This window comes from Mya arenaria, chromosome 17 (genome assembly GCF_026914265.1).
Source record: "Mya arenaria isolate MELC-2E11 chromosome 17, ASM2691426v1".
NCBI lineage: Eukaryota > Metazoa > Mollusca > Bivalvia > Myida > Myidae > Mya > Mya arenaria.
In genome coordinates this window covers 25,261,771-25,324,307 of record NC_069138.1, presented here as the reverse complement: position 1 = coordinate 25,324,307, position 62,537 = coordinate 25,261,771, and the positions used below count along the sequence as shown (strand labels likewise).

General features: G+C 34.9%; 2 protein-coding genes and 1 pseudogene across 5 annotated transcripts; all 3 read left to right on the top strand.

The window, feature by feature from the left end:
• The first annotated feature begins 12,575 nt into the window (after positions 1-12,575).
• Positions 12,576-15,680, top strand: LOC128223307 (uncharacterized; annotated as a pseudogene).
• An 11,619-nt stretch (positions 15,681-27,299) lies between these two features.
• Positions 27,300-29,428, top strand: LOC128223306 (uncharacterized). Its single transcript, XM_052932586.1, has 3 exons — positions 27,300-27,398; positions 27,936-28,083; positions 28,737-29,428. Exons 1-3 carry the CDS (start codon positions 27,300-27,302, stop codon positions 29,426-29,428), a joined length of 939 nt encoding a protein of 312 aa, XP_052788546.1.
• Positions 29,429-36,875: 7,447 nt separating this feature from the next.
• Positions 36,876-51,093, top strand: LOC128224492 (uncharacterized). Of its 4 annotated transcripts, none has more exons than XM_052934342.1 (5): positions 36,876-37,271; positions 43,212-43,275; positions 43,429-43,843; positions 43,978-44,159; positions 44,619-51,093. In XM_052934342.1, exons 3-5 carry the CDS (start codon positions 43,537-43,539, stop codon positions 45,951-45,953), a joined length of 1,824 nt encoding a protein of 607 aa, XP_052790302.1. In that variant the 5' UTR covers positions 36,876-37,271; positions 43,212-43,275; positions 43,429-43,536; the 3' UTR covers positions 45,954-51,093. The 4 variants fall into 4 exon arrangements, 3 of the variants coding, with proteins under 3 accessions (XP_052790302.1, XP_052790301.1, XP_052790300.1); XM_052934341.1 differs by having other exon boundaries at positions 40,507-43,275; XR_008259491.1 differs by lacking the exons at positions 43,978-44,159; positions 44,619-51,093 and having other exon boundaries at positions 40,507-43,275; positions 43,429-43,511.
• Positions 51,094-62,537: the final 11,444 nt, after the last annotated feature.

Here is a 62,537-nt window from a genome sequence, read left to right as displayed (position 1 = left end):
AATTTATCAATAATAGTATGGACTTCATAAGGGGTAATATGTTTAATCTCAAACCTATTTGTACCTAGTTTTGTATCTAGAATATGTTTTAAGTTTCTAAAATTTGTATTCAAAAACTTTGTTTTATTTATAATGTTTGAAATGCTTACAAAATGACTGTTTAATTCGTTTACAATATTTGACGGATCTTCAACCGGAAATTCATTAAATGTCATTTTATGAGGTAATGCTGTCACAGTTGATTGATTCAAATGTGAAATATCTTTTAGATTTTTCCATAAATATGTCGGATTTTTATTGTCTTTTATTGCATTGTTGAAAAAATTCTTTTTACTTTTCTTTATCATAGAAGTTACTTTATTTCTAAGTATTTTATACTGGTCTATGTTGCCAGTTTTTCGGCATTTATCCCTGTGATTTATTATAGATATAATTTCCTCAGTAAACCAATCAGGCTGATTCTCGCGTTTCACACGTTTATCTTTGACTGGGGCATGTTTAGATAAAATGCCATTTAGAATTTCATAAAATCTTTTCAGTGCATCATTGGAATTTGACAATGAGTCTATTTCATCCAGTCCTGAAAACATCAATTCTGCCTGAAAAGCTTCTTTTTCAAATTTCTTAAAAGATCTATATTGTATAACTGTATGGCTATTAGGGGCCAATTTTGGTAATTTGTCTGTTATAGAATGTGTGAAACAAACGGGAAAGTGGTCACTTAGTGATAAGTGAGACACACACCATTCAGTTACATGATTACTCATATTCGTATATAAATGATCTATTATAGTAGAGTTATTTTTTGAAATTCTTGTTGGTGATTTGATTAATTGTTCCAAGTCATACTTTGTGGTAAGATCTGCCCATTTAGTGTTGTTATATTTGCCACTTTCCGGCGAATAATTGATATTAAAATCTCCAATTAAATGAAACCCAATATTAGAACTATCAGCTATTTCTAACTGCTTATCATATAAGTCAATCCATTTTTGTTGGGAGTTCGGAGGTCGATAAATGAAATTGATTAAGAACGATTTGCAATATAGACCATTAATTTCAAGCCAAATCGATTCAATGTCATTTACCTCGAGATCTAGACGTCTACGGTACTGTATATTATTGTTCACGTAAACAAGAATACCCCCTCCCTTTTTATGTTCTCGGTCTTTCCTTTCAAACGTGTAATTCTTAACTTGCAGCATATTGTCATTGATATCTGCGTGTAAAAAAGTTTCACATAAACCTAATATATTTGGCGAATACGATTGACAAAGGTGGTATTTAATTTCCTCAAGTTTCGGAAGCAAATGACATACGTTTAAGTGTGCACACCGAACACCCTTCTTATCAAACATGAACACAGTGTCACCTTGAGAAGAGGCTGCTGGAGTATATGTGTTTCCATTTGTTTCCATATTTGTATTAATACACTGCGAATTATGACTACCGCCCAACACACTCGTGCAATTTAGTTGACAGCATTTTTGGCTTATTATGGTGCTTACGTTGTTATCGGTATCGGTAATAATTTTATCAGATTTAATATCGGTTCCTAGCGAGTTGACGTGACCGTATAACGCAACATTATTTTCGATACAATTTGTGCTAGATCTATTCTCATTTTGCCAGACGTCGTATGTTAACTCAGAATGTATACTTTCGATGTTTTTACACGTTTCAATTTGGTCAACACACATAACTTGCCTAAAAAAACTGCATGAACATATTACCTCATTACATTCCTGGCATATATTAGCTAAATGATGATATCTATTGCAAGAACGAGTTAAATCAATAGAGTGTCTGTCATGCTTATCCTATTGGGAATATCTTCCATTTTTTACCATTCTGAAATGAAAGTTATTCCTAGATTGTCTGGGAAACGTGCCCCACGTCTGCGTTGGAGGTGTGTTAAAGTGTCTCTGTGTTCTGTGTGTCTTCTGGTTACCGTCTCTATCACGAATAATATGAACTCGACTGTTTACAGTCGCAACTAGTGTTCTCGATCCCTGCTCAGTGAGATGAATTCCGTCGCGGGTAAAGTATGGTATCACTGTATCTCCGTTTCCGTAGACGAACGCCTGGTAGCAGTCGATGAGATCGGCTCCTGTTTCCCGGCTTACTTGTCGCACCCTGCTGTTAAACTCCGAAACGTCGGCGTCTCTGCGTGGACAGACGGTACAGAGGTGGACTTTACAACGCTGCTCCTGTAGTTTCTGTGTGACGTTCAAAATTTCGCGGTAAGACGCGTCGGGCTGTTTTCCGTCACTGACGTCATTTCCGCCAACGTGTATGATGACGTCGTTATAGTGACGTGTGTCAATTTCATTCAGCCTCTGAGCCACGTCCCTAATTTTCGCGCCGCTGATCTTGACGAGTTCTACGTTTGTAGATAAACCAGGGGGCTGTATCCCTTTCACAATTGAGCTACCTATTAATAGAGTCTTTGTCCTTTCCGGTATTTTAGTAATTGTACTCTGAGCTGGTCGCTCTGTTGGAACTGTGTTAGGTGAAGTTGGTTTTCCGGCAGTAGAGAGATTTTTGACCGGCATAGTTTTAATCAAGTCTGTTATTTGTTGCAGTCTTTTAGTTAGGTTGTCGAAGTTTTTGACTACATTTTGTCTAATGTCATTTGCTGTGGTATTTACATCATCAATTTGTAACACGTTGTGCTTGTTTTCACAAATAATCTGCTTTTTCACACTTTGGATCTCATCCCGGATCTGGCCAAAATTTATATCCGTCATTTGTATATGGCTTTCAAGGCTATGGTGCAGATTTTTGACGGACTCGGCAATTGATTGGAGTAGGCCGATGTACTTGTCATAATTGGCGTCACAGTGATCGGGGCCATTTTCATTAGAGCTGCCTTCATCATTTTGTGAATCTAAACTGGAGTGATCGGACAGTAATATAACATTACTGGCTGCAGTTGCCGATGGGAGTGAATCACGCACTTGTATAGACAGGTCTTCTGTAGGGGTTTCGGGAACACTGATCGCTTTATACTGATGAAGGAGGGATTTCAATTGTGAGTTAACATCTTCTATAGACGAGTTGCTAACTTCTAAGCAGCTTTCTATTCCTTGAATCAGGTTTGGGAAGTCGGCATCTATGAACTGAGCCACCTGCTTACCGTTCACAAGGCAACTTGACTTCGTGTGGTACATATTTAAGGTATAGATATGAGACTTACCACTGCTAACTTTAAACTTCGTTTCCACAATGTTTCCTTTTTTATCTGTCACTGGAATCTTTTGAAACTGGAACGTGTCGTTTTCAGATGCGTAAAAATGTTCCGCCGACACTTTTAAAAGTTCGTACGCACCAGTATTCAGCATGATCTTTATTCCATCGCCCGTATTTATTATTTCCACATCATTCACTTCGGTCGCCTCCATTTTCTTCCTGATCGCCTTCTTCTTATTTAAATCATAACTCCTTGTTTCCGTTTTTGAAACATGACGGTTAGAGTCTACGTTGTGCGAAAGTTTATTTTTCGCTGTAACTTCCGCAATTTCCATCGTAGATTTATAAAAAGCACACGCATGCAATTGTTATAAAATTTCCTTCAAAATGGTATGCTTTTTTTATAAAATCGAACTTCTTTGACTTAATAATTAATTAATTTCATAAAATTTGTTCAGACGTCGAGAAAAACTTGTTTACACGGAAGTGACGTCATATGTCATATCAGACATCACCGCCTATACCGTCGTCTAAGAACATAATAACTTAGTAACTTAAAGACCTCCAATATTTGACCAAGACCATAAGAGCCTTAGTTAAATGCGCCCAGCTGTAGCGATACCAAATGGTAAGGATATATTAATCTTAAAAAATAACTTTAAATACATGCAAACATGGGTTAATGTGCCTGTAATCAAGAACCAATCCTTGTTTAAAATTTCTATTGTATGCTACTGTCAATGGATTTACAACATGTGATTTAATAGACACTTCTCACACTACGCCCTTTTCCACTAGCACATCAAATTCTGCTCTTACAAACATTGGATTATCACGAGCATACATATTATTTCTAAGATACACAATATCCGGTACCACTGTAAATGGTAATATATAACCATTAGCAACAACGTTTAACATAAAGGTATCATCCGAAACCTCTGTCCTCTTTTGCAAATGTTGCTTCAAACGCCATACCTGCGTGAAGGGATATCACGTTACTATCTATGTAACTATCCGACTTTTTCGAGTCTACAACTGACAAAGCACTTACTTGCGTACTAACTGACAACGCCCTTCCGGGCGTACTTTCTGGCACCGCATTTCCAGGCGTACGTATTAAGGAAGCACTTCCGGGCGTACTGACTGACAACGCACTATCAGGCGCACTGACTGACAACGCACTATCAGGCGTACTGACTGACAACGCACTATCAGGCGTACTGACTGACAACGCACTATCAGGCCTACTGACTGACAACGCACTATCAGGCGTACTGACTGACAACGCTCTTCTGTGCGAACTTACCTACACCGCACTTCCAGACGTACCTATTAAAGACGCATTTCCGGGAAACTGACTGACAACGCATTTTTGGGCGTACTTTTATTTATTATTTATTCCTGATTGTTATCACAATCTCTCACACTAATAGACATATCAAAATAAATACTTATCTTATTGTTCTGCTGTGCAGACAACTGAGGCCACTCATTTTTCCAGTGCCCTTGGTTGCCACAGTTTAAACACAAACCCGGTCTCGGCTTGAAAATATTACCCGTCTGCACCGGACACCCCTGTGAGGACGCAACATCCGGTCTTCTATATGGCCAGCTACGACGTGGCGTATTGGACTTTCTGCCTTTAGCTTCATGACCGCCCTGGCTTCCGCGTTATGTATCCTCTTCACGTCCTCGCTGTCACCAGCCAGCGGATTCGCAACTTTGCAAGTAGTTTGAGCAAGACTTTGCTGACCTATAATGAGTGGTAGGTATATTATGGAAATGGTTAAACAAAGTATTTCGGTCGAAATAATATAATCTCCGGCCGAAGATGACATTTGTTTCGGCTGGAAAACCCTTCCGTTTGTCCGGTTAACCTCACGCACATTTTCCTCCTTCATAATTTCACGTTTTCTAAAAACTGACCCGGAGAGCCGGAATACAATAATATATGTTGAGGCTTTTCGCATTTTAAAGTTCTCAGCCAGGGGAGCCCTTTTAAGTTTCTAGTACAAGGCCACAAATGCAACCATTTATGCAAAGGTAACAGTTATCGGCGATGTAAGAAATCACAAACATGATGAGAGCATGCATAAAATATTTTCTGTGCGAAATGTAGGGCATCGACATTTGTAATTAATAAAAGTCTCATTCTCTGCAGTTTCTGCATAAATCATAATGTATCCGCCGCAAAGTGAAACATGAGCAAATAGCAAAACATCAGGAAAACTGGTTTTTAATATGTTTATTAAGGTCTGCCTTCTCCCATTTATTGCAGTTTGTCTTCCTCGTGTGCAGGATACAAGGACAATTAAAACGCAAGTCATGAAGTTCTTTTCAAATCACAATCCCTCATTTTCATAGGCTAGACAACAAGATGTTCTGCCCTGATACGCAAATGTGCAAATCCTAGAAAATATTGTCGTGCTTGCACACTAGCAGATATAATGCCAAGGTGGCGTAGCAACTGTCACCGAGAGGAGTGCAATGCTTATAATTTCATTATTCAATTATTAGGGCATAACCCGACAATCGATAATATTGGATTATGGAGTGGATCAAAGCAATTAATTGGGCGGATATTCCCTTACCCTTGTTATCGAATTCATTTGCTACTCGAATTGCATTGAACTATTTTGAAAGTCTGCGTTACGTATAGGGTCAAACTTTGAGAATCTGCGAACCACCCCATCATTTTGAGTAGTCATTAGAGAAGTGGTTAATATCGCCTACCTTCCCCCTTACATATGAGTAGTCTTAAGAACGCACATGAATACCGCGAACAAGCCCCGTGAGTCATAACTACACCGTAACGAGCCCTTCAATACCGCTAACCACTCCGTAAGTCATAAGTACACACTAGAATGGCCCTGAATACAACGTATCGCCAACCGTGAGTCATGAGTACACATTAGAGAGCCTTTGAATACCGTTTACCACTCCGTGAGACATGAGAACAGGGAAGAGAGCCACTGCATACCGAGTTTTACCCCCGTGAGTCATGAATACACGGAAGAGAGCCTCTGAATACCGCGTATCACTCACGTAAGTCATGAGTACACGGTAGAGAGCCGTTCGTTACCGCGTACCACAACAATGAGACATGATTACGCCGTAGCGAGCCCCTGAATACCGCGTACCACCTAATGAGTCATGAGTACACCGTAGAGAGCCGTTCATTACCGCGTACCACTCCAATGAGACATGATTACACCGTAGCGAGCCCCTGAGTACCGCGTATCACCTAATGAGTCATGAGTACACCGTAGAGAGCCGTTCATTACCGCGTACTACCCCAATGAGACATGATTACACCGTAGCGAGCCCCTGAATACCGCGTACCACCTCATGAGTCATGAGTACACCGTAGAGAGCCGTTCATTACCGCGTACCACCCCAATGAGACATGATTACACCGTAGCGAGCCCCTGAATACCGCGTACCACCTAATGAGTCATGAGTACACCGTAGAGAGCCGTTCATTACCGCGTACTACCCCAATAAGACATGATTACACCGTAGCGAGCCCCTGAGTACCGCGTATCACCTCATGAGTCATGAGTACACGGTAGAGCGCCGTTCATTACCGCGTTCCACCCCAATGAGATATGATTACACCGTAGCGAGCCCCTGAATATCGCGTACCACCCTTGAGACATAAGTTTTAGGTAGAGGGCCCTTGAATACCGCGTACCTGCCCTATGATACATGAGTTCACGGTTGAGAGACCTTGAATACCGCGTACAAACCCCGTGATATATAAGTACACCGTGGAGAGCCCCTGGATACCGCGTTCCACTCCGTGAGTCATGAGTACATCATAGCTAGCCTTGGAATAACGCGTACCACTCCCTTGAGACATGAGTACATTGTAGAGAGCCCTTGAAACCCGCACACCAATACCGTGAGACATGAATAAACAGAGAGCCCTTGTATACCGCGTAACACACCCGAGATACATGAATATACGGTAGAGAGACCATGAATACTGTAAACCATCCCCGTGAGACAAAGGTTCACGGAAGAGAGCTCCGGAATATCGCGTACTACCCCCGTGAGACATGAGTACACGGTATAGATCACCTTTTATACTGCGTACCACCCCGTGAGATTTGACCACACGGTAGAGATCCCTTTAATACCATACTTTAATCACCATGATTCCACCGTAGCGAGCCGTTGGATTCCGCATACCACATCCATGAGTTTTAAGTACGCCATGGAGGGCCCCTGAATACCCTGTACCAGCCACGTGAACCATGAGTACACCGTAGATAACACTGAATTCCGCATTCCAACCCGGTAAGACATAGCAGGAAAACGGTTTTTGCGTCAAGTTTTGTGGAATTTTGTCAACTTTGCAAGTGGTTTAAACAAGCTTACAAGCCTTCTTGGTGCTGGTACTCCGCCCACTTCAATCTAGTGAGTACGTGACTCAGCCAGAAAACAGTTTTTGTGTCGATTTTTGTCAAAGGCCAACTTTGCAAGTGGTTTAAACAAGTTAACGAGTTTTCCCAGTATGGTGACCTATATAGAGTCGTATGATTATGAATCCCCTACACCACCTAATACATGCTGGTACTCGGGTTTTATGACGTTTTTGTGTGGAATTTTGCCATATTTGCAATTGGTTTCACGAGAAAAAGAGTTTTCACAGTATGGTGATCTATTTGGGGTCGTAGAAGTAAAGGCCCGCCCTCAAATACATAGTAGGTGGTTCTCCGCCGTCGTCACTCTAGTGACCCTTCGGAAAACGGTTCTTGTGTCGATTCTTGCTATATTTTGGCCAACTTTGCAAGTACTAATAACAAATTAACGAGTTTTCCCAATATGGCGATCTATATTGAGTGGTAGATGTATGTTTACCCTACAACACCTACCAAGTGGTGTTTCTCCTTTTCCCTCTAGTAAGTACCAAACCAAGCCTGAAAAAAGGGTTTTTGTGTTGATCTTTATGGAATTTTGGCCAACTTTGCAAGTGGTTTAAAGAAGACTTTGGTACTTATAAGGAATGGTAGGTATACGTGACCTTTATGATGAAAATGGTTAAATAAAGTTTTCCGGCCGAAAAAATCTTTAAAGTTTAAACAACGTTAGATTACTAAAATTACCACTCCGTATTCGGTAAAATTACCATATCCGGTGTACGAAGAGAAACAATGTGGTGAAAATGTTAACAAAATATGTAGATCAAGTAGATCCAACATAGTCAGCATGTGCTTAAAATGTCAAAACCGTTAAGTATTGAAAGTGTCCAGTTATATGAGATGGTATAACCATGCTTTGATTTCACTGTCATGTGTCAAAAAAGAAGGCATGCTACAATAAGGCCTGTTTCTCTAATAAGGTACTTTCAAAAACGGTTCATTGGTTGAAAATGTATGCCAGAGCCTAAGAAATAGTATACACATATAAGGTAAAAACTTCATGATTAAGAAGGTCGGGGCGAGCGATGTTGACGGTTATCGCCTTGGAACGGTCAGCAAAGAAATAAGTGAAAGATCACTGGGGGTTCAAACTAATGAATTGGTACTGGACTTAACATTTATAATCCTGACATGTATCAACGTTAACGTTACAAGATGTCTGCACCCCTTTTGGAACCAGGGTGGTGCAGAAAACACCAAGTATTCCAACCAAGTTTGTCCAAGTAAAATATTCAAGTCAATATGGAAGCTACGTTATCTTTAGGTTACACAAAAATGTACCATTTTAGACTGAAATATGCCAAATTGGCTAATTTTCACTTTCATTGGGTACCTCGAACCCCAAACCTCCGGCAACCCTTAACAGCATATAATTTTAAGATTTTTAATCGGGGCACACGACCTATATAAGTTGCACCCCACATCGTGCAGACGGTGTATCGAAACCTGAAACGCCGGAAATACACCCGGCTACGGAGATATATATATAAATGCCTGTTGTTATTTTCTATCTCAGTCTGGGCGGATGATAAACGCGGAAAACAGACTTCAGGTCAGCAATTTACTATTTTCATTTTATTGCATAGCCTTTAGTATATAATAAGTTATAATTGAGCACTTAGAGTACGAAAACGCTTGGTCAAGTACAAATATACTTCAGGCCACACCATCTAACTTTTCGTTCGACGAACTTTATTCAAAAGGAATTTGAGAGGCGAGCAAAATGTATGAAACGCAGGAGCGGGCGAATTATAGTGAATTTAAAGAAGCTAGAATGAAAGCGTAAACAATTATAACATTTGAAAGAGAACCGTTTTTAGAATAATAAGTTCAGCTAATCGGTGGTAGAGATGATGATGATGTTTGCCGATTACAAATTTGAATGTATACAACAAGAAGGCAAAATCGTACGGTTGGCTAAGCCTTTTTTAATTCGATTATCGTTAAGAAATAAAACACACAAATGAAGAAATATAGTTGTTAATATAGAAGGAATAAAGGATATGTGTCTAAGCTGTAAGTTTGCTCACAGCTGTATACTGTTCAATCCTCATGCAGATACTTGAAATCAATGCTAATCAGATGATAAGTCTTCTATTGGCAGTTTCTGTAACAAATGAAAATGAGTTAAATTAGTCTGACAGTGTTGTCTGGTTTGTTTATGACATAATTGTATAATTATACAATAATTATATAATTATATGGACGCCCCGAAGTTAAACCTATATCACCCAGACTTCCGTTCGCCGTACCGTATTAACTATTATTGAAGAACTGAATTAAATAATTAGTTAGAAACATATAAGTGTTATTCATAAATAAAACGTGATTGTATTTCTGAACGATATATGAAAATTAAACAGTGAATAAAGATAATAAACTTGACGCGTTTTTGTGGTTTATTTTATTTATATTGAACGATTTATAAAATTTAATATTCAGTAGTGTACGTAAGCTGTATGTTAAACAAACAATTAACACACAAATACGTTTATTCGGAACTCCTCTGCCATTTTTCATCGAAAACAACCTTGGATGTTTGCCAAAACATCGATAGAAGTAGTTCGATTTTTAAAAAAAAATACTATTAATAATTGAAGTGTTTTAACGTGTAAATTGTATTATTAAATTTAAGGTGATAGCCAGTGAAGTACAATCATTGTATAAATAATTAAAATTCATAAGAGTATTGTAATCGGGTTTAAATGCTAAATAAAAATTACTACACTTTCTACTTAACAGTGTAGTTAAAGGCCGAAACATCAGTAGAAGTATTTATTAAAAATATTCACTAGAGTAATGTTATCATGTTTGACTGCTAAATTGAAATTGCTACGTTATCAATTTGTAGTGTAGCTAAATGTAAAGATTTCTGACATTTTAAATCGACCATATACATCCGAGTTCCGAATGTTTTATTCGATAGAAAATGACCGAGTTGTTCCGAATGAAATACGTTAAACATTTACAAATATCATTTCAAACATCAAACAATCAAATACACGATGGTCAGGGTTTTAAAAGTCAATAAGAGCATCGTCGGCAACCCCAGTATTTGTTTATAACCTTGCGGAAATCGACTGACATAATCTGTTTCCAAGATATATATGAGGTAGGGGAGAAAACTCTTGGTTCTTAGAAAGCGTAGGTTACAATACGTAGAAGATATATATTTCTAATTTTCCATAAAATAGTCCGTTCCCGATATTGCGTGTGATGACAATGTACAGTATTTATGATTGCGTTAAAGGCATTAAGGGTAGCCCGGGAAAACATCCCGGCTTCTGTATCCAGTCTAGGCTTATGTTTGGTTGGAAGACAAACACCCGGACAAGTGAGTTTTCTCCGGGCAATCCGATTCTCCCCACAACACAGGACCGTACTCTCGCATTACATCTTGCTAACAGAGTGAAATTAAGAGTAAAACTAACTTTCTTCACAATCGCTGTAAAAAAGAAAGTTTAAACTACGTATAGAATTGTATCATCTTTATGTGTATGATTTACGTTGTAATTATAAATTCATGTTTTTTTTTTTTTTATTCCTGCCCTGCGTTCAGTAAGGCTAACGGTCGCTCTCGATAACTAAGGTTTGCGATTTGGTTTCCCGCTTGTAGTGTATGCTACACTATAGAATCTCAATTCAAAATATAACAGTTTTCTTACGTGTAAATAAACGCTACAGAATAGCGTTACCATATGTCCACCAATTTTATACGTTTGGCTCAATTGAAAAACTACAAAAACAAGCCCAGTAGCTTAGTTTAAACACAAACCCCGTTTAATGACACAGGGACATAAAACACTAAAATAAACAATCACAAACCAGAATCATGGAACAAAAACACAGAACTCCACGAACAACACTTATCAATGATTGTAAGATACCGCCTTGGAACGGTCAGTATAATGTTATATTACTGGGGGTTTAAACCAGTTTTTGTGCTCCACATCACTACTATCCCAACAATTCCAAATAAAGTAAAAACGTAAACGGGGAGGTAAAATAATTATAAAAGAAATAACAATACTAATAAGAAAACCCCAAATACTTCTATATTTAGGGATCCCGTCTCTATCTGCAGACGAAATCACAAATTGTTTTACTTTTGTTTTATCTGTTTCAAAATTAATCACCAGATATCCCATGCGCTTTATAATATTGTACGCACATATATATTTACATACACTCAACACTATCAACCAAAACACCATAATATCCATTAAAAGTATTTTCCATGGCTGAGCGTGTACGATATGTCCATCCCTATTCGAGCGTAGGGTGTGTTGAGGTTTTCCGCAGAACATTCTGTGCGAGGGTTGGGATGGACTCTTCTTATTTAAGCGGCCATGGCAGATGTTTTTTTCTCTCATTGCAGTTAAACATTATATGGTTAAAATGTATTTTAATTTATATATGTCGTACGGGTATACCTCATTTTAACCGCGTGTAAGATAAGTATGTCAAGCATGGCGAAATATTTGGATCTATTTATCTGTAATGGGATAATTTTGTGTCTGCCAGTTTTGTTGCAGGCTTAAATAACCTACTTGAACAAACGCAGACTCACCTGGAACGCTGACTAATGACATGTTCATTTTACAGCTTAAAATGGAGTCGAAATACTCTAACCAACCTTTTGTAATTACAAACGGCGAAGAGCTAAAGATTCCATTCTGTGAGCCTTGCAAAGAATCCAAACGCGACGTGAAAGCTTCGAGGTTTTGCAAAGAATGTGACGAGTACCTTTGCGAAAAATGCACTGGTAATCATAAAAAACAGAAGATGAACAAGGGACACGATACAATCGATGTTGTTGAAACGTTGAAAGGTGACACAATTTATTGCGAACCATGTAAAGAAATAAACCAGGAAAAGACTGCTCAGATGTTTTGTCCGACTTGTGAGGAATACCTTTGCAACGATTGTGTTGAAACTCACAAAAAAATGAAAATGACAAAAACTCACTTGCCGAAAGAGCTTGTTAAAGAACATTGCAACCTGACCGAAGATGTAAATAAAGATAAGGCGCTAAGGTAATGTTCAGTGCATGACATTTACTTCATACGGCGGTTTATTGTTATTTATTTTGGCACGTATAGCATTTGAACCATAAACAGAGAAAGGCATATAAAATATGTGCATAGTCTAAATTAGAATATAATTTGATACTTTTCAGAGACAAGCCCGAGCAGACGATATATAGTCGGGCCCAAGCCTCGCTGGGGGGAAATGAAAAGGTAATTAATCTTATGTAGACATACAATTAATGCATATTTCGTTTTGTTTGAGATGCAAAAAGTTTCCAAAATATGTTATCAGCTCATTAATTCTTGTCTGGCTTAATTTTATACAAGAAAGGTTTTTGTTTCAGTACACCCGGCCGGGAAAGCCTGTACAAACTACTGCAGGATCTGATTTCATCGTTTTATCGTGGGATCCACCAGCGAACTTTCAGGATGGAAATTACTACCAAGTTTCAATGAAAGATGTCGATCAAAACAGCAAATGGAAGTTTTATAACAAAGAGTTCACTACCGCAAGTGGTAAAATAGGATATATCAAGTCCAACACAAAGTTTATATTTAGAGTACGATTTGTCCACAAGCATGGGGAAGGATCATACAGTCCGGAAAGCGATGTTATTATAACATTTCCGTCCCCAGCGTCACGAATTGTCGATTTCTCTACCAAAGTGGACGGCCAAAACCCTACAACATATGCTTTACCCGTGACTGAAAACAGAACGGCGCGAGATGAGACTGCAAAATCAAGACAATTTTGGCTCGGTAAGTTAAGAACGTTCATTGCCTGACAAACTTTTATATTTGAATTTGCATGTCATAAAATTCCTTATTGAAATACACACTTTGTGAGTATAGTGCGAAACGTGACAACCAGAAATGGGTAAGCTTGCTTGATTATTAGCCATTAGTTTATAGCATCATATCAAATTAATATAATGTTTAACGCAAAGAGATACGTAAATCTCCCTAAAAATGCCTATCGCATTAACATACATGACTCCATTGGCGCCGCCATTTATTGTATATTTCGTTTACTATATAGGATCACCGCCAGTTGATGCGCCAAAGGAGAAAACAATAATGCTTATTGGAGCAACAGGAACTGGAAAAAGCACGCTGGTTGACGGTATTGTAAACTATATTCTTGGCGTTAATTGGGATGACCCTTTTCGATTCACAATTATTGACTTGGAAGACGAAGAAAAACAGAGGGAAACTAACCAGGTAAATGATTTGGAATTGGAATTTCAAATAGTATTTTTATAGTTATTGTTTATGTTTTCAAACCATTCGATTGTACATTTATTCATTAAAACAGCCATTGGAATATATATCTAGGTCTAAACATTTCATAAACAAATATGAGTGAAAATGACGTTTACCAATTTGGAACATCTTAAGTAATGATACAATCATACTGCCAACAATATCTTTCCACTAATTTTTGTTCCATATTAAACAGGCACTTTCGCAAACAGAATGGATAACTCGGTATACCATTTTCCCGGAGAAGGGTAGCAGGGTGTCCTACTGCTTGAATATAATTGATACCCCAGGGTTTGGCGATACAAGAGGGCTTCAAAGAGATCAGGAGATAGTTGAGCAAATCCGACAACCCTTTTTTGCTGACGGCATTGATCCTCCAGTTCTCGCAGCGTTGAAAGAATCTAACCTTCCGTATGGAGAGTATTTTACCTTCAATAACTCGAGCCTTTTTTCACGTAATGCAGGCCACATAAGCCTGGCGAAAATGTTTTGGGATGTGGGGAACAAAAGCTTTCAGCACTTCTTCTCACATCTTGAACAAGGGAATCTTAAAAGTCTTCAACTTACTAAAGATGTCCTTGACGAAAGATTCAAGCTTGAACAAACCGTGAAGAATCTACAACCACAGCTTGATGCTGGCCTTCTGAAAGTAAACCAAATGAAACAAGAAATCGCAATCATCGACAGAAACAAGTCAACTATAAAAGACAATGCGAATTTTACATATGAAGTTGATGAGACATATCAAAAGAAAAGGAAGCCGCACGCGTGTCAACATGTTACCAATTGCACCCATTGTCATTTCACTTGCCACGAAAATCCTCCAGTTCTCGCAGCGTTGAAAGAATCTAACCTTCCGTATGGAGAGTATTTTACCTTCAATAACTCGAGCCTTTTTTCACGTAATGCAGGCCACATAAGCCTGGCGAAAATGTTTTGGGATATGGGGAACAAAAGTTTTCAGCAGTTCTTTTTACATCTTGACAAAGGGAAACCGAGAAATCTTCAATTTACAAAAGAAATCCTTGATGAAAGATTCAGGCTTGAACAAACCGTGAAGAATCTACAACCAGAGCTTGAGGCTGGCCTTCTGAAAGTAAACCAAATAAAACAAGAAATCGCACTCTTAGACAGTTATAAGTCAACTATAAAAGACAATGCGAATTTCACATACGAAGTTGAACAGGCTGAACAAAAGAGAAGGGAACTGCTCCCGGGTCAACTTGTAACCAACTGCAATTATTGTTATTTCACTTGCCACGAAAATTGTGATATTCCAGATGACGACCGGAAGAAGGGTTGCATAGCTATAGACGGTAATGGCTTCTGCACTGTTTGTCCAAACAAATGCAAATGGGACAAGCATGCTAACATACCTTACATATTTGAATACGTCTCTGTCAAAGTAAAAAAAAACCTACGCTTACATGCGAAAGAAGTGTCAAGAAGCTAAAGGGAAGTTGTGGAAGCAACAGCAGGTTATCGAAAAAATGGTTCAAGAGCTTGATAACATAATGGATGACATTGAATGTTTTATGACAACGATTAAGGAGTGTAATGAAAGACTGAGCGTAATTGACTTAAGCCAAACCCGCTGTCAATTACTGAACACATTGACTTGATGATTGAAAACGAAAAACTTCTGAAGAAGCACGGATTCCTTGACAGGATCAACGCATTGAACGAATTAAGAAAAAAAACACTAATTAAGTCAGCCGACCATTCCTCGAGGGTCATGAAAATGGCCGGTACCTGGTTCAAGTAAATCTTGTCTTAAGGTGAGTATTCATGGAACATTCATGAAACATATTCAATGTATATATACCTTAATCAGCAAATAAATTAACGTCCATTATGCCTTTTTGAAACTGAAGGTCAATTTGTACCGCCCTTAAAGCGTTTTAGAACAGTACACTTTCAACAGTATGCTCAATCGCTGACAGTTGTATGCGGCTTTCTTTGATGTGTGAAGTCGATTGACAGTCTATAGTTTTTGATTCGGAATTCACTTGGTGTATATGGACGGAGTAAAAGCAACGATTATTAATTGCTCCAAAACCTTCAAAAGTTGTGTTAAACTAGTGCTTTGAATCCTCGTTATTGACATTTGATAAAAGTAGTTTTAATATGCGTTTTATGTTCATTTCAGAGCTAGGCCCAGTCAAAGATAACATTAAATAAATAGTGATAAGCCCATCAGAGGAAACTGAAAGTAGAGAGAACATTGTTGTTGATAGTTTACTTACTAGAAGGTCAAAGAAAAACAGAAATAATGTATTGTTGAAAATATACTTTGTTTCAAAATTAAATATTCCTTTTTCCTGCGATAGAAGTATGCAGAAGGTTATGGTTGTATGTTTTGTTACGGAACACAATACTTAGATAGTGTAACATCGATGTATTACTGTTTAATTTGTTTGTTTTCAATCCTTGCCTTCTTTATTTAAATTCATAAAAGGATGAAAGTGTTGTGCAGGGTTGAATGCAAATAAACAAACAGACAATACTATAGGGAAAACAAACACGTAAAAACATATTAGTTCTTGAGGGTATTATGTGTATGATTGCAATGCTGGTTGTTAAAATGGACAAAAAACCTATTTTGCTGTGATTTTTGTATTGTTGTTAAACATTTAAAATCTTTCTGCTTTAGATAAGCTTGTCTTATTTACAAATATTGTTTTAAACGTGTCTCACTTTATTGTTTAAAGTGATTTTATTATTTTGAAGTACTTCAGTTTAGTACACTAAATTGAATGAATTAATCAAAGAATTAATTAATGAAGGACATATTTTCAACTAAGTATTCAAGTTTATATTTGAGCTGCCATCACGTAAAAAATGAATTACCTTATAAAAAACATCACAGTCATAGACTTTTAAAACGAAATGCTATGAAAACGGCGATATAATTGAAACACATTTTTATGCGCTTTTCAGAATAATAAATTTTAGTGATCTGTGAATAGGATTTACGATATTGTACAGTTAGAAGAATCATATAAGTTGTTTGTTCCCTAAGAACACGTGTATTCCTATTGTGACAGTATGAGGATTGGTTCAAATATGCATGTCTTTTTAATTAAGCCTATTATAGAAATAAGAATAATTGGATGGGAACAAGCTATTACACACAACTTTCTCGGTGACTGTGAACTTATATTGGAGTCAATTTTGACACTAAAACGAAATGACATGTGTAATAATAGAAAATTAAGAAAACATTCGTATGCAGTTTTAAATATTTGAACACTTCTTTGACTCATTTCATGTTTTATTTTCAAACATAAACCCTATTTTGTGCTGGCGATCTTCATATTGAGTGTTTTCATTTGCAGACATTCTGGAGAAAATTTATATATTATGTAATATAGGATTATGATGGCTTACTGACCATGTTTATTTTATATCAGCATGTAAGAGGATGACATCCAGTCCTAAATGGATATGTTTCAAGTTTCAAGTTGTATTGATATAATATACGTTTAATGTGCGCTTGACCATATGCATGACTCCAACTACCCCAGTTTCGTTTTAAACGCTTCATATGCATACAGATCACAATCGTATTCTTAATACCCCATTTTCCTTAGATAAATTTTAATGTTGACTTCTTCAAAGGAATAATGGGTGTCTTCCTCACATGAATATACTATTCAGTTTATACGTCATTTTGTTTGTTTACATGAAAAACATAGAGTTTTAGAGTTTAGAGTTTATTTCAGAATACAATGAAAAACGATAAGATATATAACAATCTTTGTTTCCAGAATGACTTAGCACTTTCTTTTAATCCATGAATCTTTTCATTTTCATCTTGGTCTATACATAATTATATAGCCAGATCGCTAATATAAAGCATAATTATATAACACGATGTTTTTATCAATGACTGTTATATTCGAAATCCATAACTTGTGTATAATGTTTTAGTTAAATAGTCCATTGTGTTTTTCACATACTGTAAAACTAGGGTCTTTCTGAAAGTAATTAAAAAAGATTAAATGAAATTTGGGGGAGGTATCTTGCTACTGACACCATAATAATGTTTTTTTTGAAATCAGAATATTTAGAGAAAAGAAAAACAATCCACACAAAGTCAAAAGTAGGAAAATTCGAAGAACTATTTTTTTCAATGGAAAATGCAAAAACTGTTAAATATCAAAACTAAGTTAAGTCTGAAGCATTTGGTCATCTGTTTTGAATGTTCATATAAACCAAACGTATACCGTGTAGGCTGGATCTACTTTATGTGATTCTCTCTCAAACAAATATTTGAAAACTTTGCACTTAACCCAAAACAGTTTTGCCGGATCTGATATTACCAAATTCAGCCAAATTTGTTACTATTTGAATTTAAATCATTTTGTTTAAAAACCATGGTTTTACAGTATGTAAAACACAATAATGATAACCAGCTTTTGTGTGAATAATTGCGCGTTTCGGTAGTTGCTTAGTTATAAAACCTCATAACCACCAACGTTTTGCATGAATGAGTTGTGTTAGTAATTTGAATTTCGTATATGCTAAGCTATATAACCTTTTTATAACCTGCTGTTTGAATGAATGAATATAAGTTTTGTACGCAAACTGCTAGTTTTGATAGTTATTTGAATTCCATATCTTACTCGTATTTGTCTTCTTTGTGTTTTTGGATGAATTACACTCTTTATTCTAATAATATGTCTTTAGAAGTGTTAAAGAATATCATTTGAGTAGTTGCCACAGTTAACTTCTAATTTCTTTGCAGCATCGGTATATGTTTAGTATAATGTAGGCAGTTTATAGTTGAGTCAAATGTTGCTATTATATTATTTAAGAAATCCGGTTTTTGTATAAACTTTATATCATATTTCATGCTTAAGAATACTGTTTTCAAAATCGTTTCTTATACTTCAGATTGAAAAATAATAAAGAAAAAAAAAACAACGAACACTTCTAAGAAAAAATGTTTACAGTAAAAAATAACTAACGTAGATTTTTTAATGTCGGAGATGGTATGACATGATATTATATAATGATAGGGAAGTCGACAGCCTATGTTGATGTATACATTTGCAGTGATGACTTAAACACATTCAGCTATGGTGTCATTTAATCGTTCAGATATTTTGATGAACATGATATTGTTTCTCTGTAACATGATCAAATGAATGTTTTGTCAAATATTCAAGGAGATTAAGTCCTTTTCTTAGTCGTTTGTTATTTTGTTAGAAGTTTGAATGCGTTTAGAATGTTTGTTCAAATAAAAGAAAAAATATATTCAAGGAGCTTAAGTCCTTTTCTTAGTCGTTTGTCTTTTTGTTAGAAGTTTGAATGCGCTTAGCATGTTTGTTAAAATAAAAGGCAAAATAATCTATTTCGTTGTTGCTTCTTTTCTACGCGACATAACAAATCATTTATGAATAATAATAGCTGTGAATTTTAAATGCTTTGCATCTAAGGTTTAAAACGATAGTTTTTCTGTATTGTCGTCAAACGCCCTTCAGTTTTATCTCGCATCAGTGAGTTTGAAAACGGTGCATCTTTAAAATGTCTTGACATGATTATTGTCTTTGAGAATTCGTCAAAATATATGTAAGAGTTCACTAAGTATTTTTTTGAACAAGAAACATAAAAAAGCAGAGCGACCATGATTTCTTATTCATTCTAACCGACTTAGTAATAGCCCCTCCTAAATTACATTAGCTTAAACATTAAACCATGCGCCTGTCCAAAAGACCTGTCAATCAATGCAATATATTGTGACTTCATTTAAATCAGCGTGGACACTGAAATGGCGCCTTTACATATGCAAACAGTAGCCTTGGTTATATGCGCATGCGCAATTATAGTAATTTACTTATTCATAAAGAGTCGTCTTTAGCAATAAGTAACGCTTCTTCAGAAATAAGAAAATTAACATTTTTAAAATTAAGCGCCTTTGATTGACTGAAAATATAGGGCTAACAAAAGTAAGAAGTATTAATATTGCGTTTGAACATTCAGCTACAAATTAAGCTCATTCAAATACCTCGTTTGGTTCCAGTGCCATTAAACAGGGTTTATGTTTAAACTTTCTGCTACTGAGCTTTTTTCTGTAGTTTTTCGTATAAATATTGTCGCCCCGTACCTCATCCACAGTGTAGTTATATATCTTTTGTGCAAGATCAAGGTTAAAAATAAAAAAGCTAGCGCAGGTCGAAAGATAAACGTCAAAACGTGCTCTATACTTCGATTCATTTAAAATGCCATGAAAGGCAACTGAAAACAATAAAATTTCGGCATTATAACTCGTAAACCCAAACACTCAGAACGCAACATGTCTTGAATAACGTTTCCTATAATAGCATACTAGTTTATCGGTTGAATTTCTTTCAATTGAGAATCTGTCCATCTTAAGAGCATTGGTTATGCCAAATGGAATTTCGGCGCTTCAGGAATAAACATTACCATAATTTGCTGGGCACAAGTGCCTATAAAACGTTTCAATCAACCTTTGGGTGTAGTTAGTTATACTCGCTGTTCTGTGTAAGGTTACTTTGTCTTCTGGGTGTTATATAAAAAACTTGTTCAAACTTTTAGCAACTGAAGACACGCTCAATATCACGTATAAAGTCAATGTGTTTTCTACGTGTTGTGCGAATTACTAGTTCAGACTTTAGAAATTGAAGTTACGCTCATAGTCTCGTATTATGTCACGAGTGTCTTCTGTGTGGTATGAAGCAATTTTTCGGACTTGAGAAAGTAAAGTTACGCTTGAAGTCTTGTATAAGATACACATAATCCAATGTACGTGTAGATCAAATACCAGCGGCTTGGATGGAGTGGGCAGTAAAAGTACATGTTCATACATGTAATTTCCTATTTAAGAACCGTTTATGAATTCAGTAATTGAGGTACTGAGCTATCAGGGCAGTTACAAAAGACACTACAAGAATGGTCAAGCCTGTGAATTGATTTATCTATCTGGTGAACACAAATTAAGACGGAGAAAAAAATCTTGACTTTTCCAATATATTTCATTACCACAACTTCTGGCATTTTGTATGCAGTCTGACATACATGTAGAGATTTTTAACCAAGATAAATCAAAGTATGGCACTGTGGTCTAATGTGACTCTGCCTAAAGGGGTTCAGGTTTTCTATACATTATATAATAGTATCTTTGAAAATCTTCTTTTTATGCCCCCTTAGGTGGGCATATTAAAATCACACCGTCCTCCGTCCGTCTGTCCGTCCGTCCGTCCGTCCGTCCGTCCGTGTGTCCGACTCAATAACTCCGGGTTGTAACTTTCTCTTGTATGGACCAATTTTAAAATGACTTGCCACATGTGTTCGACATACCAAACTAAAGTGTCACGTACAAGACCCTTGTCCCTACCTCTAAGTTCAAGGTCACACTTAGTGTTTATTCACAATGGAATGCTGCATATAAGGACACAGAGTATAGTTTGTAGTGTCCGGGCTGTAACTTTCTCTTGTATGGACAAATTTTAAAATAACTTGCCACATGTCTTTGACATACCAAGACGACGTGTCGCGTACAAGACCCATGTCCCTACCTCTAAGGTGAAAGATACACTTAGTGTTTAATCACAATGGAATGCTGAATATAAACATAACAGTGTAGGTTGTCAAGTATGGGTGGTATTTTTTTATGTTCAGAGGCAATTTTAAATAACTTGCCATATGTATTTGACACGTGAAGGCGAGATCAGCTTTTCATGTACTGACCTTGTTCATAGGTCAATGTCACATTCGGGGGCATTCGTCACATACTGTGACAGCTCTTGTTTTATGTTCAGAGGCAATTTAAAATAACTTGCCATATGTATTTGACACATTAACGCAATACCAACTTTTCATGAACTGACCTTGTTCATAGGTCAATGTCACATTCGGGGGCATTCGTCTAATTTTGTGACAGCTCTTGTCTGAAACTGCAAATCTCAGACCTTTGATTTTTTATGTATGATATTACTAAGTGGCCCTTTACCAAGATTATTCAACTTATGAACATTGGGCTGAATCTTGTCCCGGTACCAGGTCCCATGTTTTCTATATTGTTAAAGTTTTAAAAATGTTCTTCTCCCATTCCTCAAGACTTTTAATAATTGGTATATACATATAGCCTCATATATGTAGTGGTTTAATGGTTATTTACCAAGATTGTTCAAATCCTATCCCTGTGGGTTCTTGGTTTTAAATACCATTGTTGTAAAGTCAATGAAAATCTTCTTCACTGGTTCCTCAAGGCGTTTACCCTTGATAACTTTCCTCTTTATTTACCAGCAGCCTCCTTTACAACCAATGGTTTCCCTGTCAATCAATAACTTTATTATTAACCACTATGCAACAAATGACTTTTCAAGCAATTAATGACTTCCTTCGCAACCATGATCTTCCTAAGCAGCAAGTGTTATCATTAGAAACCACTTACCTATAAGCAACTAATGAGTATCTTGCCTTCATAGCAACCAATGACTACCTGAGCATCCATGACTTTCCCAGCAACCTATGAATTCCTTAGTTACAAATGGCAACCATAGCAACTGCATTCATTGATGCTTACCAATAACTTACTTATCAACACCTTACTTCCTTAACATTCCAAAGACTTGCAACCATGACTTCCTTACAAACTTCCTTCATTCATAGCAACCAATGATTTAGTTTATAAACTTGTTAATGTTAACTTTCGAGTATCTATGTTTCATAACATTTTTTTTTTCATTTTATTCAACAACCTTGACTATCAGTATAATAAATGCATACCCGCACTCAGCACCCTCAGTGCTTTGATACATGACTATGTTATGAGATATGTAAAACTAATGCAGTAGCAATAACAAATATAATTTATAATGCTCATTGTTTGGGAATATACTACATGTACTTTTGATATTTGACGTCAGACGTGTAAATGAATTGGCATAAGTCTGATTTTACGGCATTCAGAACTTCTAGAAAAAACTATAAAGATGGTACCCCCCCCCCCCCCCTTTATGAGGCTTTTACCATTTTCTATGCAGCTCGCACGCATCTTCGGCGCTCCCTTGTGGTGTAAGCCGTTTATGTTTTTTCCAATGTTTATCACACAGTTGTCAACTTGTCCCTATATGTAGCCCTAGTCCATCAGTGCTTTCAGCACTTTGATTCATGGCAGAAGCGTTCCGCCAACCAACGATTACTGTGCGAGTATAAAAGCGCAACGATTTTCGTTGGCAGTGAATCTGAGTCAATATTTGTTTAGAGTAGGAACACGTTACGTTCGATTAAGTAATATCGCTGAGTTTTAACTTCAATAATAACAATATTAAACATTATTGTACGGCTTGATATAATAAATACTCAGTAAGCATATAACTTGTATAAATTATGCCTTGATTCGTATTTTACAAAATTTCAATTTTGATAAAGTTGATGTAGGCCTATTGCACTTACAGAACATACATGTATTGAAGATAACAAGGACAAATACTTATATTGAGCAAGGGTGACTTGTGTGTGTTATCTCGCTTAGATTGCCGTAATATTAAAATTTCCTTATACTGCATGAAAAAACATCGCGAGATTCATGGTTAATAAAACAAATATATTATATTATAAATTAGATAATATGGTTTTTACGGAACGTGTGCACCAGCGAAGAACGTGTAGTGTTTAGAATCAAATACATATTATTACTGTATGAACAATTGTACTCAGTCAAGTGTTGTTTCGCCTAAGATGATAGAATTGTTAAACTTTCAAGCTGATTTCAATACGGGGTTGGAATTGGTAGAGACTACATAATTGTCGTGTTAAGATCAGAGTTGAATCGGTCACATGAGAGCCTAAATTAACTTCTTAGCAGATCTCACAGGAAGTGGAAACTGAATATTGTGTTATAACTGGTGTCCACATATATTAGTCAAAGGCGTCTGGCTCATTGTCTGTGTCTAAAATGTTGATTCATATCATTTGGGGTACATATAATGAGACAAACAACACATCTGAAGGTATTTAATGCCTTCATAGATATACAAAAAAGATACAAGGTAAGTAACTCATACTTACCGTATTCAAGTTTTTCTCAATCTTCTAAATCAACAAAGAAACAATCCATTTTCAACCAAGTGCCATGAAAAAAGGAGTCTATGCCCTTTAAAATGGTGTGCGATATGTTGGTATAACTATATTGCCTCTAGACGAAAAAGCCAAATTCAATGACCCCTTCTCAAAGTTTTCTGCAGTCGGAAAGTGTACAGTAATTTCCAAACGTCAATGTGTCCCCCTGTAAATAGCACTTCAATAGCACTATACACAGAGAAATATTTAAAGTGACTCTCTTATTCAAAATCAGTGCATACACATGTCTAACAAAAATCAATTTTGCGTGATGAACCTTTAACTACTTACTAAATTATGGAAAACATAAATTACTGAAAACAAGATTGTAACCGTGCTTTTAAGAGCAGAAAACGCAAAAATATTAAATGATTACTATGATCTACTATAGTCTCTTAATGTAGAAATACCGCGTTTTATGCACATTTCTTTCAAATTAAAATTGATATCTTTTATAAGAACCATTGTTTTTGACATGTATTCATCCTTTAAGGACTATTAAAGCAATATTATTAATTGTGGTAAATCTTATCTGGGAATAAGAGTGCATCTTTAAGTAAGTTTGTGCTTCCGTGTACAGGTGAAACAATTCCATTCCGAAATTCCACAAAAAGACAAACGTATGATTTGAGGAACAACCATATCAGTCTTCAAATTTAAAGTCACTTTTAAATTTCGTATGAATCGGCCATTGTTCTGACAAGCGCTCAGATGATGGCCTTGACATGTACAAATTAATGTAAACATAAACGTTTTTGTACCAGCTTGAACTTGCGCTACATTAGCGAGCGATCATGTTTGCATTTCTCATAGCTAATCGGCAATCTCTATTGAGCGTATCCGGCCATGTTTGGAGGTGTGTCAGAATCAAGGCCATCGTCTGAGTGAAATTCGTGTACAGAATAAGGATTATTTGAACTAAGTAGATGTATAATGCTCTTCTTCAATTGACAATATTTAGCGGTATTAGTATTATCAAAATACTAAACATCAATGTATTTCCTTTAATCTATATACTATAGACATGTAAACGTTGGGATTACAGTGAAATATGTCACACAGCATGCTCTTAAATTGTTTATAAAACTTGACGTCTGCCGCCACACATTTAGCACCTTTTGCAAATGTAACAATTATCGGTGATGTAATAAATGAATAACATGATGATAACACACATATAATAAAGTTGAATTTTTAAATTGTCTGCAATTGATTTCTTTTTTTGCAAAATGAAGGTCATTGACATTTTTTCTCTTTTAAAATTCCAATCCTCTGCAGCTTATGGACACACCTTAATGTATCCGCCGCATAGTAAAACAACTTTTTAAATTGTGCTCCGTCGCGGCCAGCAATTAGTAAAACAATCGGGAAAACTACATTAAACTTTATTTAGAAAATAAACTTTTAAAAAATCTGCCCAACACAACTTTTATCATAAAAAATATTTTTGCCCACCTGCCGTTTTTTTAAGTTTATAAAGGTCTACCCTCGTCCATTTGCTACAATATGGCTTACACATGTACAGTATACGAGGAAAATAAAATGCAAACTTTAAAGTACTTCTCAAATCACAAGCCCTCTTTGTTATATTTCTATGAAAACGCACAACGAAAGTGAAAGCTAAAACACAAACCTCAAGTTTTCTTCCCTGATACGCAGATTTACAAATGCTAGACAGAGAAAAAAAGCTGAACTTGTAGTGGATAATAAGGTGGAGAAAAGCAATTAATTGAATTGCTATGTCTAAGGGTGTAACTCCCGCTCTCTTGCGTACCGAATTCACCCGTGGGGGTTGGGGGGGGGGTATGATAAACCGCAAACAAAGAGCAATTGTGCTAAATGGTAGATATTTTGAAATAATGCCGCAGTAAGAACACTTCATGTAAAATATTTATCTTAGGGCGTTTTTGTTGGTTATAAACCGGTTTCGGTTTTATTTCGGTTTTACGAACTGTGCATTTGTTGTTACGGTTTCAAATAAAACCAAAACCAGTTTTATTGTTTTTTTAACGAAAACCGAAACCGGTTTTCGAAACTATCGAAACCCCTATCGGAGGCGGTTTCATCGGTTCGTTCCATCCGAAAACTATTCTACTTTGAAAACAACATGGCGGATTTGGATCAATCGCGTGTACTGAAATTAAATATTTTTGATAGCAACGCATTAGAATGGGTTACTGAGCTGAATGAAAAAGGTAATCTTATAAATTGTGTGTAAATATATAAGTTTATATGTGTATGTAAAGTGAAATAAGCTGATACTGTTTTATACACCTTCGTTCTAGTGCACCTAAATGGCCGTCAACGAGTCTTTTAACTATTTCATTTACTATTGCATACTGGAGACAGGGATACAGGATATATAAGAAATGATAAAATGAAAAAGTATCCTTATCGCTCAATAGTGTATCCAGGTACCCATTTTTTCCTTCTTTACTTTTTATTTATGACAGGAGGCCTTTAAATAGTATATTTGTACATGTAGCATAGCGGCCAACGTAACCCGTCACTTTTTTCTTTATAAGGCTCGCTGAAAAGTACTGCACTACCAGTGCATGTAGTTGTGTGTAACCGGCGAAAATATTTTACATGACAATTATTTTACGAGCTGTCAAAATTTATCGGAACGAGAATCATTTAAAGAAGGTAATCTATCTGTGTTTAATGTCAACTCCTCTTCCGAGTGTTACTGACATGAATATCTTATGATGCAAATAGGACAAAGGAAGCAACACAATTTGCTGTTTCAAAATTCCAGCATTATTTCGAAAAGGCCAGTGACACTGACTTTGAAAAGCAAACTTTGACTGTGAACCCCGGGATGTTAATTTGTGCAAGGTTTGACAGTCAAACCTTTCACGAGTGAATTTATTCCAAACAACTACGGTCAAACAAAGGAGAAAGTTACCAAATAAATACAATTGTAATTGGTTTGTCAAAATATTTATGTTTATGACCTAAAGACAATTCGTAACCCTTATTTAATAACGTGTTCGGCTTATTTTTAAGATACTAGGAGCATATATATCCAGTTATTGACTTAAAAGGGGGAGTTACTTAAAGGCCCAACCTTTGACGTGCATGCACCCCTCCCTCAGAACAGTATTCTATTTGGTTTAAAATGTTGATATAAATATGAAATAAAAAAATGACTTATAATTTCTTTTGTGTTAACTGTCAATATTATATCAAAGAACTTCTACACTCTATTTATAATTTTTAAAATAAGTTATGGAAAAATGCTGTTATACAACAAATCAGTCAGCTTTTATGAACTTACTTTTAAGGTGAAATGATACCAGTTGGGCCTCTTAGTACCCTGATACCGGAGATGTTCCACCAGCACCTTACCAGAATCACCCTTAAATCTTACTTGGCTGCAACTCATGATGTAGCTCAGGAATTGGAATGAAAAATTTCATCAGCAGACATTCCTGTCATTGTGAAGGTCAGTGAACATGTCACAATATTCTATGAAGTTATTGATTTTCAATGCCAATCAATGACACCATTGGCATCATAACTTCAACAAGACTTCTGTTTCATTTCTTTTTTCAATCACAGTATTACAAAAGAGCTCATATAACATCTTAACACAAACTGGACTAGATGATGACTTACTGTTTTATTCACTACATTGCTAGTTGAATGAGAACAGATTTGCAGTGAAAGTATATATAAATGAAAACACCCTGGTAGAAAAACTTAAGTATGCAAGTCACAAATTTCCCAGTATGCCTTCTTTTTTCCTTTTCAATTTGGTGGGAACTGTTAGTTGCAAAAGGAACATTTCGTTTAAGTAAAACATGCATTTCTTCACCAGGTATATGCTAATAATGATATGGACGGCTTCAATAGCAGAATTTTCAATTAATATATATTTGCTACTTCAAATTAAAGATAAGTCAAATAATGTTTTTTCTTATAGGAATATACAGAAACAGTCTATGGAAAGGTGTTGGAGTATGTGAATGATCTCGGGAGGGTTGCTGTGGAGAGAATACATCCATGGGTGTTAAATGTATTGATAGACTTAGATGGATTTGATCATATTATATGCAGTGAGATTGTTGAAGGTTTGTAATCATTAGAATTATTAAGTAATCTGATAACAATAATATTAAATGATTTTGCGTCATATTGAAAATGTGTTAAGTTAATAAAAAAAATACTTTCAAAGGTGTTGATAAAAGGAGAACCTTTTTGCGGGGCAGGGGGCATTTTAAAAATAATTCATATAGGCTAAATTGGCCATATAAGCTGTGTTCGTTCTCTATTTCAAACAATCTTTATCAATGTTGGTATAAATATTTTAATGACCAAATGTTGTAAAAAAAATAATTGTTCGGTTAGGTAGGTAGGGTAGGTAGGCGTTTTTTTTGTTTGTTTTTTATTAGGCGAACCAAATGTTGTATGTTGTTGTTTTTTATGCCTAGGCTCTATAAGTGTGTTAAAACTATTTTAAAAATGCATTAAAAGAAATTGTTCCCACTTCAAGATAAGTTAGTAAGTACCTTTTTAGGCAAAACCTTTACTCTAAAGCTTAGTATAGGTTAATTATGTATTTTACCATATATGTTACACCAGGTTATTTATGCATATCACTTAAGTTTTTTTCGTCTATGATTACTAAATACATGTATTACTGGTTTTACCGAGGAAAGGTTTATCATTGCACTTGATATGTATACATAAGCCTAACTGAACTACCGGTATATAATATTTTCAGATGATCAAATACAGGAAGAACCAAGTAGCGAACACCATCCTCAGACTAGTAGGTTCATTTGGAGTACAGAAATTGTGAAAGTTTTAATTGATTTGCATACAGAAAAGGAGGAACTATTCAAAAAGCCAAGCGTGAAAAAAATAAGTGTGTGGAAAGCGATCGCACAAGAAATAAACAAAATCAGCAGCACTGGGGTTTCACCAGCACAGTGTGAGCAAAAGTGGAAAAACATTATTAAGAAATTTAGAGATACTATCGACCACAACAAGAAATCTGGGTCTGATAGAAAAGAGTGCCCTTTTTACAACGAACTGCAACACTGCTATGGCTATAAGCCTAATGTACACCCACAGTTTACAGCTGGCTCAAGTCATTCTGATGCAGCTGCTTCAATACAACACAGTGAGAGTGTGGACTTAAGCCAGCAAAGTGAGGGGGTAACAGAGGATGCCAGCATAGAGAATACCGTGAACAATGGTTGTATTGATGTGAACAACAATGAACGCAGAAAACCGAAAAGAATGAAAAAGAATGATGAAATTGTGAATGTTTTAAAGAATATTCAAACAGAAATGAAAAATGAACAACATGAATTAATCAAAACTTTACAGAAACATCATGAAGAGAGAATGAAAGTGGAAGAGAAAAGATTAGATCTGTTAGCATCTTTGGTTTCATCCATAAAAAAATGAGAACTGTGCAAAATTTTGTTTAATCATAATGAAGTTTAACTAAATTTACTTAAAGACCAAAGCAAAACAAAAACATATTATTTCGGTACAGATAGAAAAAAAATAATAACGTTTATAAAAAAAGTTGAATTAATAGCTCCGTGGCCACAAATTGCAATTAAATAATCACCAAAATTTTGCCAATATATATATGGTCGAAATTAACACAAGCCCGCAAGCCCTGCACTGGTAAAATATCTTCCGGGCTTGCTCAAATTCAGAATTTTATATAGCAGGGCTTGTTAAATATTTGATGCCAAGCAATAGTATACAAATTCGGGCTTGTTCATCTAAAAGTCAAATTTCAATGACTGCAATATTTTTTATCTGTACCTTAATGATATACTCCTTTTGTTTTGATTGTTGCAGTCAAAACATTTAAACATAAAATGCATTCAAATTGCAAAAAGAAAGAAATATTTGTATTAACCTAGGTTGCATGTCTTTAATATCTTAATTGTTCGCATCGATACTGGCATTGTTGACAGTACTCTCTGTTGCTGCTTCACTTTGTTGGGTTAAATTTTAGCTCAATTTTTTAATAATAAGGAGGGCTATACTACTTGCCCAAGCGTTGTGGGTGGCGTCCGGTTAAAGTTTTAGGGCAAGTTGGGATTTTCACTTATAAGTCCTATACCCTTGATTCAATATCCTTATTTTAATACTTCACATAGTTGTTCAGGGCCATCACATTATGAGGTTAGATAATTCAATATTATTCTTTTCACAAATTATAGCCCCTGATTGACTATGGAACTTAGGATAAAGTTTTTGGGCCGGTTGGGATATATATTAACTTCTATATCCTTCATTCATTGATACTTAGCACACTGGTTCAGGAACACAATGAGGTTACATAACTCCATATTTTCCTTAATACAATATATGGCCCCTGATTTACTTAGGAACTAAGGTTAAAGTTTTAGGGCAGGTTAAAGTTTTAGGGCAAGTTGAAATTTTCTCTTATAAGTCCAATACCTTTCATTCAATTAACTTTATTCTTCACACATTTGTTCAAGGCCATCACATAATGGAACTTTGGTTAAAGTTTAAGGGCAGGTTGGTTTATTTATAAATACAAATGTAACTTCTATACTCTTCATTCAATTGACTTAATATTTCGCACAATTAATGACGACCATCTTACAATAAGGTTACATAACTCCATTTAAACCCTAAATTCCAATTATGACCCTTGATCGACTTTTTCTTTTATTAATTTTCTTCTGATTTCTTTTGACAAGCACATTTTTATTTTCTTAACCAGATTTTCTTAAAGGGAAAACAAGTTATAAAAATGACTTGTGTCATTGTTTTTGCGGGCTGGTGGGAGGGCAGTGTGAAAGTCACTTTATGTATCGAATAATTTAGCTAGGGATGACATCTAGTGATCAAACTTGGTATATAGTAAGAGGTTATGGAGACCTTTCATGAGATTGCGTTTTAGGCTCATAGGATCAAGGACAAGGTTAAAGCTACTATTAATAAACAAATGGTTGGTATTAAATAACTTAAGTAAGGGTCAACATATTGCAAGCAAACTTGGTATATTATATACCAAGTTTGCTTGCAATATGTTGACCCTTACTTTGCGACAAAAATCAGATCGCCGATTTTCATATTTACGTTCAAAAATTAATGTTTTACTTACGGTTTAAGGAAATAAAACATCATTTTTAAACCTAAATATAAAAATATGCGAAATATTTTTTTGTCAGCAAGCTTATTTGACTAGTTTACATGGATTTTCGCAAAAATTGGCTTGTTCCAAGACAAGGCATAAAAAAGTTGTCAAAACGTTAAATCTGTGAGAGTGCAGCTTTAAATTAGCAAGAAGGTAATTTAGTGGAGTGATTCTAGTCATAGTTAAATGTATGAAATATCTGTATAACTTTTTTGTTGAAATTATGAAACTCTTTAAACGAACATTGGCATTAAGTCTTAGCCCTGAATTGTCAACTAGAATTCATTGGAAGTTATCAATATAATTTTATTTTTTTTTCCATTTGAGTCCGATTTTTGACCAACCATTTAGACATAAACGAGTTGAGTTCATTTTGATAATTTTTTTTGAAATTTGATGACTTATAATGTTTTTTTTTAAATGTGCTGTACTAACATGTATTTTTTTGGTTATGATGATGAAAATGGAAGTCATTACTTCATATATTTGCCTAGGAGCCTTTTGGCAAAAAAGGCAGTACATTTTGACACATCTATGCAATTACATATTACAAATATTTATTATAAATTGATGTGTAATGAATTTACTTGATACTTCTTATAATAATTCCATATGTATTATTGATCACGATCATCAGACATTTAAGAGACGACTGTTTCTGTCGAGCTTATATTACAAGTGTAGCTTGCTGCAGCCAATTGTGTAAAACTTGGGGTAAATTATCCATGGGTTATCTTTAGGCTAGTTTTTATATTGAAAGGGTTTGATTGGTTATTTTTGTTTATAAATATTAACCAATCAATAAACATTTTGGCTAACTTTAAGCAAACCAAAAAGTTAACCAGTTATACAAATGACTGCTGCTGTACAACAATTCTTGTTATGCTTTAGTTCATTATGCCCTGAAAGAGCCTTCACCTTTGGTTAACAAGTTACTTGTGTCAATTTCTCTCAAAGCAAGTAGCTTGATTGTATAAAATATGTTGTTTATTGTTTTCAAAGTCTATTTAATTTATTTCATTTATTTCGGTGAATTATGTAATGATTCTGTCATCTGGTTCCATAGTTCTGGTTTCATAGTTTTTCAATAAATGTAATAAACTCAAAAAAAGTGTTGTCTAATTGAGAAATGGTGAAAGGCTTGTAACATACATGAGGCATGAGGAAAGCGTAGTCTTTGTAGCAGACCATTAACATAATTGATGCCATATCATAGATATTCAATAAGCATACATGTACATAACTCCCTGTGATACTTCTTATTACAAGACGGTGGTGTGGTGGGGGTATAAATCACATTCAGTGACAGCTCTAGTTTAAAAGTTTCAAATGACTGCTTATACCATTACCATACCGCAAGGCACCTAAATCTTCACATAAAGGTTGATATATATGGACCTTACCCATGTACTGTGGTATTTTGAAATAACTTGGCACAAACGTTCATCATGAGAGAAGTAGGCGTGTCTTACTATGTAGGGCGAATGTCAAGGTTGCACTTTATCATCATTAATCAATCCCCAATGCATTAAAGCTCTTACATGCCGAACTACAAGGTATTCAGACAACCGACCACATTGACCGTCTCTATTGTGATGGCAGCCATCATTTATTGGAGTAAAAGAACATAATAATCACATCAATACATGTATAGAACCAACGATTAACAACAGTGTTCTGTACCCACGACTTGCATTTACAATGTTTATTCACATTGATTGTAAAAGGAACAGATATAACCACTGAAGTCAACATCAAATTATTCAGCAGTCATTTATCCAACAGCTCTTTGATGTGATCCCTTTTAATTTCAGCTGACTTGCATCTTGGCATGAAATCCTGGTAGTTGTTGACTTCTTCATTGAGTTCGAGACCTTCCCGAAGATACTCCTTTACATCTTCAAGGTTATAGAGGCAAAGTTGATGCAAGGCACAACAACTAAGGATCATGTTCACGATCTTGTCAATTTCGAGCAAGTCAACATATTTCAACCGCCGAAAACGTCCTTTTAATGCACCAAATGCACGCTCAATGCACATCCGGGTTGAACTATGTATGTAATTAAACCTTCTTGATTTTTCATTAAGATTTCCATAATCTTTGAAAGGAACCACCAACCAAGAGCTTAATCCATAGGCCGAATCTCCAATTAAATGGGTATTGCCAGGAAACTTTTTGTTTTGATCAGTTTCAGTTTCCAGGAATAGCGGCGAGTTTTCAGTACTCGGGCATCGTGCACAGAGCCAGGCCAACCACAATAGACATCTGTAAAGTTCAGATTACTGTCACAAACTGCTTGCAAAATGATAGATGGAAAACCTTTTCGGTTAATGTAGCTTTCAGAATGTTCTTTGGGAGTGCGGATAGGAATATGACTGCTGTCGATGGCACCTATTACACCCGGAAAGCCTTTTAAACTCCTAAATCCATGCTCAATTTCAGCATTTCTAGGTTCAGAGTTTGGCCATTTTATCACTGATAGTAGGAGGTATTTACATATCATTTCTGCAACGTATTTTACAATGACGTGAACAGTAGGCTCACAAATGCCAAACAAGTCAGCTATTGCTTGCAATGTGTGAAGAGACGAAACATATTTTACAAAAATAAGTAATTGTTTTTCTGGTCCAATTTTCATCTGCTTGCATCGATTAAGCAAAATAGGTGAAAGCTCTGCTAACAGTTGATCAAATGATGTTCTGCTCATACGAAATCGATCTTGAAATTCATCGATACTATAAAGGGGCATAACCGATTCGGCGTAATTATCAATTCTTGTCTTGTCATCACGGATTTTAGCACTTGCAGAAGCTATAACACCTAAAGAAGACACAAAGTTCTGCTTCCGTTTAGTTAAAACAGGCAACAGACCATCTCCGGTGTCATTGTTTTGCAGAAGTTCAGAAATAATGGCTACATGCAGTAGCTCCGCCATGTTGTTGAAACTGTACACAAAACCATGCATTTGTTACTTCAAGCAAAACAATCGAAACCGGTTTCGAAACTGCTAAAACCATTGGAACCAAAACCGAAACTGGTTTCGTATCAACAAAAACGCCCTTAGTCATTTAGATTTTACATACTATGTTCGGATAACGTGTATTGAAGAAAACGGGGACCAAATGATGCAGTCATGTCATTTAAAATTCTTCACAAATAAGCAATATACTTAATAAAGGTCGATATGCGATTTCTTTTTCATTGTGAACTCCAATCCCTTCACTCAGGACATGTTTAACAGCTGATAAGTTTCGGTTTTCAAAACGGGGCGCAAGACCGATATAAGCTGCACTCCCAAGTACGCCCCTCCAATGTAAACTGCTGGATCAGTTATTCAATAACCTTGTCCTGTACATGTCACATCGCGCAGACGGTTTTTCGAAAATGTATTACGTGTTGGAAATGGAATTCCTAAAATCACCGGAAATATAGCTGGCGAGAGATATATAAATGTCCGTTGTTATTTTTATCTCAGTCTGGGCGGATGATATAAACGGAAAAAAACCCACTTCAGGTCAGTAATTTACTATTATTTTTTGCTATGGCATGTGCTATATATTCTAAAACATGTAATTAAGTTTGTGTATAGCTAATAACATATTATTGGTTCGTGATAATTGAGCATTCAGAAAACAAAAACGCTTGGTCAAGTAGAAATTTACTTAAGGCAACATCCATTAAATTTCACATTCCACGGTTTTTTGTCTAAAGCAATTTGAGGGACGAGCAAAATAAGAATAAAAAGCAATAGAGGGCGATTACAATGAATATATAGATGCTAAAATGGAAGCGTAAACAATTATAACTTGGACTAGTTCTATCATGTTAACTAGTGTAAGTTTTAGGAAATGTCCGAAAAATTATCACCGGCCAACCAAACATTGGAAAGAGAAACGTATTTCTTAAATAAAATTCAGCTAATCGTTGGTAGAGATGATGATGATGATGATGATGATGATGATGATGATGATGATGATGGTGATGATGGTGATGATGATGGTGACGATGATGACGATGATGATGATGATGATGATGATGATGATGATGGTGATGATGGTGATGGTCTTTTTTTAATTCGATTTTTGTTAAGATATAAAACACACTCACAAAACATGTAGGAAAATAACATTTAGTACAGTATGAATATTAAAGGAATTGTGAAACATGTTGCTGTGTATAATTTTATTAAGTGTTAGATAAGTTGACTTAAAATGGTACATGAACTCGTACACACATGAATAAGTGTCTTAGGTTTTACTTGTTAAATGATGAATATGGTAAAATAAAGTATTGTAAAATTTATATTAATTGTGTATAAAATGAAACAAAATACTTAAACTTTCTGTTGTTTTTCATATAAATATTGGATTTTATTGCGCATTGATGTAAATGATTGCTAACCGCATAGTATGCTGTCTGTCTTAATTATATTGCTTCCATACGTTTGTGTTATTTCATTGTCTTCCGACAGACAGGTTAAACACCACAATTTTAATAACATCATGTGAAATTCGAGTGTCCCTAGGCTTCGAAATGAAAACGTTTATCCTATTACACAATTATTCATTAATATAAACCCTTAAACGAGCTATATCATATGTAATGAATGCTTCGCAAGCAAATTTAATTTGGTTCAAAAACAAATCTTAGGTTTATTTAGTTTATAACTATTACGAACGCAATGTCTGCGTTTAAAATTCAAAATACAAAATTACAAAAATAAAATAACAAATTATATACAAACAGTTTCTTTCAACTGGTACTGCATCAGTGCATAGTTGGCATACACCGTTTTCAAAGTTTCAAGTTACAAGTCCGTTGTATAAATTAACTATTTCTTATTGTGCGTTTCAAATACTTTTGAAAGGAGGTTTTTCTCAAGTACTTCTATTCGATTTAAAATCTAAAGAAATTTGCACATTTGGATTACGCAACTGATATTAACTATATTGTATCAGTAAACGAAAAGAACAGAGTTCGAAATGGCTTGAATATTAAAATTGAAGAAAATTTAATTACTGACTGATAAAAAGAAAATAAGAATGATAAGTTTTCCATATCCTATCTATCCGGAACATTTTTAGTATCTCTATGTTGGAGACATCTAGAATTTGTATTTGTACAATTTGATATAGAGGCGGGAAAAAAAACTCAATTAATTTGTATAAGAAAGCCTTAACATAGTTTCACTTTAAACAGAAATGCAGTAATACCATTTCTAACATATAAAAGTACCAATTAGTACCATTGAATGAAAACCAGCAGCAACAACAAAATAATTTAGTTGAATTAATAGTAGATATAACGTGGATTTGTTTAGTTTTTAGCAAAAAGTTATGCCAATAGACAGTATATAGTTTACCTGAGCGGTGTCGGTTGGAACAAAAGCTTTTGTTATCATTTTACAAGATAACTAGATCTATTGAAAGTTCTCACTGCAGGGAATATTTGAATGATTTATAATCTTTTATGCATTGTCGGTGCCTTTTTAAATTATGATCAGATAAAGGACAAGAGCCACGGATTGGTCTTTGTTTGATCTTGAAAACGTATATTAAGTTTCAAAAACTGCTATGTAATTGCAGCAGCGATCAATAGCCGTTCAATGCAAACATAATAATCTTTATAAATTTGTACAAAAGGCATGCAAATACGACAGACATTTTTGTGATTGCATTTAAACAAGTCACAGAAAAATCATTACATTCCGTAAAGCTTCTCAGTCGGTTACACAGGGCGATCTTGCACTGACAGTTTTTATGAAGACAAATATGCTCATGGATGTGTTTGATGAATGAAAACTTTTTTTGAAATTATTTTACTTTGCTCTACGCAAGTAGTTTATCAAATTCATATTCATTTACCTTCAACTGGTATATCATTCACCTCGCAAAACGACTTTCGAAAAATGTTTGACGTTCAGTGAATCTTGGAACATCATAATATTGGAAGTTTGTAAACGGAATTTCAAAAATCGTTGCAATAAATCATACCACAACAATATAAATGTCTGGACTTCTTTAACTATCTGTCTGGGCGGATGAGACAAGCAGGAAACAAAGACGGATGATACAAGCGTGAAAGATTCCGAGAGATTGCGGAAAACAGTGTGACGCCAGGTCAGTGAATTATTTTTAATTCTTTTTTAGCCCTTTTATTCGTTTGTTCAAAAAGCAATGACTTATCGCTTATATTATTTTGTTCGAGTTGTATAATATCAAAACAAGTTAATCTTTCGACAGATAAATAAAATATGAATTGTTGATATAATTTATCATGATTTTTTATTATCATTTTTGTCTTTTATATATGGAAGTGCTAACAATTTTAACTTTATTCTCACAAGAAATTATAATACTAAGGCAGGATCTCAAATATAAGGCCAAAATATGACGATCGTTCTGGTTGACAATGTTTGTAACTTGTTGCCGAAAAAAAGACGTAAAAAACACAAAAATATTACATTTTATTTCAATTCTTCCTTGTTTAACACAGAAAGGGAATCCTTTTAATGAGGGATAAGTATTCATTTGAAGAATTTCCTGATTGCTAAGTGTCATTAGTTGCGAATGTTAAACGTCTCTATAGATATACCATAACTCATATTGTGTATATAACGTCATGAATATGGTTAATAAACCGTTTTTTTCATACGAAGAAGAATTATCATTTTCATTTTATTTGAACAATAAAGTTCTCGAAGATAAAAGTGATACCTCAATTAATTCCTCGGACAGTCCGTGTCCGTTGAGCGCAGTGGTGAATAGCGCACTCGCTTCTCACCAGGACTCATCACGGGTTCGATTCCCGGCCTGGGCGCATGTGAATTTGGCTTGTGGTCACCCAGCCGAACAATTGGGTTTTCTCCGGGCACTCCGGTTTCCTCCACAACACAAGACCACACTCTCGCGCAACATCGTGCCAACGAGAGTGACTTAGTATAAGTTATCCTAACTTTTTTCACAATCGTTGTAAAATATATACCGTTTAAACTAAGTTCCTCGAAAATCATTGATTTTTTTCTTGTCTGAAACTACTGGGCCAAGACCATTGATATTTTAAATTTAGCATCATATAGCTACCAATTTCGTTCAAATAATGTCCCTAGATATAACGCTTCCAATGGTAAGGGGTTCATAAGTTTTTTATACTTAAATCAGGACATTTTGAAAATCTTCTTCTCTAATGCCATCAGGCACAGACTCTTGATATTCGTTAGGAATCATCATATGATTGATCTCTGCCAAGTGTTTTCAAATTATGCCTCTTGGGTCAAAGCTGGCCTCGTAACGGGGTCACACATTTCCAACATACTTAAATAAGATTGTTTTTGAAAATCTTGTCTCAGACCTCAGATATTTGTTATGTAAGATAATATAATGGCTTCGATACTTTCGACCTACTTTCTTACTTTTTTGCAATTTTACCATGGTTACAGTTTTGAAAACAAAAAACATCACTGTTGTGCTTAGATGACATTGATTGTGACAATTGACCTCTTTAAATTTGGACCATATGTTTGGTGTTGAAAATAAATAGCAAGCTTAGATATTTAGTGTGGAGCGTTGCCTTGTGGTCCTCTACCAGTACTGTTCCAATTATACCCCTAGTTTCCAAATTGGCTCTGCCGCAAGGATCACCTGTGTTACATAGATATATAAATGAATATTTTTAGAAACTTCTTGTCTGAATCCGAAAGGCTGCGAGTTAAGATATTTAGGTGTAACATTGTCTAGTGGACCTCTATAAAAAATCAAATTGTATCCCTGTGATAAAAATGGGTCCGTCCCGGGTGTCACCTGTTTGACATAAATGGAAAAACTCCGTAAATATTCTTTTCTGAAATCGAACGGTTTAAGAGCTAAGATATTTTTCGTGTGGCCTTGTCTACTGGTCCTCTACAAGGATTGTTCAAATTATGTATTTATGGTCAGAACTGTCCCCGCCCATGGGTTCATATGTCCGTTTACATGGAGATGCTTTGAACATAAAACCGAAAGGCATAGTACTAATATATTTGGAATGAGATATGCATGGTACTCACTTTCTTTGAATAAGTGTACATTATTAAAAGTATATGAAATTAATGTGTAGGTAAACACCTTTCAATTGTGTTAACACAATGTTTATTCGTCGAATAACATTTACACCAGGGCACCACTAATTTAATTTCAAAATAAGTTATAATGTTCCTGTGGTCTCCATCTATCACTTTTGTTTAAGCCGTGTCTATTTTTAAAACCAACTCAACCACTACGACATTGCCATAAAGCAACACACTCATTATGTCATGAAAACGAAGGTTTGAAAGAGGCCAAATATGGCACTTTTTTATAATTTGAAACCGATTTGAAAAAAATCAATCCGTCATAATTCGATTTGCTAAGATAGATTCTGTCTAACGGTGCACCTCAACAGTTCCTACTGTCGACGGTGTTCTTACACCATCAGACTACCTAGCAAATGACTGGGGAAGTTGTTTTTTGCACAAAAACTCAAGTGTGAAATATCTGGGGACGTTCTTAAACATTGTCTATTTATATATTATATTTTTAAAAGTGATTCCTATCGAAAAAAAAACAAAACAAATAAACACAACAATTAACATGAAAGAAGAAAATCCTAACAATAGATGATAGGGTAGGTTGGGAAACCGTGAATACCAATGATCACACAGTTTCACACCTTTCATTTGCTTAGGTAGACTGTGTGGGATTCTTTTAGTTCAAACAATAACTGCATCATATCTTTGAAAAGTGTTTGCATTAGTTACTCTTAAATTGTATACCTTCGTCTGCTGATAGAGTTGGTCTCCCTAATCATATCAGTACTTGAGGTTTACCTATTATTTCATTATTATTTGTTTTAGTCATAAGATTCCTCAAGTTAATGCATAATTTGGTAAGATATACTATTTAAATGTTTACTTTATTAGGGAATGTTGGGATAAAAATGAGGTTGTACCCACAAGCTAATTCAACCCCCAGTAAATATACATTTTACTGACCGTTCCAAGGCGGTACCTCACAATCCTTGAAAAACAACCCTAGTTTTATATGTTATATAAACAGTGTGTTGTTTGTCAAGTTTTGTGTTGTTAAGACATGTTTCTGGTTTGTGATTGTTTGTTTAAGTGTTTGTTGTCATTGGCGTTGACCTTGTGCCAATAAACGGGGCTTATGTTTAAACTTTCGACTACTGAACTTGTTTCTGTACTTTTTAATATACATATATATTATTATAAGAAATAAAATCTTATGTTCAATTTTCAAGATTTTAATCATATCTTAATTGTCCTTTTTTCCGAATGCACATATTACTATATGCAGAACTCATGAGATGTTCATTTTACAGCAAAAGATGGCGTCAATTGAACCAGATCAAAGTACAATGAGCGACGAGCTAGATATTTGATTGTGCAAGCCTTGTATAGAATCCAAAAGAGATAGTAAAGCTGCGTTGTATTGCAAGGAGTTTGATAAGTACCTTTGCGAAGAATGCTACAGTAATCATCAAAAAACAGACGATGAACATGTTACACGATACTGTTGATGTTATGGAAAAGATTGCCATAATTTATTGCGACCCATGTAAAGAAGGAAACATTGACAAGACTGCCCAGTTGTTTTGTCCAATTTGTGACGAATACCTTTGCGACGATTGTGTTGAAACTCATAAAATGATGAAAAAGACAAAAACGCACGTTCCGATCGCGAAAGAACTTGTTGAAGAACAATCCAAACTGTCCGACGAAACATTTGTAGAATGCGAACCTTGTATACTAGGCAATAAGCGACAAGATGCCAAGAAGTTTTGCCATGAATGTAACGAATATCTCTGCGCAAGTTGTGTCATTCTTCATCAGCGCACAAAATTGACAAAAACTCACCTGCCGATCGCGCTAGAACTTGTCGAAGAGCAATCCAAACAGTCCGACGAAATATTTGTAGAATGCGAACCCTGTAAACTAGGCAATAAGCGACAAGACGCCAAGAAGTTTTGCCCTGAATGTAACGAATATCTCTGCGAAAGTTGTATCATTCTTCATCAGCGCACAAAATTGACAAAAACGCACTTGCCGATCGCGCTAGAACTTGTTGAAGAGCAATCCAAACTGTCCGACGAAATATTTGTAGAATGCGAACCCTGTAAACTAGGCAATAAGCTACAAGACGCCAAGAAGTTTTGCCTTGAATGTAACGAATATCTCTGCGAAAGTTGTATCATTCTTCATCAGCGCACAAAATTGACAAAAACGCACTTGCCGATCGCGCTAGAACTTGTTGAAGAGCAATCCAAACTGTCCGACGAAATATTTATAGAATGCGAACTCTGTAAACTAGGCAATAAGCGACAAGACGCCAAGAGGTTTTGCCCTGAATGTAACGAATATCTCTGCGAAAGTTGTATCATTCTTCATCAGCGCACAAAATTGACAAAAACGCACTTGCCGATCGCGCTAGAACTTGTTGAAGAGCAATCCAAACTGTCCGACGAAATATTTATAGAATGCGAACCCTGTAAACTAGGCAATAAGCGACAAGACGCCAAGAGGTTTTGCCCTGAATGTAACGAATATCTCTGCGAAAGTTGTATCATTCTTCATCAGCGCACAAAATTGACAAAAACGCACTTGCCGATCGCGCTAGAACTTGTTGAAGAGCAATCCAAACTGTCCGACGAAATATGTGTAGAATGCGAACCTTGTAAACTAGGCAATGAGCGACAACGAGCCAAGATGTTTTGCCATGAATGTAACGAATATCTGTGCGCAAATTGTGTCATTCTGCATCAGCGCACAAAATTGACAAAAACTCACTTGCCGATCGCGATAGAACTTGTCGGAGAGCAATCCAAACAGTCCGACGAAATATTTGTTGAATGCGAACCTTGTAAACTAGGAAATAAGCGACAAGACGCCAAGAAGTTTTGCCCTGAATGTAACGAATATCTCTGCGAAAGTTGTGTCATTCTGCATCAGCGCTCAAAAATGACTAAACGGCACGCGCCAGAAAATTTTGAAAATCTTCAAAAAGGGTCATCTTTAAGTAAGCACTTTTGTAATCCTTGCTCTGGTGAGAGTCAAAAGGAGGCTGCAATGTTTTGTGAAACATGCAAAGAATATCTTTGTGAGCACTGCGTAGCTTACCATAAAAAGCAAAAGGCAACAAAAGCACACATCTTAACGTCCGATCTAGGCATCGGAGATACAGATAGAGACAAAGACATCCCCTGTGAGATTTGCATGCTTACAGAGACATTTTCTCTCTCTGAAAACTTTTGCGTCGAATGCGAAGAGCATCTTTGTAAACAATGCACAGAAGTTCATCTGAAAAGAAAGACTACCAAAAATCACCAGATATCAAAGAAGAATAAAGAAATAAAGATATCCAATGTCGTAGACTGCACTGTCTGTCAAGATGTCGGCTTTATGTCAAAAGCAGTAAAATACTGTCGTGACTGTATTGAATATATGTGCGAAAATTGCATGGTGATGCATCAAAAAAATAAATTAATGAAAGTCCACAATTTGATCACCAGTGAGGAAATGAAAGAAACGGCATGTGAGACTTGTGAAAAGTGTGATGCTGTGGCTTATTGCATAAAATGCGATGAAATGCTTTGCTGGAAATGCAGAACGCTGCATAATAAAACGAAGAAATACAACGACCATGATCTGGCTCCAATAAACATATGCTTTTGCGATGAAACCAGTTTGTATTGCAAACCATGTGAAGAAAGAGACATTCAAGAATTGGCCTGTGCATTCTGCCTTGATTGCGACCGTGAACTTTTTTGCTCAAAATGCGCGAGGAAACACAAAGCTAGAAAGAAAACACGGAGCCATTATGTGGTTATGGACATTGCGAAACTTCAAGGAGAAGAAAAGAAAGATGATGCCCAAAGGCATTGTTTAATGGACGCCGTTTTCCTGTATATGGCTGCTGTTTGTAGCCATTCTAAATATACTGTCGACATAGAAAAGGCATATTTAAACTTTTGATAACTGCTCGTTTACCTTACTTTAGTAAGTATACATACATTCAATGCTTTTTCAGCCACAAGGACGTGTCCAAAAGTATACATCGTTGAGTACAAGCGTCGCCGAAAGAAAACGATGAAGTAATGTATCTCATTGACACGATTTTTTTTGCTATTTTTTCAAAGTATATATTGATTTCATTCTATACGAAATTTAATTTTGTGCAATTACTTTTCCAACAACTGTTATAGGATTATTATCTGGTTACTTACTAAATCTAGTTTTTGATTCAGAACACCCGGCCGGGAAAGCCGGTATCAATTGAGGCAGGATCTGATTTCATCGTTTTATCGTGGGATCCGCCAGCGAACTTTCAGGATGGAAATTACTACCAAGTTTCAATGAAAGATGTCAATCAAAACAGCAAATGGAAGTTTTATAACAAAGAGTTCACTACCGCAAATGGTAAAATAGAAGATATAAAGTCCAACACGACGTTTGTATTTAGAGTCAGAGTTGTCCACGAGCATGGGGAAGGATCATACAGCCCAGAAAGCGACTTCATTATAACATTTCATTCCACAGCTTCGCGAATAGTCAAATTCTCTACCAAAGTGGACGGCCAAAACCCTACAACATATGCTTTACCCGTGACTGAAAACAGAACGGCGCGAGATGAAACTGCAAAATCAAGACATTTTTGGCTTGGCAAGTATACACTGGTAGCTGCATTACAACAAATCGATTCAATTTGATATCCTAATTTACATGTCAGAAAAAATCCTTATTCAAATACAAAATATGTAATTCTAGTTTCTTTTTATGTTTAATATACTTTTTAGGATCACCATCATTAGTTAAGACAAATGAGAGAACGATCATGTTTTTTGGAGCATTTGGAACTGGAAAAAGCACGCTGGTTAAGGGGTTTGTAAACTACATACTTGGCGTAAATTGGGATGACCCTTTCCGATTCACAATTATTGACTTGGAAGACGAAGACAAACAGAGGGAAACTAACCAGGTAAATTATTTGGAATTGGAATTTCAAATAGTAATTTTATAGTTATTGTTTATGTTGTCAAAACATTCGATTGTACATTTATTCATTAAAACAGCCATTGGAATATATATCTAGGTCTAAACATTTCATAAACAAATATGAGTGAAAATGACGTTTACCAATTTGGAACATATTAAGTAATGATACAATCATACTAGAAACTAACAAGGTCAACACCTTTGGTATTTTAGATACAAAGTTCATGATTCTTTAAAGTTTAATATTGTTGTACATTAACCTATTAAAACAGCTATTTAAAGATATGTCAAGATTTGAATGTTTCATGAACAACACAATGAATATGAGTGAAAATAACTTACAATTATGAAGAATTACCGCGATACCATCTAAAAAAGGGTTTATGATACAAACTTACTGCAATATGATTTTTTTTCAAATATTTTGTGTCATATTTAACAGGCACAAACAGAGTGGATAACTCGGTATACCATTTTCCCGGAGAAGGGTAGCAGGGTACCCTACTGCTTGCATTTAATTGATACCCCAGGGTTTGGCGATACAAGAGGGCTTGAAAGAGATCAGGAGATAGTTGAGCAAATCCGACAACTCTTTTCTGCAAAGAAACCAAAGGGGGTCTGTGATATCGATGCGATTTGCTTTCTGATAAAGGCGCCTGATGCTCGCTTAACGGCTGCCCAAAGCTACATCTTTCAGTCGATTATGTCGCTTTTCGGAAACGACATTGAAGGGAACATTTGCTCGCTGATAACTTTTGCTGACGGCATTTATCCCCCAGTTCTCGCAGCGTTGAAAGAAACCAACCTTCCGTTTGGAGAGTATTTTACATTTAATAACTCTGGCCTGTTTGCACGTAATGTAGGCCACACAAGCTTGGCACCAATGTTTTGGGATATGGGAATCAAAAGCTTTCAGCACTTCTTTTCTCATCTTGAGCAAGGGAAACCAAAAAGTCTTCAACTTACAAGGGATGTCCTCGACGAAAGATTCAGACTTGAACAAACCGTGAAGAATCTACAATCACAGCTTGATATTGGCCTTCTGAAACTAAACCAAATGAAACAAGAAATAGCTGTCATCGACAGAAACAAATCAACAATAAAAGACAATGCAAATTTTATGTATGAAGTTAATGAGACTCAACAAAAGAGAAGGGAACTTCCACCTGGTCAACATGTTACCAATTGCACCCATTGTCATTTCACTTGCCACGAAAATTGTGACATTCCAGATGACGACAGAAAAAAAGGTTGCACAGCTATGGACGGTAATGGCTTCTGCACTGTTTGTCCAGACAAATGCAAATGGGACAAGCATGCTAACACACCATTCATATTTGACTACGTCACTGTCAAAGTAAAGAGATCCTACGCTGGCATGCAAACGAAATACCAAGAAGCTACAGGAAAGTGTTTGACTCAAGAGCTGGTTGACAAAAATATGGTCAAAGAGCTCGATGACATAATTGATGGCATTGAATTTCTTATGACTACAGTGAAGGAGTGTAATAAAAGATTGAGCGCAATTGCCTTGTGGCCGAACCCTTTGTCTATGACTGAACACATTGACTTGATGATTGAAAACGAAAAGCTTCTGAAGAAGGACGGATTCCTTGAAAGAATCCACACATTGAACGAATGCAGAAAGAAAGCACTGATTATGTCAGATGCCACGAAGTTTACGGAAGAGGCACAGACAGTCATGCGCAATGCAGGGGTAAAGAAGAAATCCGAAACCCAGATAGCCTGGAAAAAATTTGCAATGTTGTTCAAATAAAACGAAATACCTTAAGGTGAGGATTGAATGCAACAATTTTGTCAACAATTTTACTGATGCAACTAAATATTATATTTCAGCTCTAAACGATGGGGCGATATATTACATGCGTTTGAGCTTACTGGTCTTATTTAGATTTCCCTGTTTTTATTTATATGTGAACAACTGCAGTATCAATACAAAACATGGTACATCATATGCAGAAGAAAAACAACAGCAATATTTTCAAATAACATCTGATTTAATGTTTCATGTATGGTTATTTCTTGTTAGGCCTTGCCATGTTAGGTTTTGAATTGTTGTGCTCAATTTTAATATATATAAAACGTGTAGGGGGGGGCATAAATAAAGGTTAAGGTTTCGGAGAAACATACTGGTGTTTAATGTTTTGTTGTTGATGTTTGTTTGTTATTTGTTCCTATAAAAAAATCGCTTATGTAAATGGAAAACTATTTTTTTTTGTATGATGCCTATTTCACATTAGCTTTTTATACGTATTTGCAAGTATTTTTCAAATTTATGAAAGTTTGGTATAACATGGCGGTATATTGAACAGAGAATGAAATTAATTAATAGAAGAATAAATTTTATGATGCTATATCTACTACTAGTAACTGTGCTTACTCCAAATAAAACTGTTAATAGATCAAGTTCAACCAGAAAATAGATTTTTAGGTAATTCCACATATCTAGTATTATAATGCACTCTAAAACATGTAGTTTATTGTTTCTTCATTGCTGGAGGACAAGTCGCATTGGCTTGAGTTGGATATTTTGCATTTGAACAAATATCTGATTATAGTCATGATTATATTTATTTGAACTGAAATGCTTGTATCAAATGTATCTATCGAAGGTATATCCTTCCAATTTAACTCCTTGTAAAAACGAATATCCCATTTTTTGTGCTTTAATTCTTTATAATTATTTTTAATCTGGGATATATGTTGTATGTAATATTTGTTTTGTTCGAGCATTAACGTATATTCTACTGAAATTGTAATATTTGAAGATAGGAGATCATTGTTCATATATTGTGGTATATTGTTAGTCAATTGTAAATGTTTTAGGCTTTATCATATCAGGTATAGTTTTGAAGCTGATCAGGATGAGCTGTGTCAGATGAATGATTGTACCGAACCTTGGGAAGCAAGGCATTGTAATGGTTGTGAAGGAGTTAAAGAAATGAAACCATTCATTTTGGTTTATAAAAAACCTTTTATCCATTAACACACATGTAGTTACTAGTTTAATCTAGGCTTAACAAAGCGTTCTAGTCAATGAGCTAATAAAAGCAAGATCATAATGCCTTTTAAAAACGAAGAAACGGTCAATTTATACTGCCCCAAAAAAGCAATTTCGAGGGTTTTCGCACTTCAAAGAGCGTTATTTAAGGATACGATTTAATCGGCCGTTGGTTCCGAAACCAATGCAAACTCTACATGTATCGATCATAAGGGTGTCTGAGCCCGCCCACGAGCCACTCTGTTCCACGTTAATACGTCAACGAATACGTATAATATAATAATAATATCAGCTTGAGCTATGAATACACTTCATTGACCATTGGATAAAAGGAGGTTACTTCTTACTTTGGTTATTTCGGAATTATTCTATTACGTGCTCTGGTTTGGAATAAACAAAACAGAAAAAAAGGAGAAAATTGCAAAGATATGTATCATGGGTTTAGGTTGTTTACAAATATTTTCCATTTGTTATTGATTGCAGTCTGTGTATCATTGAAGTGTTGTTATTTAAAATAGACAAATAAGGCTTTTTTGCGGCGAGTATTGCATTATTTTTTAAAACGTTTGGAACTTAAAACATGTTTGTGATGTCATCAATTGTTCTTTTTGTACTCTAGATTGGTTATTGGACTGCGTTCCGTACTTTATTTTTACTAACTTAACAATATCTGAAGAACGAACTATCGACTATATTAATAATTGACAGTCATTTTTTAATAATGGATAGTCAGTAGAAATATTAGTATAGTGTGATTATCGTACTATAGAATCAAGACGTGTGTTGACAAAATTGTCTTTCTTGTAAATGCTTTCAAACTTATGTAAAACTATGCACTTATTTCAGGAAATTAATTCAAAACCTTTTTTTATTAAGGTGTAGTAAATAATCATAAAAATGTTGATTGTTAAAAAATGCGATTTTTGGGTTTTAACAAGGAGTTACTCAACGAAGATGTGGCTGAGGTTTGCGCAGTCTTTAGGGAAATGAAAATTGTTTATTTGTTGAATATTCCTCAAAGGGAAGAAAATAGAAAACAAAGTTTCCAATGATTATGTCTTTTGCACTTGCAATATATCCATAAAAGTTGATTTTTTTCACAATTTAAATGTTTATAAGCGCAACATTATTTTGATTTGCGTAAGAGATTAACGTTTCAATGGTGTGACAGTGTCCAATACGTTAACAATGACGCCATGCAATTCATGATTTGGACCTTGTTGTTTACATGTTCTAAGTGTTCTAAGTAAGTGAAACGCCCTCATCTGTCCATTATGCGCGCTTCGGACTGATCTTATGGACAGTTTTCGACTTTTCACCGTTGCATATACAGTACGTGTCGAATTTACTCATATTTGTTTTAAATTGATTTATGATATTTAAATAAAGTAAAACAAACGGAAAAAAGTAATCAAGCATTTTCATAACTGTATTCATGTCGATCTTTTGAGAAATAACATAGTATATTGGTTGAGTACCTAAATCGGAAAACCTTCGCCACTATTTTTGAAATATTTCTAGCTAGACTTGCACCATAACTACAAACTTTTCCATCAGCATACTAGAGCTCAAGACCAACTGGTTGATTTAAATGGCATTATTCAAGATACTACCAATATGCATGAAACGTATTTGATTAACCGCACAGTCAAGGACTGCCATTTTTGTCATCGGAGTACTTAAATATGGAACAGTTTTAATTTGTTGTTTGTTTTTATGTATTATTTTAAAATTATTGCTCCATATTTCATTCAAGTTAATTAATAGTGTATGCTATTTCCAGCTTGTTTTATTTTGTCATTTTTGTAAGTAAAATTTGATGATTTCAGTAAAATACAGGATGTACCAGTATGCTATGATTGTGGCAAGCATAAAGTCTTTTCCCCGAGTGCTATGTATTGACATTTGAACCTGAAAAACTTTAAATGATAGCAGTTGAAATTCTTACTGGAGAATCATTTTCTTTAGAAGTTGTATCTAAGGCAAGAGTCTTTATTGATTAAAATCATAATTAAACTGATCTCGATTGGAAAAAACAGTTTTATAATGGGTGTTCCATATTTAGGTACTGTTCCGATTTAGGTACTCACTCAGTATAGATAATTAAGAAATAACAGAACGAAACTATTCATTTTCACAGTCTTTCCAATGAATTTTATTACAAAGTGCTCTGTATTTTAACATATTTCTGTTATTTTCTTGTTGAATGTTAGTGTTTGGTGTGCTGTTGAGTAGCTGTTTTAATATTGTTTCTATTCATATGATTTGAATACAATTATAAATGTATAATAAATTAAATATTATTTTATTTATTTCTCTAACACAGAGAGTTTAATAATTATGTAACACTGTGAGTTTTTTTTTATTTGATCGTCTCCTTTATTCTAGCCTATTGTAGAAATCAGAAATGACACAATGTTAACCTTTCCGCCGAACGTGAACTCACTTGGAATCAAAGAAAGACAAAATGATGTATGCGATAAACTAAGGAAATGTTCTCATTTGGTTTTAAATATTTGAGCATGACATATATTCATACTATTTATATATGTATAATAGTATAATTAAGTTTAAATCAGGAAACTTACAAGGATTACATCCCTTCCTCGGTGAATATGAACGACTCTAACCTCTACATACAAAAACGAACTGTTAAAAAAATGCTTCCTTATAAAACTTTTTAATTCCATACGCATCGCAGTCTCTGTTTTGTTACATCGATTGTTCAAATCCCGTTTCTACCTTAAACTGTCGTGATCATTTAACAGTTCTATAAATTTAACAAAAGATGAAAGAAGTTCTTATTTATTCATGTATCATATTAGTTATTTCATATCGATGTATCTTTTTCCTATAAAATATAATTGTAACCAGTGCTTTGTGTGTGAATGGCTGCTTGTATTTTGTTAGTTATACGAAGGCCATATTGTATTTGTTTCCTTTGTGCTATTGGATAAATAACACTTATTCTTCTCGAAAATATTGAAAACATCAATTAAATAATTTAACCAGCTGAATAAATTTGTCTGTTTTTTTTCAATCAAAGGCTATGCTTTAGAGTATTCAGGTTGTTAATATTTAAGACACATGCTGTTATCGCATGAATGAAGAAAAATGTTTTGGTCTATAACGCTTTCATATAATATTTTATACGGTATACATATGTTATATATATATGCGTGTAAATACTGGTTTCTAAATATAATAAATGAAATATATTCAAGTAGTGATAACCAATATGCAGATAAATTTGCATTGGAACCGTAAAGGTATGTTTAGCTATGTTAAAACACATTTAAACAAATTATTGTTTGTTTCTCTCTAACAGTAAGGAAGTAATAACTGTAGTTGATTTTGAGTTTGGACAGTCTTTATGATATCATATTTTGACACATTTTGTAAAAGCATTTATTTGTATTGATGCCATAAAGGCCACATATTGATGTATGGTCGGACGAACTCACCGCACATATCTTTCCGAAACTGCAAAAAACCTTGTTATTTAGTAAAGCGACCGCTCCTCTTTCAACAAAAATTTGGAATAAGTCAGTTCGAATATATTTACTAGGTTAAATGCTTCAAAAACACAAAACAATTGTAACAATGCTCTTTGGAACTCTATATAAATGAGTGTTTTGTGGAGAATCACGCTTCAAGACTTTCACTCTTAATTTTGTTTTAAAGTTAAAACTTGTTGCGGTTTTGCTCGTTTAGGGCCAAAATTCGTGAAACAAAAAAATGAAAAGGTGTGTCCATAAAGGAATGTTATGCTAAATAGTGAATGTTAAATTCAAAATCTTTGATGAACTAATTGTTCAGCTTATGTTAAACGAAAGAAATGCAAACATGTATGTTCTTGTCAAATATTTAGCACACTAAAGTCTATTGTCTTAGAAGTTTGTATGCGCTTGGAATGTTTGTTACAATAAAGAAAAGAAAACAATACGAGTTATTGATTCCATAGTATGCGACATGAGGAAGATAATATATATGAAGGAATGTACAAAGGTCTTGTTTGGGCTTTAGCAACTAAAGTTATGTTTGTGGTTTTGTAAATGGTCAATGTGTCCCCTAGCTAGTGTACGAAGGTCTTGTTTAGACTTGAGCAACTTAAGTTACGCTTTGGTTTTGTATATTGTCATTGTGTCTCCTAGCTGTTGTACGAAAGTCTTGTTTGGGCTGAAGCACTTGTAGCTATGCTCGCATTCTTTTATTTGGTCACTGTGTCTCTTATGTGTTCTACGAAGATCTTTATTGTTTATCGGCAACTGTAGGTTTGCTAGTAATCTAATGTCACATTTAAAACAACACAAAGTCAATTCTATAAAGGAGTACTGTCTGTTTTCCTAATTTTATTCGTATTAATCGCTTAAAATGAGCATAAGATACCATACTCAACATTTACGTCAAATTTAAATTCATTGACACTACACGGGAGATACGTTGGAGCCGTTCTACCGCATAACAAATTGTTGTTACTCAATTCCCGCACTAACCTTATGTTCTGGACTTTGCTGAAAATTGAATTCTTTATATTGACATTTTGTGCCAGGATTTAATGTATTACTAACAGAATTATGCATATTTTATGCATGTGTTATTTGATACTTACAATTGTTCAAGACTAATTAATTCGTTTAAAGTAATTTTTCTTTATGATTTAACATAATCTGTGCCTGCTGTAAACAATCATATCTGTTATCGAGACCTCGCACCAAGCATTCAAATTTCACATAAACGGCGTTGATTACCTTAACTGAATTGGTGACTTTGGTTCTGGTTTAACTTTGTCAGGGCTGCTAAAATCACATAGATAGTGAGCACAAATACGAATGAGGAAGCATGTCATGATATATGACACCAATACAAAATAACCTCTATGGTCACTGATATTGATATGAAATGTATTCATTGTATTAAATGTCGAGTGACCAAAGCCACCGAAAACAAATACAGCTAGAATGTTGAAGAAACAAATCCGTTTTGGTCCTTGCTGGATTGTACAAAATAAAACAAATGAGCAATCATTACACTTTCAGCAATGAAATGAGGATATATACCAAAAATAGTTGAACTTTATCAAACCCATATATTAAGTGATCCAAGGGCCCGCATTCACTAACGTCTTGTGTCTGAGTTTGAGACTCAGGCTCAGAAATCTAAATCCTTATCTATTAGATGACAACTTTTAACAAAAGATGTATGCCGATTATTTGTAACTTGAATTAAACTTAAATTGACACAACAATTTCATCTGCATCTTTTATATTCTAATGTATGCATATTCTAAAAACCTATTTTCTCATATATTTTTTATAAAACCTTTTGTCAACGTTTAAAAGAAACATAATTTAAGAGTAATTGAATAGTTGCTAAACACAATGAGCTGTATTTGATTATACGTTTTGCTATATATAGTTATATTTCTTCGAAATCTTGACCAATGAGTTTAGATTTTCCTTAAGCGAATGCGCTCTTAAAAAGAGTAAAACATATTGTGTATGTTCGTGAAATTTGGACAGTTTTCAAAAACAATTCAGTTAAAATCGGTAACATTTTAATGCAACAACAACAGCAAATACCTTTGTTTATCAGGTAATGAAACGCAGAAAAAACAGTTAAGTGTTCCATTCAAGCTTGTATTTCGAAAATAAACATGCTATCAGTCCTTTGTTTAATCCGCGGCCCATTGATTTTGAAATATAAATAAACCCATCGAAATCCTAAAAAATGGTGTCTGCTGCTTTAAAATCCGTTCTCTGCCCCTTTGTAGGGTGCATTTTTAACAATTGTTTTCAAAATGGCGGCAAAGATAGGCACTATTTAAACGTCAACCGATGACAAAAATTGGACGGAAACACCACCAGAAATGACCTGCCAGGAGGTTTTCGATCTCGAAAACCGGTTCATTAAGGCCGATGTTTATATCATAAGAAGGAATATGCACATTAACCTGTGTTATTGTTAAATTATTCCGGTCTGAGTTGTTAAATATGCTTTATATTCACATTTGTGAAACCAAACTCAAAATATATTTTCTTGTTCCAAACATTATTCAAAGTCAAAATGCATACAAATCCATTTTAAAATTAGCCAGATGCAGAGTGTAGCTTTATCACACAGGACTTTAATTGAACATACCTTTCAAAACATGATTTTTTTTGTATTAACCAAGCGTATGACCAAAGAATTGACAGTCATTGTGTGTTATTACTTTGCCACATGGTTGACATATATAACACCCCTACCTTTATGAAATTAGGATTGATATTTTATAAATGAGTATAATTTTATAGGCTGCAGATGCACCAACCCACGATTATGACGCAACAAGCTAAAACTGAGCATTCTCATAAGGATTATGTTTATATAAAGAACTAGATCATATTTTGAGTTTGGTTTCAAAACCGTGTCCGTAATTGTAGCAGCCAACAAAAGGCCTTGATTGTTATCATAATTTATTTTTCATACACTTCTAAAAAACATAAGACATACTTTGGACTGTTTCAGTGCCTTCAAATAGAAAACAATCAGTAAATTCCAGTTTTTGTAATACCTCTAGTAAATTGAACTGTATGGCAATTATAATAAAGCATTGAAACATATTAATATAGAGGGTAATGTCTCAAAATGGTTAAACCGTTATGAATGATATTTATATGAAACCTAGTACATAAATAGTGTACGAATGACAACTTTTATGCATATATGTAGCAAACTCTTAACCAAATCAAGCAGATTTTCTCCTAAGACGCCGATGCGAAGTAGTATATACACGTATAGCTGACCATCGCAGTCAGTTTATCACATTCAACTTAATTCACATGTCAGGAAACACATCACGATGGATCACGGTGGATTATATAATTGCCAAGTATTCCATTGTTAACAAAAAAAAACTAAACTAATACTTGTTTCTTGTTTCGTTCGCTTATATTTTATCAAAAACGGAAAAAACGAAACGCAACGAAATACTTTAGACACATAGCAAAAGTAACAGACAAAAAACAATGAATATGCAATATATCAATACATAATATTTAAAAACAATATTAGAGGTTACGGAAAGTGTGTGTGTAATGGCGATTTTAGCTGATAATTTGTGTGTTTTCACAAATTTCTGCTACTGTTTGGACAAACCGCTAAGATTGTTGTGTTTGTTAGATGTTGTTCTGAACTTTATTTTCACAGAAAGTGGCAATTGTGCATGATTAACATTTATAACGAACTTATTCGTGTTTGAAGCGGATGCTGACATTTTTCGTAAAATGTAAAGATTACCATCTTCTGCATGTTATAACTTTACATGAAATTTAGCTTTGCTACTATATGAAAATATGGAATTACGTTGGCCTTGTTTTACGTAATAAACAGCCCAAACCTTTGCTCTGAATTATACATTATGTTACCCATGATCCATTTGACCATGCGATGCAAATTGTGATAAGTTTAAGGCAACATTAAAAGAAGTTATAAAATAAAAACATTTAAAAGAAAATTGTCAACATTTAATGTGTATTGTTATTGTTTTGAAAACTGTTGTTGACAGATGCATAAAACGGAGTTATCATTTGTAGGCACCAAGTCAAGTCAACATTTGTTTATTTTCCGATATTATGTAACATTTATAAATAAGGCATTTTTGTTGGTAGGTAATTGGGTCTAGAGAAGAATACAAGGGACCTAATTATCACCCTTTTCTGTTTTTGTTTTCTCAAATATAAATAAATGAACTCGCCGCAATCAGCTATGCCACTTTCAACTACGGCTTGCTTCCGACTTGTTTCCCAGTTAGTTGCAACCTTTCACATTTTTTTTAATTAACGTTGCAATAATACAATGAATACTACAGGGACAAGCACAGTCCTAGAACATTCAAATACAAACACTGTTTAGGGTATGAACTATTTGACATTTGCTTCATCCGCACCTTCAGTGCTTTGATTTTATTAAGTTAAGGCGAATCGTTTTCCTTACATTGCGAACGCGAAAGACATAAGAAACATTAACCATCTGCAACGGGCTACGTTGAGTGACATTGCCATACAGACTGCATTCCATATATTATATAAATAACATAACTTGGACTGTTATTTTTGTTGAATCATTACGCTGTGTTCTCATCTTTATATCATTCAGGTTTCAATGCGTTTTTTATGTTTGAAGTTATGAGAGCACGTTATTGTGTGTGTGTTTTTACCTAAGCAATAGGTTAGTCATAATATATCAAATTTTCCGTTGGCTATAGCCCTCTCCTTTTACAAAGGCTAAATCCTAGTTTAAAGTTTATTCCATGATAAGCCACAAATTTAAAAATATATTATATCAAGATACTCCTGAATTGCATCAGGTGTTTTCAATGGCCATGTTGTCAGCAAATAACAACAATATGAGAAAAATATTAACAATTGCAAGGCCAGAGTGTACATCATTTCGTAAATATAACTCTAAGTCTTCAACAAATAGTACAAATTACAAAGGGGACTTTACTCCCCCTTGACTGAGAATGGCAGTATAGTTGAAGTAATCAGAATGTGTAGAATATGTCCATCAAAATCGTCAATAAAGAGTACAAATAACAAAGGGGACTAAACTCCCCTTGACTGAGACCGGCAAAAAAAGCTGATATATTTAGAGCAAAAAAGTCATCATGAATAAAGTGTTTGGCTTAAATTCCGTGAATCAAATAAATTCTTGTAGAGTATATGAACGTTTTGAACAGCCCTTGTTACCTTCCGAAATGTGTTCTTAGTTCTAGAATAAGTGTTATCGGACAAGGCCAAGATTCTTACATTACTTTTTGTTTCATTCGAATTGTAAAGCTATATAGAATCAACAACATCAATTGAAACAAGCATTCAATAGGCCAAATGTGCAATGCATTCCGTTAACTAGCAATTTATTTATTTCCATTGAAGACAATTACATCATCATCATCATCATCATCAGCATCATCATCATCATCATCATCATCATCACCACCACCATCATCATCATCATCATCATCATCATCATCATCATCATCATCATCATCGGGCACAATAAAAACTATTCAAGACACTCCATCTACTCGGTCAGCGTCATTTGCCAATATCTCCGGAGACGTCGACATGGTGCACGAGCGTAAACGACAGATGGCCCAACTCCATCAGGAACTCGTTGATGTCCATACTAAAAATGATATCGTTGTCTTATGCTATATTCCTGAATTGATCAAATGAAATTAATCCATTTATTCAATAAAGTCTCCTTGACATTTGTTTTCGGTTACTGCAATGGTAAAAGTACTCGCTTCTCATCTAGGCGCTCCGGACTCGATTAAAGGCCTTAGTGTATGCGAGTTTGGTTTGTGGTCATCAAACGAGGGGGTTTCCTCCGGGTACTCCGGTTTCCTCAACAAAACCAGACCACGCTCTCGTTTAACATCGTGCCATCGAGAGTTATTAAAATAATGTTGCAGTTACCTGAGTTGGAATCGTTGTAAAATAAATAAGTTTAAACATGAACTAAAACTTAAACTTGCGAGTAATAATTAAATTGGTAATTTGAATATTTGGGTAGTAAAGATCACTGTACAAAGTGCATTATTATAATTTGTCAAGAAACAGCATTTTATCTTTACGAGCATGTATTATAGTAATAAATGTTGAGCAAAAGAAATGTAAAATTAACATCACACTTATCCGTACTACTTCAACCGCTGCTGCTGCTGCTTCTGCTGCTGCTACTACTTCTACTACTACTACTACACTCCTTTGAATGGAAAACGACCATATGTAGATCGAGCACAAGCAAGTGGCTCTTCTTAAATGGTAACAAAGTAAATGTCAGTTTGCCTTGTTGCTGTAAAAGACCAATCCACAATGATAGCAAATTAATTCATTTCATTTTAGCAGTTGAACAGTGATTGTCCCTGAAATGAAATTGCACACCCTATTTTGCTATACATTGCGGTGAGCAAACATAAAAAACAGTCTTAATGTAGCCACGGTTTCAATACATAAATTATAGCTTACAACTAACCTTACAATCATATCACTTTTTTGCGCGGAAAAAAGGGATCGCCCTTAGCCTGATAAGCTTCAAAATTTGCAATAAAAGGTACAAGTACTACTTTTTCCGTTTATACAGAAAGTGATCTAATACGTAAAAGGTTGTCCGGTGTTATCAGTCAGTATAAGGGTTGATGTGATCGGAGGAACACTGAATGCAAGAGTCAGGTAAGCATTATGTACATACTTTAAAAATAAAAGGGTTTGTAAATGGACATTCAGTGATAGGACTAAATTCATTATCTTCGGAACACAACAATTATTTATTATTTTCGAATATATGTATTTTACGATTGTAGGGAGTGCTATATTTTCGAGGGTGCAGTATTAGTACATTTGGGTCAGAAATAGGTATCAAATACAGTTCAAGGGTGTTTTTCTATAACCTTTTCACTTTCATCCTTCGTTTTCTTTACCCTACCATCTTTGTCATTTTTAAAATTAATCACATGCTCTTATTATATATCTAAAATAATACAAGAGCGACGCAGAGGCAAACAAACGATCGTCTGTTGTTGTTTTTTTCAGTCGAACGAGGAAAATCACTAATTTATGTTTAAAGCTTGCGTTCAGGGTCTGTGGCATGAACGTATTATCAGCAATCTAATCGTATTGACAACTATTCAGTACACATTTAAAATATTTATGTGACATTATTCAAATACAAATGAATCATTGACGAAAGGTCTTCTACTTCTTTTATTGTTTTCGTTTAATATACAACAAAGCAAGCACAATTCAGTACCAAAATGTGCCGTTTTTTTGTTGACATTCTATCTCATGCAAATAGCGTGATTGAAATGAGAATAACATCATCATGAATGTAATTCCAGTTACTGTACTATGCTAACATACCGAGGTTATAAAAATTATCCAAATATCTACAATTTACAATCGAAAAATATCCTAATAGTTCATCTTTCGGTGCTTTTTCCTTTTGTACAACCAACAATTGATTTTGATTTCTATTATAAAATATTCACAAAATCGCACGAACTTACCATCGCACGACACTCTCTTACTGATGTTAGCGCCAAAATACCACGTGACTTCATAGAGGGCGAAGCACGTACCAAAAAAAGTTGGAGTTCATTTTGGCGATCTACAGAAAAAAATGCAAGCTTTCTCGGCCTGTGACCTTGCTGCAATAGCTCCATTGTCTGTAGATCGTCAAAAAAACCTCTTATATTTACAAAGGACACAATTGTCTTCGATTTCACTCCGACCATGACGCCATCGTCGACGACCCAAGGGCTATAGCTATAATAATTTTCCGATTTTTTATATTGTATATTATATTCATATCCAATAACGATCTGTATTATCGCATTTTTCTAAGGTGCAAAAAAAATTGACATGAGCAGTCCCCGTTTTTCACATGTTCGATTTCACGTCCAGATTGAGCGTGCTTTTAAATTGTCGTAAATTTATACATATCTTCAACATTTCAGTTTTATTTATTCCCGTTGAAAGGAGGAATAGGAAAAGAGTCTCTTAGTATTTTCCCGCAGTAGTGGACCATAAATTTACAACATAAATTCGTATAATGTAGTACACGATGATATTTAAATGTTATCTTTAACCTTTTTTAAAAACAACAACAAATCAATGTTCTCAAATGGTAACCGAGGCCGATCATGTATTTCCCTCTGTCGGCGATGTGTCAACTTTAAATAAAAATACAGCAAAGTTCTTTACATGAAAAACGAAAAACGAAAAACGATCTGAGACATGCAAATAAAGGACGAGAGCCGACGTTGAAAATTAGGATAATTAGGTCAGGAAACAAAACGGCCTATTTATCATATTAGCTGTTTTCATTTCCCGATAAGAACAACGCTGATTTCGTTTATCTTAAGTGTTCAACACACTTAAAGGGACTAGACACCAGGTTGTTCAATAGTATTTCCAAAACTAAAATAGTATTTTCTAGCACACCGGATAGGCATTTCCGGTGAATTTAGCCGTGCTGGAAAACTCCATCTGGCATATCCTTATGCCAGATGAGTCACGCGCTGTGACGTAATAATTTCAATTTCTTTTATAATACACTTTATGTAATTATAATTATGAGATTTAAATAGATGAGTTCCATTAACATTAACTTTACAAAAATTTGAAAAAAACAACAACAAAAACCAACCTTTAAAAGACGTGATGTCGAAGGAACTTATTGATGTATGCAGTGAATACAAATTACTGCGCGTCATGACGTCAGTAAACATCATCGCACGCGCTTTTTGGTGATACGTACAAAAACGCGCTTTTTTATGTATTTTCTTCACAAAAAATGTAATTTAATGTATGCTAGAAAAAATATCAGTCATGTGTGTCCGTTCCGGATAGAAAAATCCGACCCTCGGGCACGCTGCGTAGCCGGTAGCTCGGCAAGCCTCGTTACCTGGCAACGCAGGTACCCTCGGGTTGGATTTTTCTATCCGGAACGGGAACACATGACAGATATTATTAATCAAAAACGGAAAATACAGTATTTCCTCAAAACAAGCTAAGAATTGTCAATGCGAGCTAAACGGAGGCCGATAATACATCATTCTATAGGATAAATACAATGGACTAAACAAGCATGCTGCTATCTAATCTGAGTTTCCCCATTTAAAAATAACTCATAATGGTTTCCCACTTCAAATCATATCTGTCTAGGTGACTATAAATTGCTTGCTAGATTTGCATTCCCGCCTGCCCCCTCCGCCCCTTAAATAAATAAATCAAATACAAATGTTGAACTAGGGTCAGTATTTCCGTATTGGTCCGGTATTTTCCTGGAACGGCATTTATTTCTACCCATGTCGGTGTGTTACGATCGTGTTTGTTGTTCGTCTAAAACACATGTATAAATTCCCTATTGCAATAAGAAAGAACATGAACACATATTCAATGGTGAAACAGTCTTCTAAAAAAATGTCACCCTTATTTAAAAAAAATTGGATGAAAATCTAGCAAATTATTTATATTGACAAACGATATTCAGATATAAATGTCCAACTGACTTGACAAAGTACAGTCGACACACCGAAAGAGTTAACTGTGAATGTCGAGCAGGCACGTCATTCGACATTTCGGCTCCTCCAACGAAAATCGGCATTTAATTTGTTCAGAAATCGCTCGGTCTGAAATTTGAGCTTTCTCGACAAACGACAATTGACAATCGATTTTCTTGAGAAATGGTTCAGTTTGAATGGCGAATTAGCACGACAAACGAGCTGCGATATTGAGTAAATAATAATTTTGAGTGTCGTTTTCTTCACAATTTATTCTGACTTGGCTTAGTCAATAACATAGGCAGTTGGTAAAGATGTATTATATACTAGTATGCTTTAAGGGCATTTGCAAGATTTAACGAAACTTGTACCATTGTACATATGTTATCTGTAAAAGGGACATTGTAAAAACATTAATGATTTTGCTACGTTATATTTGTAAGGCAAAGTTGATAATTTGTAGCTTATCAAAGTGATATCATGGATGTCTCCTAACAAATTTCGAAATAAAACAAAATGAATGAAATGTATATGGTTCGGGTTTATACTACCCTATAAATCGTTATCATTGTAAAGTATAATTTATAATAGTTTACGATACATTGATGACAGATAAAACACGACTCCAAGACGCGTACATGTTATTGAAAGCGATGTCATAAATGTATTTAAAGAAATTTCGAAATATAACAATAATAAATTAAATGTATTTGGCTCGGATTTTTACTGCCATATAAGTCGTAATCATTGTAAAGTATCATTTAGTATATTTTACGATACCTTGTTGACAGATAAAACACGACTCCCAGACGCGTACATAGGGTTGAAAGCGCGATATAACTGTATCTCTCCCTTGTGCCCTGTCACCACATATAGACTAGGATTTACAATTAGTTTGTTTTTAACTCCAGACAAGATCTTATCTGTGATAAGAGTCTACAATTACGGAATAAATTACTGCTTATTTGACAATGGCAAGTTTGTTATCCAACTTTATTGCACCTCTATATATTCGAGATATTTCATGCAATAAGTATGGCTTTGATCACTAGCTTCTTTCAGTACCCTCATGCTATGTCACTTAAACGTTTTTATACGAAATACCAGGACGTGTTTATTCATGTACATGTATACTTTAATAACATTCAAAATTCAAGTGATTATGTCTGAACGTCATTTCATATTCTAGGGTCGTCATGAAAACTGTTGTGTAATGTCTTGTAACATTATTTTAATCATTTTTTTATGACAAGTGTTGGTGTCGATGAAAAGTATAACCAAGAATCAATGTTTGAGCAAGTTGTTGATAGAGAATCGAACTTTATGCGTAGCATGGCCAACAAATAGGGGCCATATTGTATAAAGTCGTCGACACACTTTCATGGAAACCGCCTTACTTAAACTTTTCTTGTCGAACCTTATACTAAACCCGGGTACTATATTAATTGGCATTACATCTCGAACAAGTTTAATAAATAGCCAGATCGCATAATTTACTCCAGAGTTAGATATTGTCACATTTTCACCAAACATATGTTAGTCGCTATGTATTATGAATATAATTTATCCAAGCTTTACCAAATAAAAGATTGCACTGCAAATAGGGGTTAATTTTAGTTTAATTTAGATTTTAACATTTTTGTCATTACAACCAGGCCCGGACAGTGTTAACATTTGTTATACAAAGTTGTTCCAAAAAGCATAACATATATAACATTATAACATATTGGTAAAAAATCTATCAATTTTTAAATAAATAAGAACCTATCGCTTAACATGATTCAATAAATACCTCATAAACTTGGAATATCCTAGGATTTCAATAAACTATTGCATTGCTGTGGTTGAGGTAGCTTTAATGCTTTTTACATTTACGTACACTTGTTCATGGTAATTGAAATATAAATAATATAAGCCGTGACAATTATAAAAGAATAAGCTATTTTCACTTTAACATAATAGTATAAGTAGAAACTATAATGTGAAAAACATCGATTATTTGTAATGGATTAGTAAGTTTTACATTTCTTTTTTTATATTCCCCGTAGTTTGTAACATACAACCCTTATGCATTTGTATTTGACATGTAAGACAGTGACATGGGTAAAAAGGCAACAAAAAACTATAAGGGTAGATAATAGGACATGGCCGGGAATCTAGGTACTTGCGTGACGTGCACGTTTTGCCCGGCTCCGTTATAATATTAAGTATTTCCGGTACCTGACCAATACAGTAATACTATCAAATGTTTGGTGCTTTTAGCTGTTTATACGTCAGCCTATCGCCTG

Coding starts and splice junctions, on each gene's coding strand:
- LOC128223306 (XM_052932586.1), top strand. CDS start 27,300: ATGATACCAGTTGGGCCTCTTAGTACCCTGATACCGGAGATGTTCCAC. Junction 27,399..27,935: donor ACTTGGCTGCAACTCATGAT/GTAGCTCAGGAA, acceptor TTTTTCTTATAG/GAATATACAGAAACAGTCTA. Junction 28,084..28,736: donor ATGCAGTGAGATTGTTGAAG/GTTTGTAATCAT, acceptor TAATATTTTCAG/ATGATCAAATACAGGAAGAA.
- LOC128224492 (XM_052934340.1), top strand. CDS start 40,679: ATGAACATGTTACACGATACTGTTGATGTTATGGAAAAGATTGCCATA.